The sequence below is a fragment of the Pristiophorus japonicus genome, chromosome 24, assembly GCF_044704955.1.
Source record: "Pristiophorus japonicus isolate sPriJap1 chromosome 24, sPriJap1.hap1, whole genome shotgun sequence".
Taxonomy (NCBI): Eukaryota; Metazoa; Chordata; class Chondrichthyes; family Pristiophoridae; genus Pristiophorus; species Pristiophorus japonicus.
Genome location: NC_092000.1, coordinates 11,411,500 through 11,472,964, shown reverse-complemented (window position 1 = coordinate 11,472,964; position 61,465 = coordinate 11,411,500). Strand labels below are relative to the sequence as shown.

General features: G+C 48.2%; 1 protein-coding gene across 1 annotated transcript; it reads left to right on the top strand.

The window, feature by feature from the left end:
- The first annotated feature begins 2,264 nt into the window (after window positions 1–2,264).
- xab2 (XPA binding protein 2) lies at window positions 2,265–55,179 on the top strand. Its single transcript, XM_070867251.1, has 19 exons — window positions 2,265–2,386; window positions 7,826–7,974; window positions 10,773–10,896; window positions 12,404–12,601; window positions 15,688–15,822; window positions 18,378–18,542; window positions 20,558–20,702; window positions 22,440–22,591; window positions 24,414–24,533; window positions 25,839–25,970; window positions 27,675–27,806; window positions 28,754–28,867; window positions 39,509–39,671; window positions 41,151–41,341; window positions 42,816–42,938; window positions 47,330–47,501; window positions 51,253–51,379; window positions 52,526–52,629; window positions 54,837–55,179. Exons 1-19 carry the CDS (start codon window positions 2,279–2,281, stop codon window positions 54,896–54,898), a joined length of 2,616 nt encoding a protein of 871 aa, XP_070723352.1. The 5' UTR covers window positions 2,265–2,278; the 3' UTR covers window positions 54,899–55,179.
- Window positions 55,180–61,465: the final 6,286 nt, after the last annotated feature.

Genomic DNA, 61,465 nt, shown 5'->3' with positions numbered 1-61,465 from the left:
GCCCTCCCCAACATCACTACTACTGTTTGGAGGTCTGTACAAAACTCCCACTAATGTTTTTTGCCCTTTAGTGTTCTGCAGCTCTACCCATATAGATTCCACATCATCCAAGCTAATGTCTTTCCTAACTATTGCATTAATCTCCTCTTTAACCAGCAATGCTACCCCACCTTCTTTTCCTTTTATTCTATCCTTCCTGAATGTTGAATACCCCTGGATGTTGAGTTCCCAGCCCTGATCATCCTGGAGCCATGTCTCCGTAATCCCAATCACATCATATTTGTTAACATCTATTTGCACAGTTAATTCATCCACCTTATTGCGGATACTGCTTGCATTAAGACACAAAGCCTTCAGGCTTGCTTTTTTAACACCCTTTGTCCTTTTAGAATTTTGCTGTACAGTGGCCCTTTTTGTTCTTTGCCTTGGGTTTCTCTGCCCTCCACTTTTCCTCATCTCCTTTCTGTCTTTTGCTTTTGCCTCATTTTTGTCTCCCTCTGTCTCCCTGCATAGGTTCCCATCCCCCTGCAATATTAGTTTAACTCCTCCCCAACAGCACTAGCAAACACTCCCCCTAGGACAAGGGGTTATGGGGAGCGAGCGTGGAAGTGGAGCTGAGTCCATGATTAGATCAGCCATGATCTTATTGAATGGCGGAGCAGGCTCGAGGGGCCATATGGCCTACTCCTGCTCCTATTATGTTCTTGTGTTCTTATGAAAGTATAATGTATGCACCTGTGACTATACTCACTGGTTGGTTGAGAAGTTGAGTTGGGAGTGGCTTAGCCAGTCACGTGATTTTCACAAGACTCAATAAAACCCCAGCCATTTATGATCTGGAATGCGCTGCCTGAATGGGTGGCAAAAGCAGATTCAATAGCAACTTTTAAAAGGGATTTGGAAGTAGACTTAAAAAGGGAATAGTTACAGGGCTATGGGTAAAGAGTAAAGGAAGGGACTAATTGGATAGCTGTTTTGCAGAGCCAGCGCAGGTTATTGGAGCCAAATGGCCTACTCCTGCTCCTATTTCTTATGTTCTCTCCAAAACCTTAACATTCTTCCTCAAAGTGTGGTGCCGAGAGTTGGACACAATACTCCATCTGAGGCTAACTACTGATTTCTAACCGGTTTAGCGTAACTTTCTTGTTTCTGTACTTCATTGGCCGTCATGCGCTTTGGGCCGAACCGGTGGTCGCGAAAGGCGCTATAGAAATGCAACTCTGTCTCACTTTCAGTGAGTTGCCTATCTCGGCCACGCCCCGGACGGCAATGAGGAAAAGAGCATCGGCACAGGGCTCCTGAACGATCAACGCCCTTCGGCTTTCGATGTACCATCATTGATATACCCTGCTGCAAAAATACTTTTATAATGATGGTAGAGAAAATATAATAATATATAAAATATAGACCAGTGCTGGAATCTATTGGCTAATTTAAAACATTGTTATATAATATGCCAACTCCAGGCTCCGCGGCATATAATCGATTAGTTTTACAAATGCAGAAAGACATAGAATACAATGACTAGCATCAGTCATATCAATATCATAAATATCAACAAGGCCTGCCAATCATTATATGTCAACCAATCAGATTTCAATATTATGCCTAAATTAATGTCTTATCCAATCACACGAAGAGAGGCGGGAACACTGAAGTCCTCCAATAACCTCTCAATATTTGGTGTCAATCACACTATTATCCAATAAGAACACAGAGAGATAGACCACGTGTGAAGAGCAGCATCCCATCACAGATTTGCAGAATGAACCAATCACACTCTAACTCTCCGTGCCAATCACAGCAGTATTATCCAATAGGAATAACGTGAGACAGGCCACGTGTAGAGAACAGAATTAAACAATCACATTCTAGCAATGAGTGTCAATCACGGCAGTATTATCCAATAAGAATAACGAGAGACGGCCACGTGTGAAGAACAGAATTAACTAATCACATTCTAACAACGAGTGTCAATCACGGCAGTATTATCCAATAAGAATAAAGAGAGGCAAGCACATGCAATCAACGATTTGCAGAATTAGCCAATCACGGTATTGTTATCCAATAAAAATGAAGAGGGACGGGCCACGTGTGACGTGCAGAATTAGCCAATCATATTCTAAGAGTGAGTGCCAATCACGACAGTATTATCCAATAAGGTCAAAGAGAGAGCGGACGTAGCCAATTGGATTGGCCAAACGTCAACCATTCGTTATTGTCCAATCGGCAGAGCGGGAAGGCGGTACAGTCCGGTGTCGGACGGGAGGGGGAACCAATGAGAACGGCGGGAGCTCGGCGGGCCAGGGTTGTGAGCCGGAGCCGGGTGAAGGAGCGAGTGACGCGAGCGATGCCGGCCATGGCGCAGAAAGCCAACGTTACTTTCGTAAGTGAAGCAAAGTGCCGGGGAGCGACTCCAGGCTCGGCCCAGCGCCAGTCCCGGGACCAGGGAGGCCCCACCTGAGGCCTCGGCCTCCATTTATTCTCAATCCGGCTGCAGCTTCACGGCTCATTCTTTCAAAGCAACTTATTTGGATTTAATTTACTAAATCAAGCTGCAAATATTGCCCCAATATGTTAAATACATTGATTACAGAGTCTGGAACTGTTTATATATTATTTATGTGTATTTTGTATAGTATTTATTATTTGTGTATATTATTTATTATAGAAACATAGAAACATAGAAAATAGGTGCAGGAGTAGGCCATTCGGCCCTTCTAGCCTGCACCGCCATTCAATGAGTTCATGGCTGAACATTCAACTTCAGTACCCCATTCCTGCTTTCTCGCCATACCCCTTGATCCCCCTAGTAGTAAGGACCTCATCTAACTCCCTTTTGAATATATTTAGTGAATTGGCCTCAACAACTTTCTGTGGTAGAGAATTCCACAGGTTCACCACTCTCTGGGTGAAGAAGTTCCTCCGCATCTCGGTCCTAAATGGCTTACCACTTATCCTTAGACTGTGACCTCTGGTTCTGGACTTCCCCAACATTGGGAACATTCTTCCTGCATCTAACCTGTCTAACCCCGTCAGAATTTTAAATGTTTCTATGAGGTCCCCTCTCATTCTTCTGAACTCCAGTGAATACAAGCCCAGTTGATCCAGTCTTTCTTGATAGGTCAGTCCCGCCATCCCGGGAATCAGTCTGGTGAACCTTCGCTGCACTCCCTCAATAGCAAGAATGTCCTTCCTCAGGTTAGGAGACCAAAACTGTACACAATACTCCAGGTGTGGCCTCACCAAGGCCCTGTACAACTGTAGCAACACCTCCCTGCCCCTGTACTCAAATCCCCTCGCTATGAAGGCCAACATGCCATTTGCTTTCTTAACTGCCTGCTGCACCTGCATGCCAACCTTCAATGACTGATGTACCATGACACCCAGGTCTCTTTGCACCTCCCCTTTTCCTAATCTGTCACCATTCAGATAATAGTCTGTCTCTCTGTTTTTACCACCAAAGTGGATAACCTCACATTTATCCACATTATACTTCATCTGCCACGCATTTGCCCACTCACCTAACCTATCCAAGTCACTCTGCAGCCTCATAGCATCCTCCTCGCAGCTCACACTGCCACCCAACTTAGTGTCATCCGCAAATTTGGAGATACTACATTTAATCTCCTCGTCTAAATCATTAATGTACAATGTAAACAGCTGGGACCCCAGCACAGAACCTTGTGGTACCCCACTAGTCACTGCCTGCCATTCTGAAAAGTCCCCATTTACTCCTACTCTTTGCTTCCTGTCTGACAACCAGTTCTCAATCCATGTCAGCACACCACCCCCAATCTCATGTGCTTTAACTTTGCACATTAATCTCTTGTGTGGGACCTTGTCGAAAGCCTTCTGAAAGTCCAAATATACCACATCAACTGGTTCTCCCTTGTCCACTCTACTGGAAACATCCTCAAAAAATTCCAGAAGATTTGTCAAGCATGATTTCCCTTTCACAAATCCATGCTGACTTGGACCTATCATGTCACCTCTTTCCAAATGCGCTGCTATGACATCCTTAATAATTGATTCCATCATTTTACCCACTACCGATGTCAGGCTGACCGGTCTATAATTCCCTGTTTTCTCTTTCCCTCCTTTTTTAAAAAGTGGGGTTACATTGACTACCCTCCACTCCATAGGAACTGATCCAGAGTCTATGGAATGTTGGAAAATGACTGTCAATGCATCCGCTATTTCCAAGGCCACCTCCTTAAGTACTCTGGGATGCAGTCCATCAGGCCCTGGAGATTTATCGGCCTTCAATCCCATCAATTTCCCGACTAATAAAGATTTCCCTCAGTTCCTCCTCCTTACTAGACCCTCTGACCCTTGTTATATCCGGAATGTTGTTAGTGTCCTCCTTAGTGAATACCGAACCAAAGTACTTGTTCAATTGGTCCGCCATTTCTTTGTTCCCCGTTATGACTTCCCCTGATTCTGACTGCAGGGGACCTACGTTTGTCTTTACTAACCTTTTTCTCTTTACATATCTATAGAAACTTTTGCAATCCGCCTTAATGTTTCCTGCAAGCTTCCTCTCGTACTCTAATTTCCTGCCCTAATCAAACCCTTTGTCCTCCTCTGCTGAGTTCTAAATTTCTCCCAGTCCCCAGGTTCGCTGCTATTTCTGGCCAATTTGTATGCCACTTCCTTGGCTTTAATACTATCCCTGATTTCCCTTGATAGCCACGGTTGAGCCACCTTCCCTTTTTTATTTTTATGCCAGACAGGAATGTACAATTGTTGTAGTTCATCCATGCGGTCTCTAAATGTCTGCCATTGCCCATCCACAGTCAACCCCTTAAGTATCATTCGCCAATCCATCCCAGCCAATTCACGCCTCATACCTTCAAAGTTAGCCTTCTTTAAGTTCTGGACCATGGTCTCTGAATTAACTGTTTCATTCTCCATCCCAATGCAAAATTCCACCATTTATGAATATCATTGATGTATATTTGTTTATGAATATTATTTCTATATTTATCTATTTATATTTATGTATATTGTGTAGAATTTATTTGTGTATAGTATTATTTATGAATATCATTTATATATATTTATGAATATCATTTGTATATTTATGAATATTATTTATGAATAATTATTATTTATGTATCTGCTTCAGTGACAATCTGAAGATCTTGCTATCTCACAACCTGCTGGGCTGAGAGCGCAATCATACTGTCACCGCAGGGTCAGTAAAGACACAGGCAGCTGCTCCACATCCCAAGTCTGCCTTCATCTCTGTGACGGGGACCCAAGTTGTCACTAGATTAGACTAGGCCTGGTTTTAAGCAGCTTTTTATGCCCGAGTCCGGTGAAGTTCAGGGCAATAATTGGAATCATATGGTACAACTTCACGATCTGTGATTTACAAGAAAATGAATCCAATTTGGTCGGATACAATGCTTGACTTCGACTTGACTCCTCGGCATCCTGTCCTGCAGACCTGGGCGGAATCTCTCTCGCTGCCTTTTTAGTGTCTGTGTTCTGCCCAGAGAATGTACTTCAGGGCAGCTCTACAGTACAACCACACCACGTCCATATCCATACCTTCCATCCTGTGTCCTGTAACTCAGTTTAGTGTCAATTATCAATTAGTGTTGGCCCATGCACCCTGGAAGCCTGTGCCGTATTTGGCTCCACACGGTAGGAAGGATATTGGGCTTTAGAGAGGCAGATTCAGTAGGTACTGTAATGTATTTGCTTCATGGGTTCTTTGCTTAAGAATTAATAGCAACACATTGCTATTAAGAACAAGTTGGTTTATTAGCAAAGGTTTAACAATCACACCACACATTACCAGTTCATCCACCAGGCTCACAACCACCTGCCTCAATGTGAATCCCCCAAACCCAACTGGCTGGGGTTTTATTGAGTCTTGTGAACATCACGTGGCTGGCTAAGCCTCTACAAACCTGTGAGCATACTATGGGAGGGGCACCAGTAAATGGGGGATGGGGAAGGCTCCAGTAAATGGGGGATGGGGAGGGCTCCATCAAATGGGGGGATAGGGGAGGGGCACCAGTAAATGGGGCCAACTTGCAATAATGTTTGTGAGTGAAAGAAGGTCAGAATGTTTTCATGGGTTAAAAATAGAAATAAGGAGCTTCCTCTGATGGCTAAGTTAGTCGACGCTGGACCACGCAGACGAGAAAGCTCGCAGGTACAATACCTGGTCTATGTTAAGTTCACTGATCGTGAGTCAGAGTGCAATTATTGCTATCAAGAGGCCAGCAGCGAGGTGGGGACCCGAGGCCAGTACACGTGTGGTAACCAACCAGCAGAGCCTGTGCATGGAGAGCAGAGTGCTGGAGCTGGTGCTGGGGAGTGTCAGTAGGAACGTGTGTGTGTGTGTGTTTGTGTGTGTGTTAGTGTTAGGCCCATGCAGCAGAGCCTGGTCTACAATTGTCTTGGCTCCCCTCGCCATTGGACCGAGATCGTGCTCCGTCAGGCCCGTGTGGTGGTTGGTGTGCAACAGCCACCACACGTTTTAAAAAAAAATCCACGCACGGGCATCTTCCACCCTTTTAAAATGAAGTTCGGGAGCTGGCCCACATTGCTCTCATCAGTCACCTTAGAACTCATTTTAGTGTGGCAGCAAGTCATCCCTGACTCCGGGGGACTGCCTAAGAAGAAGCAGCAGCAGGGTCAGTATGAGGCAGTTTCCCACACAGCAAAGTGACGGAGTAGGGTGTTTGCTGGTGCACAGCGGTGAGGCAGAGGGTGGTTCCTCTACCCAACAGTGTGTGAGAGTTTAAGAAAGACTTGTTTTTATATAGCGCCTTTCATGATCACCGGACGTCCCAAAGCGCTTCACAGCCAATGAAGTACTTTTGGAGTGTGGTCACTGTTGTAATGTGGGAAACGCGGCAGCCAACCTGCGCTCAGCAAGCTCCCACAAACAGCAATGTGATAATGACCAGATAATCTGTTTTTGTTTTGTTGATTGAGGGATAAATACTGGCCCCAGTACACCGGGGATAAATCCCCGCTCTTTGAAGTAGTGCCGTGGGATCTTTCAGGTCTACTGGAGAGAGCAGACGTCGGTTTAACGTCTCGTCTGAAAGACGGCAGCAAATTGCCCGCAGCGCAAACCACTCTGTTTTAGTGATTATTGATTGAGGGATAAATATTGGTCGGGACACCAGGAATCATTTCTCTGCACTTTGAAATAGTGCTATGGGATCTAGTGTCCTGGGGCCAATATTTATTCTTCCATCAACATAACAAAAAAAGCAGATTATCTGCTCATTATCACATTGCTGTTTGTGGGAGCTTGCTGTGCGCAAATTGGCTGCCGTGTTTCCTACATTACAACAGTGACTACACTCTCTGAGGCAGTGAATTCCATAGATTTACAATCCTTTGCGAGAAGAAATTCCTCCTCCTCTCAGTTTTAAATGGGCGGCCCGTATTCTAAGTTTATGTCCCCTAGTTCTAGCCTCCCCCATCAGTGGAAACATCCTCTCTGCATCCATCATAATCTTATACGTTTCTATAAGATCATCTCTCATTCTTCTGAATTCTAATGAGTAGAGGCCCAACCTACTCAACCTTTCCTCAAGTCAACCCCCTCATCACCGGAATCAACCTAGTGAACCTTCGCTGAACTGCCTCCAAAGCAAGTATATCCTTTCGCGAATATGGAAAGAACCTTCCATGCTGTGTTTCGGCGATGTACTGACGGAGCAGATGTTTGATGTGTTGCGAGTGCACAATTTTTGCTCAACAACTCGCTCTGTCCCAATGGACTAGTGATATTTTTTTTGTCCCCTTGTTTTCAGTCAGTTCACACCGATGCTTCTCTGTTTGACAGGAAGAAGATGATCTGCCTTACGAAGAAGAGATCATTCGCAATCCTTACTCGGTTAAATGCTGGATCCGTTACATAGAGTATAAACAGTCTGCTCCCAAACATGTGGTGAACATGATCTACGAGAGAGCACTCAAAGAGCTTCCTGGCAGGTAATGTGAAAACACTTCCCCTTACGGTGAGCAGTGCTACGTTCCGATTACACGTGGGGGGGGAATCGAGCCTCCCAGCATCAACAGCAAAACAAAGCCGACCATGCTAGACATCTCAGTGGGTCAGCTAGCGTCTGTGGAGAGAAACAGAGTTAACGTTTCGGGTCTGTGTCACTTCGTCAGAACCTGGTGGCAGATCTGAAACGTTCACTCTGTTTCTCTCCACAGACGCTGCCTGACCTGCTGAAATTTCCAGCATTTTCTGCTTTTATTTCAGATTCCAGCAGCGACGGTATTCTGCTTTTGTGTAGCTGCAAAAAAGCCACTATTCCACTCAAAAAAAAAGCATCATTTTGCACAGATCAAAGTTTTACGTGACGTCCCATCACACACCCGGCATCACAGTCAGTCTAAAGGAAAGTGATCCCTGCCCCGGAGCATGACATTTGCAAGCAGGTTTAACAATCCTTGACTGTAGTAGATTAAATGTGGCTAGAACTTTAAAAAAATTCATTCACCCGGGATGTGAGCGTTGTTGGCAAGGCCGGCATTTATTGCCCGTCTCTAATTGCCTTTGACAAGGAGGTGGTGAGCCAGCTTGCACCGCTGCCGGTTTTTTTTGATGCATCCAAATGGCTTGCTAGGCCATTTCAGAAAACAGGAACAGGAGGAGGCCATATAGCCCCATTCAGTGAAATCATGGCTGATCTGTGACCGAACTCCATATACCTGCCTTTTTTTTTGAAAGAAAATGTATTCACTGGATCCCTGGCGAGGCCAGCATTTATTGCCCATTCCTAATTGCTCTCCAGAATGTGGTGGTGAGTTGCCATTTCAGAGGGCAGTTAAGAGTCAACTACATTGTGGGTCTGGAGTCACATATAGAAAATAGGTGCAGGAGTAGGCCATTCGGCCCTTCGAGCCTGCACCGCCATTCAATATGATCATGGCTGATCATGCAACTTCAGCACCCCATTCCTGCTTTCTCTCCATACCCCTTGATCCCTTTAGCCGTAAGGGTCACATCAAACTCCCTTTTGAATATATCTAATGAACTGGCCTCAACAACTTTCTGTGGTAGAGAATTCCACAGGTTCACAATTCTGTGAGTGAAGACGTTTCTCCTCATCTCGGTCCTAAATGGCTTACCCCTTATCCTTAGACTGTGACCCCCGGTTCTGGACTTCCCCAACATCGGGAACATGCTTCCTGCATCTAACCTGTCCAATCCTGTCAGAATTTTATGTTTCTATGAGATCCCCTCTCATTCTTCTAAATTCCAGTGAGTATAAGCCCAGTCGATCCAGCCTTTCTTCATATGTCAGTCCTGCCATCTCGGGAATCAGTCTGGTGAACCTTTGCTGCACTCCCTCAATAGCAAGATGTCCTTCCTCAGATTAGGAGACCAAAACTGCACACCATACTGTATAGGCCAGACAAATTTCCTTCCCTAAAGGGCATTAGTGAACCAGATGGGTTTTAATGGTAGTTTCACGGTTACCTTTACTGATGGGTGCTTTTTATTCCAGATTTTCATTTAATGAACTGAATTTAAATTCCCCAGCTGCCGTGGTGAGATTTGAACTCTGGTCTCTGGATCGTCAGTCCAGGCCTCTGGATTGCTAGTCTAGTAATATAACCACTATGCCACTATTCCCGGTGTAGAATCAACTGGCTTTGCCTAGTTGGAGCAGTTGCTTCAGAGATGTGCAGACAAGTGAACCAGACCAAAGGCTATCTGCGATCGTCGCCCTGGGAGATCAAGAATAAAAAATACTTGCATAGTATTTACAGCACAGAAACAGGCCTCTCGGCCCAACTTGGTCCTTGCCAGTGTTCATACTCCACACTGGCCTCTTCCCACCTTGCTTCATCAAACCTGATCAGCATAAATCTCTCTTCCTTTCTCCCACGTGTGTTTATCCAGCTTCCTCTGAAATGCATCGATACTATTCGCCTCGACCACTCCCTGTGGTAGTGAGTTCTACATTCTCACCACTCTCTGAGTAAAGGAGTTCCTCTTGAATTTCTTAATGGAGATATTGGTGACTATCTTATATTTATGTCTTCTAGTTTTAGACCCCCCCCCCCCCTCACAAGGGGAAACATCTTCTACCTTATTATCGAAGGAATAAAAAGGGGAAAAAAACATAAATAATGAGAATCTGAAATGAAAATAGAAAATTTAGATGAACACATTAGGAGAAAGTTTGTGAGTGTTTTGAGGGGAGATAATTTGTCCGTCCTATATACATTGTGTATAGAAAGAAAGACGAAAGACTTGCAATTATATGATGCCTTTAATAACCACCGGACGTCTCGAAGCGCTTTTCAGCAAATGAAGAATTTTTGGAATGTAGTCATTGTTGTAATGTAAGAAACGCGGCCACCAATTTGTGCACTGCAAGCTTCCACAAACAGCAGTGTGATAATGATCAGATAATCTGTCTTTTTAAGTTATGTTGATTGAGTGAGAAACTTTGGACAGGGCACCGGGGATAACTCCCCTGCTCTTCAGTGAAATAATGCCGTGGGACCATTTACGTCCACCTGAGAGTGCAGATGGTTTAACGTCCCATCCGAGAGACAGCACCTCCGACAGTGCAGCGCTCCATCAGCACTGCAGTGTCGGCCTAGATTTATGTGCTCAAGTCCCTGGAGTGGGGCTAGCTTGTATACAAACAGATGTTGGTCTCCTGCATTGGGAGCGCACTGTTGATGGAACTTACTAGGTCCCAGGGATTTTGTACACCGTGATAGAGTCTTGTATGTTAATTCTGCTTCTAATTCTTTCCCAGTTACAAGCTGTGGTACAATTATCTGAAGCAGCGGCGGAAACAGGTGAAGGGGAAGTGCATCACAGACCCTGGGTTTGAGGAGGTTAATAACTGTCATGAGCGAGCACTGGTTTTCATGCACAAGGTATGTAATGGCTTCCCCTTTAAAAATGAAGTCCATTATTGTAATCTTTTATGAGCAGGCCACTATCGTTAATGAGTGAAACTGTTATCCGGGCAAGGTGTAGGCAGCTCCTTAAACAATATCTCAAACTGATGGTCTTTTCCATCCAAAGCTGGAAACCCCCATATTCTGTCCATCAAGACATAAGAATTAGGAGCAGGAGGAGGCCATTCGGCCCCTCGAGTCTGCTCCACCATTCAATACTATCATGGCTGATCTTTTGACGTCAACTCCACTTTCCTGTCCACTCCCCATATCTCTTCCCCCTAGAGTCCAAACATCTATCGATCTCCGCCTTGAATATGCTCAACGACTAAGCATCCACAGCCCTCTGGGGTAGAGAATTCCAGAGATTCACCACCCTCTGAGTGAAATAAATGTCTCCTCATCTCAGCGCTGCCTCATTCACCTCCATGTCTCCTGCCTCACTCCCACTGTCACCAAAATCCTTCTCCACCTGTTTGCCGCCTCTGGACTTTGCTCCAATGCTCACCTACCATCTGAGTCTGTTTTGTAGTGAGTTTGACATGTGCTGAATGTTTCCTGATGGCTTGGTGTGCAAAGGCACCAACTTGTGTATTATTGAACTGTGAACAACCAGGAGATTGTACCATTAGTTCTTTAGGGTATGGAGGAGGAGGGAGTGGTGTTGTGCCAAGTTAGCTGAGCTTAGTCATGGAGGTACTTGTGAGCTAATTGACCTCAACGCCCTTGAGCTATGCAGACAGTTGGACTTGTATAGCACCTTTCACGAACAGCAGACATTCCAAAGCGCTTTACAGCCAATGAAGGACATTTTTGAGTGTAGTCGCTGTTGTAATGTGGGAAACACGGCAGCCAACTTGCGCACAGCAAGCGCCCACAGACAATAATTTGATAGTGATCAGATAATCTATTTTTAGTGATGCTGATTGAGGGATAAATATTGGCCAGGACACCGGGGACAATGCCCCTGCTCTTCTTCGAAATAGCAGCGTGGGATCTTTTACATCCACCTGAGAGAGCAGACGGGGCCTCGGTTTAACGTCTCATCCAAAAGACGGCACCTCCGACAGTGCAGCACTCCCTCAGCACTGCACTGGGAGTGTCAGCCTAGATTTTTGTGCTCAAGTCTCTGGAGTGGGATTTGAACCCACAACCTTCTGTCTCGGAGGCGAGTGTGCTGCCCACTGAGCCACAGCTGACACATGGAGAGAGTGGGGGGGAACTCGGCTTGAATTTTCCCACCACTGCCTCCATTGGACACTATGTCTATGACCCAATTGAGGTCAGCATTGGGCTTCACTGTGGTGCCCCCATGGTTGAATAGCCTGGCTGTGCTCACACCTAGCTAGCCGGGTGAGGTGTGAGTGGAAGAATGACCCTCTAGGAGACTGACTGTACCCTAGCGTGAATTAGCAACTTCAGGACAGGAGAGGTGTGTAAAAAAAAAAACACAATCACTTTGCATTTTTCCTTCAATTTACAGATGCCACGTATTTGGCTGGACTACTGCCAGTTCCTGGTCGACCAGTGCAAGGTGACGAGAACTCGCCGCACCTTCGACCGAGCCCTGCGGGCCCTCCCTGTCACCCAGCACTATCGCATTTGGCCCATGTACCTGAAGTTCGTGCGCTTGTTTCCGCTGTCCGAGACAGCGATCCGAGTCTACAGGCGCTACTTGAAGGTACGAGAAGAAATGAGGCATTCCTATTTGGGCCTTCTCCGTGGGTGGGTGGGGAGGGGTGGGTTCTGTTGCAATGTTCAATCCATTACTGGTCGGAGTGCCTTGGTTCATTTGCACAATGTGCTGCGAAGTGAGAGGAGCCTGTTTAGGTGACTGGCTCCTGTGTATCGTTGACTGCAGTCCTTGGTGTAGAGACTGGAAGTTGTTATTTTTTTAATTATTGTTTGGTCTCGGGATGTGGGCGTCACCAGCAAGGCCACGTTTATTGCCCGTCACCTAGTTGCCCTTGCGAAGGTGGTGGAGGATTTTCTCCTTGAACCGCTGCAGCCCGTGTGCTGATGATGTTCAGCATTGGTAGGTCCGGAATACATAACAACATAAGAATTAGGAGCGGGAGTCGGCCATTTGGCCCCTCGAGCCTGCTCCACCATTCAATAAAATTATGGCTGATCTGATCATGGACTCGGCTCCACTTCCCCGCCCGCTCCCCATAACCCTTTTGACCCAGCGGCGATGAAGGAATGCCGAAATAATATGTGGAAGGCAAAAAAAAACTTTTAAAAAAAATCAGAAAAATATATCTTTTATAATCCATAAGTAACTTTAATTTTAAATTAATAAAAACATGTGGTGTATTTTTCTATTTTTTATTGGAGTTTTGTGTGTTTGGAGCGGGGGGGGGGCGTGCTGTTTCTCATTCATAATAAAGGGTTTTCCAACTTACGGAGTCCCCATTATTATGAATGAGAACATACTGTACCCTGATTGGCTGCCCAGAGCCATGTGACTGCAGCTCCAGCCCTGCGCGTGTCCTAACTGTGCGTCGCAGCGCGTGCACGTCAGTGGAGGCCTCAGGACCGGGAACTCGCGTGGGAGCAGCAGGAACGGGTAGACGCACATCTTTTTTAAAAGTTTTTTTTAAAACCCGATCGCCCACGGGAAGCAGCCATTGAGTTTTTGGTGGGGGGGGTGGCGTGATGTTGCACTTGTCAGTCAGCCGTCTGTGAGCAGGTTAATTGACCCGACAGATTCTCAAGCACAGAGCTGCAGAATAATTTATCTGTATATTGTCCCCGAGGAGGGTTTTTCTGCTGCTGTATGGCCACTCGTGCCCCTTTATGTTGCGGCATCGCTTCGTTAAAATGAAGTTTCCAGCGGCAAGAAACTATTTATCTTGGTTGGCGGAGGTGTTTTGCACTCGGAGGCAGGAAATTGGAGGCGCCTGCACTGCCTCATTTATCTCTCTTGTCCAGCTCTGCCGAAGGGACAGGCGATGGCCTCTTCACTAAATTTATTCAAGAAGGAGTTAGATGTAGTCCTTGCTACTCGGGGGATCAAGAGGTATGGCGAGAAAGCAGGAATGGGGGACTGAAGTCGCATGTTCAGCCATGAACTCATTGAATGGCGGTGCAGGCTCGAAGGGCCGAATGGCCTACTCCTGCACCTATTTTCTATGTTTCTAGGCAGGATGGTGTGTGACTTGGAGTTAGCAGTGTTCCCATGCACCTGCTGCCCTTGACCTTCTGGGGGGTAGAGGTCGTGGGTTCGGGAGGTGCTGTCGAAGAAGCCTTGGCGAGTTGCTGCAGTGCATCGTGTAGATGGTGCACACTGCAGCCAGGGGGCGCCGGTGGTGGAGGGAGTGAACGTTGAAGGTAATGTGCATTTTAACAAATGTGCAACATTCACTGAAACACAGCAAGATGCTCACAGTAACCAAGAAAGCCACAAGGATCCAAAAATACTTCTTTCATCTGGGGACACTCAGTGGAATTCCTCATGTTCAATAATCCTTAAACTCTCCATAAAGAGGAAGGAGTCGGTTTGCTAACCCAAATTATTGTTCATGCTGGCAAAGTGGATTCACTGGCACATGTTGGCACATGTACTGTGCTTCCGAGCGGCAGATCATGGCTATGCAGCTTTGAGGTGTCCTATAATGTAAATTCTTGATCTCACAGAGAATATAAAGGGGAGGGTGACTTCTAAATAAGATGTTAAACTAACTGCAGTCACTCACTCTCTAGTACCAGGCTACAGGATGGTCATCATCAAAGGCAGTCCCTCGTATCGAGGATGACTTGCTTCCACGCCAAAAATGATGAGTTCCCAGGTGTTTCAGTGAAGGACCTAATATTCCAGGTCCCGAACTACATCCTGAAGGATGGAAGATGCTTCTTCGTGGATTTTTTTAACGTGGGGTGACCGTTGCACACCAGCCACCACACGGGCTCGACAGAGCTCGGTCTTGGTCCAGTGGCAAGGGTTAACCAGGACAACTGGAGACCAGCTCTGCTGCACGGACCTAGTGCGCACACATATCGCAGTGTGGGCTGGCCCGTGCTGTCCCTGGGCCCTCGCCTCTTCTGGGCCCCAAACTCAAACAGCCCCATCATCATGGGTAGTCCCTCGAAATCGAGGAAGACTTGCTTCCACTCTAAAAGTGAGTTCTCAGGTGACTGTACAGCCCAATACGGGAATTACAGTCTCTGTCACAGGTGGGACAGACAGTGGTTGAAGGAAAGGGTGGGTGGGGAGTTTGGTTAGCCGCACGCTCTTTCCGCTGCCTGCGCTTGGTTTCTGCATGCTCTCGGCGACGAGACTCGAGGTGTTCAGCGCCCTCCCGGATGCACTTTCTCCACTTAGGGGCGGTCTTTGGCCAGGGACTCCCAGGTGTTGGTGGGGATGTTGCACTTTATCAGGGAGGCTTTGAGGGTGTCCTTGTAACGTTTCCTCTGCCCACCTGGGGCTCGGTTGATGTGTAGGAGTTCCGAGTAGAGCGCTTACTTTGGGAGTCTTATGTCAGGCATGTGAACAATGTGGCCTGCCCAGCGGAGCTGATCGAGTGTGGTCAGTGCTGTGATGCTGGAGATGTTGGCCTGGTCGAGGACGCTAACGTTGGTGCGACTGTCCTCCCAGGAGATTTGCAGGATCTTGCGGAGACATCGTTGGTGGTATTTCTCCAGCGATTTTGAGGTGTCTGTTGTATATGTGTCTAGGTGTAGGTTGGCAGTCTGGTTGCCATTTGCACCCTGCCCCCACAAAACCCGTTCATTTCTGAATGATTGAAAATGCTTCAATATTTCCAGCTGTCCCCTGAAAACGGAGAAGAATACATCGAGTACCTGCACTCGATCGATCGTCTGGATGAGGCTGCCGTCCGACTTGCTGCCATTGTGAACGATGAATCGTTTGTCTCGAAAGAAGGGAAATCAAACTATCAAGTAAGTTTGTTTCCAGTCTGGCCACTTCTTGCGTGAGGGAGCAGAAACAGAAGTCCTCGGTCCTTTTTTGATGTCAGGTGCACCGAGGACGCGGTTTGCTGCAGTGAGGTTAAAATGGGAATTGTTCCGTTGTACTGGAACAGTTACAGATCTGTTGTACTGTAGAAACATGTGCAAATTGAGGTGTTTTGTGATTATCTGCCGCTTTCTGGGGCAGAGAGGCCTCGGTCTCCATCTGTGGCAAATAATGGAGATTTCACTGCGTGCAGTCCTAGTCACCACAAGGCAGGAAAGATGTGATCGCACTAAAGAGGGTGCAGAGGAGATTTGCGAGGATGTTGCCAGGACTGGAGAATCTTAGCAATGCGGAAAGATTGGATAGGCTGGGGTTGTTTTCTTTGGAACAGAGGAGGCTGAGGGGAGACCTGATTGAAGTGTATAAAATTATGAGGGGCTGAGATAGAGTGGATAGGAAGGACCTAGTTCCCTTAGCAGAAGGGTCAACAACCAGGGGGCATAGATTTGAAGTAATTAGGGGGAGGTTTCGAGAGGAGTTGAGTGATGGGGTCTGGAACTCACTGCCTGAAAGGGTGGTAGAGGCAGAAACCCTCGCCACATTTAAAAAGTACTTGGATGTACACTCGAAGTGCCGTAACCTGCAGGGCTACGGACCGAGAGCTGGAAAGTGGGATTAGGCTGGATAGCTCTTTTTCAGCCGGCACGGACACGATGGGCCGAATGGCCTCTTTCTGTGCCGTTAATTTCTATGATTCAATGCATGCCCCGACATTTGATTCAGTTTTCACCCCTCTTAAAAACATAGAAATTTACAGCACAGAAGGAGGCCATTTCGGCCCATTGTGTCCGTGCCGGCCGACAGAGCCACACAGCCCTCGGTCAGCAGCCCTGAAGGTTACACACAAACCCATGAACAATGACGGAAAGGCAAAGTGCACCCGGCCCAACCAGTCCGCCTCACACAACTGCGACACTCCTTATACTGAAACATTCGACACTTCACCCCAACCAGAGCCATGTGATCTCCTGGGAGAGGCAAAAACCAGATTAAAAAACCCATGCCAATTTGGGGAGAAAAAATCTGGGAAAATTCCTCTCCGACCCATCCAGGCGATCGAAACTAGTCCAGGAGATCACCCTGGCCGTATTCGATTCCCTGCAGTACTTACCATTAATACTTCGTCGGTCAACAAAAGGTCATCCAGTCTAATCCCAATTACCAGCTCTCGGTCCGTAACCCTGCAGGTTACTGCACTTTAAGTGCCCATCCAACCAAAGTGGTGAGGGTTTCTGCATCCACCACTCTTCCAGGCAGCGAGTTCCAGATCCCTTGTGAAGACGTTCAATCTTACTAGCCCCCACGGTTCTTCAGTTCCTCACCGAAGGAGCTATTTGTCACGTGTGTGCGTGAGTTGAGACATTACGACTTCTGTTTGTGTAGCGCCGTTAACAAAGCAAAACTTCTCGAGGTGCTCCACAGGAGCGTTATCAGAAACAAAAATTGACACCGAGCCACACATAAGGTGATATTAGGGCAGGTGACCAAAAGCTTGGTCAAAGAGGTAGGTTTTAAGGAGGATCTTGAAGGACAAGAGAGAGGTGGCGAGGTTTAGGGAGGGAATCAGGAGCTAGCAACTGAAGGCCGTCGATGGTAAAGGGCTTAAAGTCGGGGATGCTCCAGAGGCCAGAATTGGCAGAGCGCAGAGATCTCGTTTTAAAAGGCTACTCACGGCTGAGCCAGACCATGGTGTCGCCCTGTGTCCACTTGTGTGCTTCCAGCAGGGTTCATTGGACAGCTATCAATAATGCAAGCCAGGTGGGTAACCCACACCCTCACCGCCACCACCCCCCCCCCCCCCCCCCCCCGGGCCCACCATTGCCTGGGCAAGATTGGCTAACATTGCAGCAATGAGAAATTAAAACTGGAAGTGACCTGATCTGTCTTGTTCACCACGCCATCAGTGCGCATGCCCAATAAGGCATCAAAGTGCTTCTGTTTCTTTCAGTTTATTTCCCACCCAAGTCGTGGCCCGCCTCGCCATCCTTCAGTTGAAGGATCCCATTGTAGAATTGACATTTTTTGTGACTTGGTTGGACTTGAGCCGGCTCTGATGATTGCATTTCTTTGCTATTTTCAGAAAATAACATTTGAATTTAATGTGTGTACACTTCTGGGGCAGGAATGCGCTGTACACAATGGAAAGCTGATAGCTATCTCGCGAGCATTGGCGGAAATCCCAGCATGCTCCAGGGATCGTGTGGGGGGGTGCGGGGAACTCCTTCATCCCAGACTGGCCTGCAATTATACGCCATGCATTTTTACTTTGTAATTAGTCACATGTCAATGAAAAGATAGTCGAGTGTTCGAAATCTGAGAGTCAATCACTAAATTAGGCCTCTCTCTCTCTCTCTCTCTCTCTCCATGTGACCAGCAATTTATGAAGAGAGCCATTTCGGGTGAGGACCGAAGTCTTTAATTTCCTGTATTTAAGAGCGGGGCATCAAAAAAAGCAATTTTTTTTTTTTGTTTTCCACAGCTGTGGCACGAACTCTGCCATCTAATTTCTACAAACCCGGACAAGGTGAAGTCCCTGAACGTCGGGGCCATTATCCGTGGAGGCCTAACTCGCTTCACTGACCAACTGGGGAAGCTCTGGTGTTCTTTGGCTGACTACTACATTCGAAGCGGCCATTTTGAAAAGGTACAGGCTTCGAGATGATGGAGAAATTCTACTAAAGACAAAACATTTCACACATCCGGAGAGCCAAAAAAATTCAGTATATTAAAAAAAAACATATTTCATTTTGTAACCCCCCTCCTTTTTAAGAACGTATAAGAATTGGGAGCAGGAATAGGCTGTATGGCCCCTCGAGCCTGCTCCGCCATTCAATAAGATCATGGCTGATCTTCTACCTCAACTCCACTAAAACTAATCTTGTGTTTTTTCTGTATAATTTTTCTTTAGTTAAGGACTGTTATAAGAACATAAGAAATAGGATCAGGAGTAAGCCATACGGCCCCTCGAGCCTGCTCCGCCATTTAATGCGATCATGGCTGATCTGATCATGGACTCCGGTCCACTTCCCTGCCCACTCCCCATAAGTCCTTATTTCCTTATCGTTTAAGAAACTCTCTCTTTCTGTCTTAAATGTATTCAGTGTCCCAGTTTCCACAGCTCTCTGAGGCAGCGAATTCCACAGATTTACAACCCTCTGAGAGAAGAAATTTCTCCTCATCTCTGTTTTAAATGGGCAGCCCCTTATTCTAAGATCATGCCCTCTAGTTCTAGTCTCCCCCCATCAGTGGAAACATCCTCCCTGCATCCACCTTGTCAAGCCCCCTCATAATCTTATACGTTTCGATAAGATCATCTCTCATTCTTCTGAATTCCAATGAGTAGAGGCCCAACCTACTCAACCTTTCCTCATAAGTCAACCCCCTCATCTCCGGAATCAACCTGGTGTGAACCTTCTCTGAACTGCCTCCAAAGCAAGTATATCCTTTTGTAAATATGGAAACCAAAACTGCACGCAGTACTCCAGGTGTGGCCTCACCAATGTTGTTGGATCCTGGCCAATTTCATGAGGAAACACGATGGAAGTGCTATTTACACATAGCAACCAGACAGGGATGAGTGATGCAAAGCTGGCTGGCCCAAGCTATCCTATTGGTTAATTTCTGGGGCTAGGATCATTGAACCCCTCACATTTCAAAGTTCAAAGTGATGCATCTAATGATCCATTGGACTGCTTGGGAGCAATTTACTTAGAATGACACAGAATGTACAGCACGGAAACGGGCCATTTGACGCAACTGGTCTGTGCCGGTGTTTATGCTCCACACGAGGCTCCTCCATCTCACCCCATCAACATATCCTTCTATTCCTTTCTCCCTCATGTGTTTATCCAGCTTCCCCTTAAATGCATGTATGCTATTTGCCTCAACCACTCCCTGTGGCAGCGAGTTCCACATTCTCACCCCTCTCTGGGTAAAGAAGTTTTTCCTGAATTCCCCATAGGGTTTATTAGTGACGATCTTACATTTATGACCCCTAACTTTGGACTCCCCACACGTCCCACGTCCCCACATCTTCTCTACGTCGACCCAATCGAACCCCTTCATAATCTTAAAGAGCTCTGTCAGGTCACCCCTCCGCCTTCTCTCTTCTAGAGCAAAGAGCCCCAGCCCATTCACACTATCCTGATGGTTTTAAACCTGGCTTTGCTCCAGTTGGAATTACGAGGCAGCGAGTGTTTGGAGAAAGTACCCGCTGTCCTTAGACCAGTCTGGAGCCTGCCCAACGAGCCGAGTTCCAGGTAGGGCTCTTCCTTTATGCACGGTTAGCAGCGAAGCCCCTCGCTGAATGATCCGTCACATCGTCGGGTGCACTTGCTCGTACAAGATATAAAATAGGAGGAATCTGAATTCAAGCGTGTAATGTTTTGAAGGAATGCTAATGAGGAAGGCGCGCACGCAGACACACACAGGCACCAGTTCCTTCACCTTGGTCTTGGACGGAGACACAGTACTTCACCGTACTCCTGCATGCATACTCACTCACTCACTCACTCACTCGCGCGCCCCTCACCTTAATACTGACACACGATCACACACAGACACCCCGCCCCCTCCCATCCCTACACCTTAATCCTGCTGCTTTCCCCCTTTCTGATTTTCAATGCAGAAACAAAAGAGACGCTTGTGTTCTCCCTGTAGGCCCGAGACGTGTATGAGGAGGCAATACAGACCGTAATGACGGTCCGCGATTTCACACAAGTGTTTGATAGTTACGCGCAGTTTGAGGAGAGCATGATTGCAGCCAAGATGGAAACGACGGCAGAAATGGGCCAAAATGAGGAAGGTAAAGCTTGCTTTACTTTGTACGTGTTCCTCTCTTTTTTTTTTCTAGCGTGTATCTGAGGCTAAAGCAGACTATTCGCAACTTTGACCCTGAAATGAGCATCCGGCCACATATCCACAGCATAACTAAAACCGCCTATTTCCACCTCTGTAACATCGCCCGTCTCCGCCCTTGCCTCATCTGCTGCTGAAACCCTCATCCGTGCTTTTGTTACCTCTATACTTGACTACTCCAATGCACTCCTGGCTGGGCTCCCACATTCTACCCTAAGTAAACTAGAAGTGATCCAAAACTCGGCTGCCCGTGTCCCAACTCGCAACAAGTCCCGCTCACCCATAACCCCCTGTGCTCGCTGACCTACATTGTCTCCCGGCTAAGCAGCGCCTCAATTTCAAAATTCTTATCCTTTACAAATCCCTCCATGGCCTCGCCCTTCTCTAGCTCTGTAATCTCCTTCAGCCCCACTAATCCTCTAATTCTGCCCTCTTGAGCATCCCTGATTATAATCGCTCAACCATTAGTGGCCGTGCCTTCAGCTGCCTGGGCCCCAAGCTCTGGGACTCCCTCCCTAAACCTCTCCGCCTCTCTACCTCTCTTTCCTCCTTTAAGACGCTCCTTAAAACCGGCCTCCTTGACCAAGCTTTTAGTCATCTGTAATTTATTTTTATGTTGCTCGGTGTCAAATTTATTTGTTTTGTCTTCTAACACCGCTGTGAAGCACCTTGGGTAATTTTACTACGTTAGATGCGATATAAATACAAGTTTTTGCTGCTTGCTTGCTCAAGGAATTAATCAGTCTGAGATTTTGGCACATAAGTGACTTCTGAATAAAGTCTTTGTGCCTCAAAAGACTTTCCTGTATGCCTCATTTATTCTATATTACCCTATATTTGCAGAATTATTATTTCCCACTGGTTAGAAATCACATCCGGGCCTTTTCCAAAGGACAGTTGAGCGACAAACGACCATTCACACTCTTTGCACAAGTTCCAAGTTGATCTGAATCTACACCATCTGATGTCCCCGTGGGTTATCTCTCTCTGGGGGTACTCCTTGATGCTGCAATTGTCAGCCGTGGCTCAGTGGGCAGCACTCTCGCCTCTTAAGTCAGCAGGTTGTGGGTTCAAGTCCTGCTCCAGGAACTTGGGCACAAAAATCTAGGCTGACACTCCACTCCAGCGCAGTGCTGAGGGAGCGCTTGTATTTATATGGTGCCTTTTAACGTGGTAAAATGTCCCAAGGCGCTTCAGAGGCAAAAATTTGACACCAAGCCAAATAAGGAGAAATCCAGAAACTTGGGCACAAATCCAGGCTGACACTCCCGTGCAGTGCTGAGGGAGTGCTGCGCTGTCGGAGTTGTCGTCTTTGGGACGAGGCATTAAACCGAGGCCCCATCTGCTCTCTCAAGTGGACGTAAAAGAACATATGCCACTATGAAGAAGAGCAGGGGAGTTTTCCCCGGTGTCCTGGCCAATATTTATCCCTCAATCAGAGCACTTTTATTTAAAAAAAATAAATAGATTATCTGGTCATTACCACATTAGTGTTTGTGGGATCTTGCTGTGCCGCGTTTCCCACACTCCAAAAAGTACTTCGTTGGCCCTGAAGCGCTTTGGAAGGTCCCGAGGTTTTTTTTTTTAACGTGTACGATGAGCCCTTCACTGCGTCTCCCGCGGACGTGGTCGGGGAACAGCAGCTCCCATTTCTGTCTAACCTGGCCGGCTGTTTTTAAACCAGATGATATCGACCTGGAGCTGCGATTGGCTAGGTTTGAGCAGCTGATAACCCGGCGGCCCCTCCTCCTGAACAGCGTGCTGCTTCGCCAGAATCCACACAACGTACACGAGTGGCATAAGCGCGTCAAACTGTACGAAGGGAAACCGCGGGAGGTGAGCAGTGCTAATCTTAGAAACTTCGACAATCGGTGCAGGAGCAGGCTATTCGGCCCTTAGAGCCTGCACCGCCATTCAATATGATCATGGTATGGCTGATCATGCAACTTCAGTACCCCATTCCTGCTGTCTCTCCATACCCCCCGATCCCTTTAGCTGTAAGGGCCACATCTAACTCCCTTGTTGAATATATCTTAACGAACTGGCCTCAACAACTTTCTGTGGTAGAGAATTCCACAGGTTCACCACTCTCTGGGTGAAGACGTTTCTCCTCATCTCGGTCCTAAATGGCTTCCCCCTTATCCTTAGACTGTGACCCCTGGTTCTGGACTTCCCCAACAGCGGGAACATTCTTCCTGCATCTAACCTGTCCAGTCCCGTCAGAATTTTATATGTTTCTATGAGGTCCCCTCTCATTCATTTAAATTCCAGAGAATATAAGCCTAGTCGATCCAGTCTTTCTTCATATGTCAGTCCTGCCATCCCGGGAATCAGTCTGGTGAACCTTCAGTGCACTCATTCAATAGCAAGAATGTCCTTCCTCAGATTCGGAGACCAGAACTGTGTACACTATTCAAGGTGTAGCCTCATCAAGGCCCTGTATAACTGCAGTAAGACCTCCCTGCTCCTATACTCAATTCCTCTCGCTGTGTAGGCCAGCATGCCATTTGCCGCCTTCACCGCCTGCTGTACCTGCATGCCAGCTGATGTGCCATGATACCCAGGTCTCGTCTCGGAGTCATCTGACTTCCCTCTGTGAAGTAAACCCCACGACCCAAGTCATTAAATGATGAACCATGTTGCATGAGAAACAGCAGCTGTTTAAAAAATGCTGGATAGGCAGGATTGTGCACATAAAACGGCTTCAATTCCATCGCCCGTTTATGTTGCTTCCAAGTTGACAATGAGCTGAAGTCTTGGATTCAATTTGTGAAACTCGGTGAGGTGGTAAACGATCCCATTTTACTAAAACCACTCTCTCTGCGCTGCTCCTCCTGTGTCTGCCGCGACTCAGTGGGCAGCACTCTCGCTGTGGCGGAAGGTTGTGGGTTCGAGTCCCACTCCAGGGACTTGCACACACGCTGACCCTCGGTGCGGTGCTGAGGGAGTGCTGCACTGTCGGAGGTGCCTTCTTTGGGGATGAGACGTTAAACTGAGGACCTGTCTGCCCCCTCAGGTGGATGTAAAAGATCCCCCACGGCACTATTTCAAAGACGAGCAAGGGGAGTTATCCCCGGTGTCCTGGGCCAATATTTATCATTCCGTCAACATCGCTCAAACGCTTGTGAAGCCTCCAGCGATCGGCCGATCTCCTTACTTTGCACCTGTTCTAAAGTGCCGGAGCGGCGGCTACTCCACAGACTAGCCCCCCTCCCCCACCCCCATCGAGCCAACCATTCCCAAGGAGCAAGCGGGCTCCTGGAGCGGCCGTAACTCCCGCGACCAAGCGGTAGCGTTAACAACGCACATCGAAGCAGGCTTCCAGCGCAACTCAAGACTCCGTAGCACTCGTGGGGCTGTCAACGGCCAGGAGTGAGGTGGCTTCACAGACACATAGGAAGACCCCTCAAGCCTGTTCCGCCATTCAATGAGATCATGGCTGACACTTATTCCCCCCCCCCCCCCCCCCCCTACAAACTTGACGATACATTGTTTGGGAGCACCATGTTAGTTGCGACACAGTGCTTCGGGATTCCGTAAGACTACCACGCCACGTCTTAATCGGACTACTTCATTTTATTTTGAAACGGTGGAGAATTAAGCTTTTGGGATTAATCGTCGTTTGTGTAATTATTGTTTTTTTCTTTCTACGTCACAGATCATAAACACTTACACGGAAGCGGTGCAGACGGTCGACCCCTTGAAAGCCACCGGGAAGCCACATTCGCTCTGGGTTTCGTTTGCAAAGTTTTACGAGGAAAATGGTCAAATTCAGGATGTAAGTTGGGCCTCTGTTGTATCCAGATGCGCCTACTCCAACGCACTCCTGGCCGGCTTCCCACCTTCCTACCCCGGCTTCCCGGCTTCCGACCCCGGCTTCCCACCTTCCTACCCCGGCTTCCCACCTTCCTACCCCGGCTTCCCACCTTCCTTTCCCGGCTTCCTTACCCGGCTTCCCACCTTCCGACCCCGGCTTCCCACCTTCCTACCCCGGCTTCCCGGCTTCCTACCCCGGCTTCCCGGCTTCCCACCTTCCTACCCCGGCTTCCCGGCTTCCCACCTTCCGACCCCGGCTTCCCACCTTCCGACCCCGGCTTCCCACCTTCCTACCCCGGCTTCCCACCTTCCTACCCCGGCTTCCCACCTTCCTACCCCGGCTTCCCACCTTCCTACCCCGGCTTCCCACCTTCCTACCCCGGCTTCCCACCTTCCTACCCCGGCTTCCCACCTTCCTACCCCGGCTTCCCGGCTTCCTTACCCGGCTTCCCACCTTCCTACCCCGGCTTCCCACCTTCCTACCCCGGCTTCCCACCTTCCTACCCCGGCTTCCCACCTTCCTACCCCGGCTTCCCACCTTCCCACCCGGCTTCCCACCTTCCTACCCCGGCTTCCCACCTTCCTACCCGGCTTCCCGGCTTCCTTTCCCACCTTCCTACCCCGGCTTCCCACCTTCCCACCCGGCTTCCCACCTTCCTACCCCGGCTTCCTACCCAACGTAAACTTGAGGTCATCCAAAACTCGGCTGCCTGTGTCCTAACTTGCACCAAGTCCCACTCACCCACACCCCCTGTGCTCGCTGACCTACATTGGCTTCCAGTTAAGCAACGCCTCGATTTTAAAATTCTCATCGTCCTTTGCAAATCCCTCCGTGGCCTCGCCCCTCCCTATCTCTGTAATCTCCTCCAGCCCCACAATCCCCGAGATGTCTGCGCTCCTCTAATTCTGCCCTCTTGAGCATCCCTGATTATAATCACTCAACCATCGGTGGCCGTGCCTTCTGTTGCCTGGGCCCCAAGCTCTGGAACTCCCTCCCTAAACCTCTCCGCCTCTCTTTCCTCCTTCAAGACGCTCCTTAAAACCTACCTCTTTGACCAAGCTTTTGGTCACCTGCGCTTATTTCTTCTTGTTATGGCTCGTTGTCAATTTTTTTTTTTTTGTCTTTTAATAATGCTGTGAAGCGCCTTGGGACATTTTGCCAAGTTAAAGGCGCTATATAAATACAAGTTGTTAAAGCTTTAGAGGAGCTGGATGATTCGGGGGTTTCCAATTCGACTCTGAGACAAACATTGTGCTTCTGTTTCAGGCTCGCACTATATTTGAAAAAGCCACAAAAGTCAATTTCAAGCACGTTGACGACCTCGCCGGGGTTTGGTGCGAATATGGTGAAATGGAGCTACGGCACGAAAACTACGATGAGGCACTTCGATTGCTGAGGGTATGCTGAGCGATGAGTGTCCTGCTAAATTTCCCAGGATTGCTTTCAAATCTAGTTTTGTCTCTAAAACACTGTGTGTCTTAGTGAATGTAATGTTTATTTAGGGGTTTAAGTTCGCTGCCTTTCCCAAGGCCAAAATCATGGGCAGTGAGAGAATCAGAGAATCATAGAAAGTTACGACTCAGAAGGAGGCCGTTCGGCCCATCGTGTCCGTGTCAGTCGAAAAAGAGCCACCCAGCCTAATCCCTCTTTCCAGCTCTTGGTCCGTAGCCCTGTCGGTCAAGGCTCTTTAAGTGCACGCCCAATGGCAGAATCATCAACTGCTGTCATGCGAAAGGAGGCGGTTCGGAAGGCTGTAAAGTGCCAAATCGAAAGACGAGGTGCTGTTCCTCGAGCTTGCGTTGAGCTTCATTGGAACAGCATGGCAGGCTGAGGACAGAGGTGTCAAGAGTGGGAGTGGAGCTTGTAGTGCAGACTTATCTCCGACCCAGACATGGTGTCTCTGTTTGGAGCTTGGCTTACACGTCGGAGATTTTCAGCCCAAAGGAAGACTGGAGCAAAACTGGACATGGCCGACCACAGCTGCTTTAATCGCACTCCTCTACCCCATCCAGTCCTCACTCAGGTTTTATTGGGCAGTACTGCAGTTGCACCATTGAGCCACCAGGTGGGGGTATGGAACTAGCTGGAAGCACGGCTCCCTCTGAGGGTACTGCCCTCTGACTCTGACCTGCTTTCCTGCTGATGGTCGTTCAGCCAGTGGGTTTATAGCCTTTTACAAGTCAACTAAACACGCCTCCAATACAACCAACCAAAGTCTGTTTTACATTCACAATTCAAGTACTTTTTCATTTTTAAAATAAAGTATGATGTATAACTGGAGTATCGGCCAATGCCAGTGGTTAATGGAAGGCACCGAAAGCGGTCTCCGTTTGGTACAGTCCCAGGGTAATCGGACCTAAAGCCGCTGGAAATATTTCACTGCACCCATTGCTTGTTCTTGTCTGTCTCTGTCTGTCCCTGTCTCGGTCTGTCTGTCACCCTGTCTCTCTCTCTTTCTATCTCTCCCCCTGCCTGTCTCTTCCCCCCCCCCCCCCCCCCCCACCCCGCCTGTCTCTCTCTCTCTCTCTCTCTCTCTCTCTCTCTCTCTCTCTCTCTCTCTCTCTCTCTCTCTCTCTCTCTCTCTCTCTCTCTCCCCCTCCCCCCCCCCCCCCCCCCCCCCCGCCTGTCTGTCTCTCTCTCCTTTCCCCCCCCCCCCCCCCCCCGCCTGTCTGTCTCTCTTTCCCCCCCCCCCCCCTCCCCAGCCTGTCTCTGTCTCGCCCTCCCCCCGGCCTGTCTCTCTTTCCCCCCCACCCCGCCTGTCTCTCTCCCTCTCCTCCCCCCCCCCCCCCCCCCCCCCTGCCTGTCTGTCTCTTTTCCCCCCGGCCTGTCTGTCTCTCTCCCTCCCCCCCCCCCCCGCCTGCCTGTCTCTCTTTCCCCCCCCACCCCGCCTGTCTCTCTCCCTCTCCTCCCCCCCCCACCCCCCCCCGCCTGTCTGTCTCTTCCCCCCCCCCCCCCCCCCCCCGGCCTGTCTGTCTCTGTCTCTCTCCCCTCCCCCCGCCTGGCTCTGTCTCCCCCCTCCCCCCACCTGTCTCTGTGTGCACGCGCAGGTGGAAAGAGCAGAGGAGCAATTGAAACCTTTATGATGTACTTTTTGCCTCGCAGAGAGCCACCGCAGTACCGTCAAAGAAAGCCGAGTACTTTGATTCCACGGAACCCGTGCAGAACCGAGTGTACAAGTCGCTGAAAGTCTGGTCCATGCTAGCGGATCTGGAGGAGAGTCTCGGTACTTTCAAGGTGACTAAAGAATAAGTCCGGCCTCCGACTCCGCCTGTTTCTACTTTATGCACAAATGTGTGCATGGTGAAAAAGCATTAAAGTTTAACTTCATTGTGCAATTTGATGCTTTTGTTTTAAACTGTGGCGTTTGGCGCGAATACAGTGGGGCCCTGGTTGCCTGCATTAGCTCAGAATGGGCAGAACTCGCAGCTAGACTATTAAAAATGTAATCTTACTCCAGTTTATTACTTTGGGTCCCAGCTGCACCTCTGCAGGCACACCATGCATCATTTCACACCCAGACATTCGATGGGGAGAGCATACCTTAACCGTGTACTGCGGATAAGATCTTTTCTGTTTGTCCACACTTTACAGTCTCTAACACAAACAGTATCACAGGGCTGCCTTTTCAGATAAATGTACGGCACAGAAGGAGGCCAGTCGGCCCATCGTGTCCACGCCGGCCGACAAAGAGCTATCCAGCCTAATCCCACTTTCCAGCTCTCGGTCCGTAACCCTGTAGCTTACGGCACTTCAGGTGCACATCCAAGTACTTTTTAAATGAGGATTTCTGCCTCTATCACCCTTTCAGGCCGTGAGTTCCAGACCCCCATCACCCTCTGCGTGAAAAAAGTTCTCCTCAACTCCTCTCTAAACCTCCTACCACTTAGTTTAAATCTATACCCCCTGGTTGTTGACCTCTCTGCTAAGGGAAATAGGTCCTTTTTATCCAGGCCCCTCATTAATGTTCTACTCCTCAATTAGGTCTCCCCTCAGCCTTCTTTGTTCCAGCAATTTGTTCATAAGTTTCCCTTCAAAGTGGTGTGTGCCATATGGATAAAGAACGTCCTAGATATCTCGGGCTTTTGCCCGGTGCAGATTACAAAGGGGAAATGGGATGGCTTTTTATAAAACTCTTGATTCGTTAACCTGCGCATGTCTTTCATTTTTCATTTCCAAACTAGTCCACCAAGGCGGTGTACGACAGGATTATCGACCTCCGAATTGCCACGCCTCAAATCATCATCAATTATGCCATGTTCCTAGCAGAGCACAGCTACTTTGAAGAAAGTTTCAAGGTGCGTGACGGTTTTTCTATCTGTGTTGGGCCTCTCCGGCACAGGACACCAGAGTTCCATTCTCGTAGTTGGGTTAGTTTGGCGATGAATGTTAACATGATCTGCAGAAGATTGTGCCTCTTTCAAGGTTCAAACACTAGGGAGAAAGTCCAGGCACTTTTAGCTGCGACTCCGAGAGAGAAGTGCTGAGACCCATGGCCCTCCAAATGTGGCTCTCCCCTTTATTACAAGAGGATTTGCGAATAAGAGTAAAGAGGTCTTACTGCAATTATATAGGGCCCTGGTGAGACAGCACCTGGAGTATTGTGTCATCATCATCAGAGGCAATCCCTCGGAATTGAGGACTTGCTTCCACTCTTAAAATGAGTTCTTAGGTGGCTGAACAACAAAATTGTGTACAGTTTGGGTCTCTTTACCCAAGGAAGGATATAATTGCCATAGAGGGAGTGCAACGAAGGTTCACCAGACTGATTCCTGGGATGGGGGGGATTGTCCTATGAGGAGAGATTGAGTAGACTAGGCCTCTATTCTCTAGAGTTTAGAAGAATGAGAAGTGATCTCATTAAAACATATAAAATTCTTACAGGACTTGACAGGGTAGATGCAGGGAGGATGTTTCCTCTGGCTGGGGAGTCTAGAACCAGGGGTCACAGGCTCAGAATAAAATAGGTCGGCCATTTAGGATGGAGATGAGGAGAAACTTTTTCACTCAGAGGGAGGTGAATCTTTGGAATTCTCTACCCCAGAGGGATGTGGAGGCTCAGTCTTTGAGCATATTCAAGACGGAGATCGATAGATTTTTGGATATTAAGGGAACCGAGGGATATGGGGACAGTGCAGGAAAGTGGAGTTGAGGTAGAAGATCAGCCATGGCAGAGCAGGCTCGAGGGGCCGAATGGCCGACTCCTGCTCCTAATTCTTATGTTCTTATGTTTATCCTTTATGCCACTACTCCTCCTTTGCAAAGCCGTTAGAAAGGGATTGTCTTCATTCTTGAGAGCCATGAGACGTAGGGTTCTGGACATTGTCAGAAGCAGGGGGTGCTTGGCCGTGATGCTCTCGCACGGTGACTAGTTTGGCAGCAATATTTGCCTGAATTCTAACAGGAGAGTGGCCAAAAAGAAAAAGAGGAACTTCTATTTATATAGCGCCTTTCCCGACCTCCAGACGTCCTAAAGCGCTTTACAGCCAATGAAATACTTTTTGAAGTGCAGTCACTGTTGTAATGCAGGAAACACGGCAGCCAATTTACGCACAGCAAGCTCCAACAATCAGCAATGTGATGATGAGCAAATAATCTGTTTTTAGTGATGTTGATTGGCCAGGACACCGGGGATAACTCTTCAAAATAGTGCCATGGGATCTTTTACGTCCACCTGAGGGGGCAGACGGGGCCTCTGTTTAACGTCTCATCGGAAAGACGGCACCTCCGACAGTGCAGAGCTCCATCAGCACTGCACTGGGAGTGTCAGCCTGGATTTTTGTGCTCAAGCCCCTGGAGTGGGACTCGAACCCACAACCTTCTGACTCAGAGGCGAGAGTGCTGCCCAGGCGGAGGTCAGCAAATTTTCCATCCACCTGAGAGGGCAGACAGGGCTGGCTCCGAGGCAAGAGTGTTACCAACTGAGCCGAGGCCGACAGGGCTGTTGCCATCACAGGGCGTACCGCAGTCCAAGAGAGTGTTTTCAGGAGCGGGAGGGGAGAGAATTGGAAGGGAGAAATATCGGCGCACACTTATTGCTGAATTCATGCTGTCAGGTTATAGAAATAGTTGTGTTTAAACCAAGCTTGCCTCTTGACTGGTTGGATTTGGTAGCTCTATTAAAACACATCACTTCGCTACATCAGTCTCAGGATACGGAGTAAGGAATTTAGGACCAAGATCAGGAGAAATTTCTTCACTCAGAGGGTGGTGAACCTGTGGAATTCTCTACTTCAGAAGACTGGATGCCAAGTCACTGAATATATTTAAGAGGGCGATAGTTAGATTTCTAGACACAAAAGGCATCAAGGGATAGAGGGAAAAGGTGGGACTATGGTGTTGAGGTAGAGGATCAGCCATGATCATATTGAATGATGGTGCAGGCTCGGAAGGGCCGAATGGCCTACTCCTGCTCCTATTTTCTATGTTTCACTGACGCCGCGTAGCTTGGAGTCTAAGGGCTGTCTGATGCTCATGCGGACTACCTTTGTCATGCTGTGTCTGGGGCATTGTACTTGCAGGCTGCCAATTAAAAGCTGCCCAGCTTATGACCCAAACCGGGGCACAGAAGGGTGTAAACATCGCTAGTCTGCATTCATTACCAATTTAGCTCTGCATTTTATAGTGTTTATGACGACTGTGTAAGACACAGAATTAATAATTACACACACAAATTGCATTTTGAATGTCAATATACATAAAATGACAAAAAATAAATGTAGGTCTCCAATATCGAATGTCGTTACTCTATCCCTCATGCAGATTTTTATTGTCGTATCCTAGCAACAGTTTCCAACCCAAAGCAATAATGGTTTAATGATGCTTGGTTTGCCATTACTTTCGGTTTAATGCTTGATGTACCCTCTAAAACTGTTGTCCTCCTGGCTCCTCGGTGTGTCGTGTTTTTCGATGGGCATGAATAACAAGTGAGAGCTGCACATGCGCTCTCTCTCCACTCCTTCCCCCGATAGTGCAGTACACCGCTGTTAAACTGAACCACGCAGAGCAAGGAGGCCGCAGCCTCGATCCCATTGCACCGAGCGCTGCACTCTGACCTCAGCTGGTGAGGTGATTGGAGGTGCTACAGTTGGCCTCGACCCCAGCCACAGCAGTGCAGCGCTCCCTCAGCACCGCACTAGGGGGGGGGGGTTCTCGAACCAACGGCCATCTAACTAAGGTGTCAGCCAGTGGCTCAGTGGACAGCACACTCGCCTCAGAGTCAGAAGGTTGTGGGTTCAAGTCCCACGCCAGAGACTTGAGCACAAAAATCTAGGCTGAGCTGAGGGAGCGTTTCGCTGTCGGAGGTGCCGTCTCTCGGATGAGACGTTGCACCGAGGCCCCGTCGACTGGGCGTAAAAGATCCCACGGCACTATTTCGAAGAGCAGGGGAGTTATCCCCGGTGTCCTGGCCAATATTTATTCCTCCATCAACATAACAAAAACCAGATTATCTGGGTCATTATCACATTGCTGTTTGTGGGAGCTTGCTGTGTGCAAATTGGCTGCCGCGTTTCCCACATTACAACAGTGACTACACTCCAAAAGTACTTCATTGGCTGTAAAGCGCTTTGAGATGTCCAGTGGTCGTGAAAGGCGCTATATAAATGCAACTCTTTTTAAGGAGGTGAGAGTGCGACCCGCTGAGCTCCGGCAGATAAGAACTGCAGTCCCTTATGTCAAAATTGCCCAACGTAAATTATGAGATTTTCAATTATTTTAATCATTAAATTCCTACTGTGAAGTGTTATTGACCTTCATTCAAATTGTTGTACGATTTAGTGTTATTTTGAGCAAAAAAACGATTTCGAGTTATCAGTACATGGGAAACGTGGATTCTCGAGTTTCCTGGGATTATCTTCTTCCCAAAGGTGTTGAAGCCTTGCTGGGGAGAGTGCCAGGATCGGGCGGTCGGATCAGAAAAACGACCTGTTTCGTTTGGTGGTGTTTTGTGTTTTGCTTCCGTTTGCCAGAATGCAAAGTAGCAACTTATTTGCTTATTTTACTTCCTGGTGCCTTGTCTGCCAGCCACTTTAGCTTCGAGTGTTGCAATGGGATTCGGTAATGCGTGCAATGGGCGTACAACGCGACAGCTACTTCGTGTTGCTGCCTCGTGAGCACTGGCAAAGCCAGAAGGAAAAAGCACAGAAAGAATTGCGCGCTGCTCTTGCAGTTTGTGAATCATGGCGGAATCTTACCCACATCGTTTGTGTTCCTTCTTGAGGTTCTCTCTAGAAAGTTTTCCCCGTCTAAAGATTTGTTTTAAGATCAAAGTTACATTGATCAGAAGTTGCAGCCTACGTTTCTAACCTTGGCTATCTTGCCGCTTGCTCACCGTGTAGAAGGGAGTGTCTGAGAAGTTGGCTCAGAAAAGCCCGCTACAGCTGCTTGGCTCGATGCTCTACCGATAAATCTTGAAGTTTAAAAAAAAAAAGACTTGCATTTATATAGCGCCTTTCACGACCACCGGTTGTCCTAAAGCGTTTTACAGCCAATGAAACTACTTTTGAAGTGTAGTCACTGTTGTAATGTGGGAGACGCGGTAGCCGATTTGTGCACAGCAAGCTCCCACAAACAGCAATGTGATGATGACCAGATAATGTTTTTTTTTGTTATGTTGATTGAGGGATAAATATTGGGCCAGGACACCAGGGTTAACTCCCCTGCTCTTCTTCGCAATAGTGCCACAGGATCGTTTACGTCCACCTGAGAGAGTAGACGGGGCCTCGGTTTTAACCTCTCATCTGAAAGGCGGCACCTCCGACAGTGCAGCACTCCCTCAGTACTGCACTGGGAGTGTCAGCCTAGATTTTCATGCTCCAGTCCCTGGAGTGGACTTGAACCCACAACCTCCTGACTCTGAGGCGAGAGTGCTGCCCACTGAGCCACGGCTGACATGGCTAAAGGGATAGATGGGTTTGGGCTCTTGCGTCTGGTATAAAACTTGAACGCGACCTTTACACCAGTGAAATGTACAAGGTTGAGGGCACGGCAACTTTTTTAAATGCGACCTGCTTGATGTAAAACTAGGATGCTCGACGTTAGGTCGCCAGCTGAGAGAAAGGATCCTGTAACTTATTACAGAAACGGAGAACAAAGCACACCAGCTTGTCCAGGGCCCATAATCTAATCAAGGATTCGGGTGGTGTGGCTCAAAAGGTGAAGCCTGAACAATATCTGACCGTCATATAAGAACATAAGAAATAGGAGCAGGAGTCGGCCATTTTGCCCCTCGGGCCTGCTCCGCCATTTAATAAGATCATGGCCTTCACTCCACTTCCCTGCCCGCTGCCCTTAACCCTTGACTCACTTATCGTTCAAAAATCTGTCTATCTCCAGCTTAAATATATTCATGACCAACGTTCCCATTTTTTTTTTGTGCATTGTCCCTTTAACTCGGTGCGCAGCCCATTCAAATTTCCGCGCATGTGCAGTGCCTTCCATGTAACAACCGGTGAGCAGCCTGAGCGGGACCTCCAGACTGCTGCGCATTGGTCATGACTCCCTGAGATTAGATTGCAGTCTGGACGTCACGCCCTGGCATTTGATGTTTTATAATCGATGTGTGGCCTCCCTTTGCATGGGAGGTTCATTTCTGTTTTTGGTTTGTGTTGGTGCTGGCATCAGCCGCCTTTCCATTCATTTCCCCATCATAGACCCGGCAGTAACAGAAGCCAAATGACGTGCAATTTACTGACCATGCATAACCAGGCAGAACTTTAAAGCCCTTTAAAAGGTGGGGAGGCCTCAAAGTTAGCGCTGGGCTGTTCAAGGGCTGATGTCAGGGAACACTTCTTCACACACAGTAGTGGAAATAAGAGCACAAGACTTAGGGGGAGGCCATTCGGCCCCTCGAACCTGCTCCGCCATTCAATGAGATAATGGCTGATCTGCTACCTCAACTCCACTTTCCTGCACTATTCCCATATCCCTTGATTCTCTTAATATCCAAACATTTATCAATCTCTGCCGTTAATGTACTCAACGACTGAGCCTCCACAGGCCTCTGGGGTAGAGAATTCCAAAGATTCACCGTCCTCCAAGTGAAGAAGTTTCTCCACATCTCAGTCCTAAATGGCCGACCCCTTATTCTGAGACTCTCTGACCCCTGGTTCTAGACTCCCCTCAGCCAGGGGGGAAAACATCCTCCCTGGGATTTTGGAATCTGAAATCTGGAACTCTCTGCCCCAAAAAGCTGTTGAGGCTGGGGGGGGGGGGGGGGGAGGAAAGAAGAACTGAAAATGTCAAAACTGCGATTGATTGATAGGCACAGGTATTCAGGGTTACGGAACCAAGGGGGGGAGATAGAGTTAAGCTATGGGTCAGCCGTGATCCAATTGAATGGCGGAACAGGCTTGTGGGGGGGGGGGGGGGCACTGGTGCTGTTTCTATGTTTATAGCTTGCCTGTCTTCTGCGATTTATCGAATGACACAGTGCAGAGGAGTGAATTCCAGCTAAACTTTACTAAGCAATCTAGAGTGGTCATCAGCAAGTGTAAAATACATCAGAAATACTTCCCTCCATGTCATATATGAATCGAGATAAGGAGTCTCGTACAGACCATTTGGGTCCTCCGTCCCCATCCCAACAAAGCTTTTGCAGTTTATCATCTCCATTCCGTTTGACAAGCCAGTTAAACGATTTGCCATTAATCCTGTGAGCCTGGACCCTCTGGCTGTTGTAACACAGGGTTGCTTCTAGTTTGTGATTCACAGCACAGCATCCATAATTTGATTTTTTTTTAAATCACAGCGTCTGGTAGAGCAACATTTTGATTCTCATTCAGGTGTGGTTGAGGATAGAGTCACACAGGAGACCATTCGGCCCATCGTGTCTGCGAGGGATAATCCAATCTGATTTGACCAGGACCAATTATGCACCAGCCAATCAATTCTTCAGATTGTTGTAAACAATAGTTTCCTCGCTGAAACGTGAGCCCAGGAGCAGTATTTTATATTGTCCGCAGACGACTACAAGCAATCGTCTCTAGACCTGACTCTTCCAACTCACTCCTGGCTGGCCTCCCGCGTTCTACCCTACGTAAACTGGAGGTGATCCAAAACTCGGCTGCCCCGTGTCCTAACTCGCACCAAGTCCTGCTCACCCATCACCCCCCCCTGTGCTCGCTGCCCGTGTCCTAACTCGCACCGAGTCCTGCTCACCCATCACCCCCCCTGTGCTCGCTGCCCCGTGTCCTAACTCGCACCGAGTCCTGCTCACCCATCACCCCCCCCTGTGCTCGCTGCCCGTGTCCTAACTCGCACCGAGTCCCTCTCACCCATCACCCCCCCCGTGCTCGCTGCCCTGTGTCCTAACTCGCACCGAGTCCCTCTCACCCATCACCCCCCCCTGTGCTCGCTGCCCGTGTCCTAACTCGCACCAAGTCCCGCTCACCCATCACCCCCTGTGCTCGCTGCCCCGTGTCCTAACTCGCACCAAGTCCCGCTCACCCATCACCCCCTGTGCTCGCTGCCCGTGTCCTAACTCGCACCGAGTCCTGCACACCCATCACCCCCCCTGTGCTCGCTGCCCGTGTCCTAACTCGCACCAAGTCCCGCTCACCCATCACCCCCTGTGCTCGCTGCCCGTGTCCTAACTCGCACCGAGTCCCGCTCACCCATCACCCCCCCCTGTGCTCACTGCCCGTGTCCTAACTCGCACCGAGTCCCGCTCACCCATCATCCCCTGTGCTCGCTGCCCTGTGTCCTAACTCGCACCAAGTCCTGCTCACCCATCACCCCCCTGTGCTCGCTGCCCCGTGTCCTAACTCGCACCAAGTCCCGCTCACCCATCACCCCCTGCTCGCTGCCCCGTGTCCTAACTCACACCGAGTCCCGCTCACCCATCACCCCCTGTGCTCGCTGCCCCGTGTCCTAACTCGCATCGAGTCCTGCTCACCCATCACCCCCCCCCTGTGCTCGCTGCCCGTGTCCTAACTCGCACCAAGTCCCGCTCACCCATCACCCCCCTGTGTTCGCTGCCCCGTGTCCTAACTCACACCGAGTCCTGCTCACCCATCACCCCCTGTGCTCGCTGACCTACATTGGCTCCCGGTTATGCAACTCCTCGTTTTCAAAATTCTCATCCTTTTCAAATTCCTCCATGGCCTCTCCCCTCCCTATCTCTGTCACCTCCTCCAACCCTCCGAGATCTCTGCACTTTTCACATTCTGGCCTCTTTTGTATCCCTGATTTTTTTTTTTAATCGCTCCACCATTGGCGGCCGTGCCTTTAGCTGCCTGGGCCCCAAGCTCTGGAATTCTCTCCCTAAATCTCTCCGCTCTCTACCCCACTCTCCTACTTTTAAGACGCTCCTTAAAACCTACCTCTTTGACTAAGCTTTTGGTCACCTGCCCTAATATCCCATTATGTGGCTCGGTTCTGATTTGAAAACACTCCTGTGAAACACCTTGGGACATTTTACTACGCTAAAGGTGCTATATGAATGCAAGTTGTTGTAATGCCCAGCCTGTAGCCCACTCGTGTGCTATTTTCACTGTGCTCTGTCCCACGCGATCAATTCCTCTACGAAGGTTGCCACTGGATGATTTTAGTAACGCTTGCTGCACATGCTCCTTTTTGTTCTGTTTACTGTTCTCCAGTTTTCTTCTTCCTGCCCTGAAGTTGACCTCCGCTGGGTTACGAACGCCCAGTACATTGCCCGAGTGGCCCTCATGTTTTCTCGAGACAAGAGGGGCCGTTAGTGAATTGAAGAGGATTAACTGTGATTTACTGTAGAAAGGCCCCGTTAGTGAATTGAAGAGCCTGCATTAGAGGGAGCAGGGTCCCAGCCTGCAAGACCATCAGCAGGCCAGGGTCATCAGAGGGAGCAGTGTGCGGCGGGTATACCACTGCAGGGAGCAGCGCGTGCTGCTGCAGGAGGGAGATGGCTGCGAAGCCAGGTCGCTGATTGCAGTGCGGGCAGGCACAGCAGGAGGGTGAAGGAGCAAGAGTTTGTAGATGGAAATGACCGGGGCCCAGGGGAGGCGTGAGTCTGGGGCCCAGAAGAGGCGAGGGCCCAGGGGCAGCACGGACCAGCCCACACTGCGATATGTGTGCGCACTAGGTCCGTGCAGCAGAGCTGGTCTCCAGTCGTCTTGGGTAATCCTTGCCACTGGACCAAGACCTAGCTCTGTCAAGCCCGTGTGGTGGCTGGTGTGCAACAGTCACCCCACGTTTAAAAGATCCACGCACAGGCATCTTCCACCCTCCAAGATGTAGTTCGGGATCTGGAATATTAGATCCTTCATTGAAACACCTGTGAACTCATCCCTTTTTGGCGTAGAAGCAAGTCATCCTCGCTTCGAGGGACTGCCTATGAGGCAAGAGAAGGCTGAGGGCTGACCCAATAGAGGTCTTTTAAGATTATGAAAAGGTTTGATAGCCATTGAGGGAGCACAATGAAGGTTCACCAGACTGATTCCTGGGATGGGGGTATTGTCCTATGAGGAGAGATTGAGTAGACTAGTCCTATATTCTCTAGAGTTTAGAAGAATGAGAGGTGATCTCATTGAAACATGCAAAATTCTTACAGGGTAGATGCAGGGAGGATGTTTCCCCTGACTGGGAGGTCTAGAACCAGGGGTCACAGTCTCAGGATAAGGGGTCGGCTATTTAGGACTGAGACGAGGAGGAATTTCTTCACTCAGAGGGTGGTGAGTCTTTGGAATTCTCTGCCCCAGAGGGCTGTGGAGGCTCAGTCGATGAGTATATTCAAGACCGAGATCGATAGATTTTTGGATATTAAGGGAATCCAAGGATAAGGGGATAGGGCAGGAAAGTGGAGTTGAGGTCGAAGATCAGCCATGATCTTATTGAATGGTGGAGCAGGCTCGAGGGGCCGAATGGCCGACTCCTGCTCCTAACTCTTGTGAGTTATGGTAGGGTAGACGTAGAAAAAGTGTTTCCACTTGTGGGGGAGTCCAAACTAGGGGCCTTAAATATAAGAAAGCCACTAATAAATGCAATAGGAAATTCAGGAGAAACCTGTTTACCCAGAGAACGTGGAACTTGCTACCACACGGAATAGTTGAGGTGAATAGGATAGATGTATTTAAGGGGAAGCTGGATAAACACATGAGGGAGAAGGGGGAGAGGGTTATGCTGATGGGGTGAGATGAAGAGGGGTGGGAGGTGGCTCGTGAGGAGCATAAACACCGGCACGGACCTGTTTCCGTGCGGTACATTCTACGTTTCAGCGTGGACAGTGAGTTTTGGGAGGCTTTTGGGCAGATGTCACAGTGGGCCTGACCCTGCTGTTCATGGCTGGACACTTTCTGGCAGGCGTCACTGGGTCGCTCAGCTCCTTATGGTAACTGGGGTGAGAGCAGGTGCAGGCAGACCAGCTGACTCTCCCTCCTGCACCGTCCAGAGTGATACCAGTCATAGTGCCTCATTTGCCAATCCAGCTATAAGATCAGTCACCTCAGAGCAAGGATTAGACCAGGAACTTTATTTTTCTCCTTGTTTCCCATGGCAGCTGGTTTTAATTCCGCCATTCATACCCTATTTAGACTCATCTTTTGTTTCCTAACTTGTGCCATTACCATCTCGATTTGCCCCATCATCCCTTTTGTGTCTCTAATCTCTCCTGTCTTCCACCCAATCACAGACCTTCCCTTTTGTTCTCTCCTCCCCTCCCCCTTTCAGTGCCCCGGCACTTCCTTAAGAATCTGTTACATTTCAAACATTTGCCAGTTCTGACGAAGACCTGAAACGTTAACTCTCTTTCTCTCTCTCTCTCTCTCTCTCCACAGATGTTGCCCGACCCGCTGAGATTTCCAGTATTCTCTGTTTTTATTTCCGATTCCAGCATCTGGAATATTTTGCTTTTGTGACCTTCCTGTTCTGCATGACCCAGTATCTCGCCGTTCATCGACTAAGCCAACTGGGCGGAAGGATCTCTTCCCTGCTACATAACTAATGGTGCTTTGTTGTTTCAGGCTTACGAGAGAGGGATCGCCCTGTTCAAATGGCCCAACGTCTACGATATTTGGAACACTTATCTAACCAAATTCATCGACCGGTACGGTGGGAAGAAACTGGAAAGGGCGCGCGACCTGTTCGAGCAAGCTCTTGACGGATGTCCACCAAAGTTTGCCAAAAGTCAGTCCTTACCAACCGTGATGTTTGAATTCTGTTATTCCGGGTTACAATCAGTAAAACCTATTGATATTAGTTATTTTATTCCATATTTTTTTTAACTGGTGTCTCCGGATCATTAGCCCAGGATTACTAGTAGCATAACCACTACGCTACCATACCCTCGATGACCACAGGTGATGCTGTGAACAGTTCAAGGTTCATGAAATGTACAACAACAACAACAACTTTTATTTATATAGCGCCTTTAACGCAGTAAAACGTCCCAAGGCGCTTCACAGGAGCGTTATCAGACAAGACAGATAAATTTGACACCGAGCCACACAAGAAGAAATTACGGCAGGTAACCAAAAGCTTGGTCAAAGATCATAAGAAATAGGAGCAGGAGTAGGCCATTTGGCCTCTCGAGCCTGCTCTGCCATTTAATGCGATCGTGGCTGATCTGATCATGGACTCGGGTCCACTTCCCTGCCCGCTCCCCATAACCCCTTATTCCCTTATCAGTTAAGAAACTGTCTATCTCAGTCTTAAACTTATTCAATGACCCAGCTTCCACAGCTCTCTGAGGCAGCGAATTCCACAGATTTACTACATCATCATCATCATCATAGGCAGTCCCTTGGAATTGAGGAAGACTTGCTTCCACTCCTGAAGTGAGTTCTTTGGCTGAACAGTCCAATACGAGAACCACAGTCTCTGTCACAGGTGGGACAGATAGTCGTTGAGGGAAGGGGTGGGTGGGACTGGATTGCTGCACGCTCTTTCCGCTGCCTGCGCTTGCTTTCTGCACGCTCTCGGCGTTGAGACTCGAGGTGCTCAGCGCCCTCTCGGATGCACTTCTTCCACTTAGGGCGGTCTTGGGCCAGGGACTCCCAGGTGTCAGTGGGGAGGCTTTGAGGGTGTCCTTGTAGCATTTCCGCTGCCCACCTTTGGCTCGTTTGCCATGAAGGAGTTCCGAGTAGAGCACTTGCTGTGGGAGTCTCATGTCTGGCATGCGGACTATGTGGCCTGCCCAGCGGAGCTGGTCGAGTGTGGTCAGTGCTTCAATGCTGGGGATGTTAGCCTGGGCGAGGACGCTGATGTTGGTGTGCCTGTCCTCCCAGGGGATTTGTAGGATCTTGCGAAGACATCGTTGGTGATATATCTCCTGCAACTTGAGATGTCTGCTGTACATGGTACACTGTACAGATTTACAACCCTCTGAGAGAATAACGGGTTAAAAGAATCTTTAAAACGCTCTAGAAATTGCGGCACAGAATGAGTCCATCTGGGCCTGTGCAGCTTGGTGCCCTAATCCAAGCCACTTTAACCTATGTTTTCCTCTTGGATGTTGACTGACATACGTCAGAGTGCAGATTCCCAGCATTTATTTTTCTATATCTAGTGTGCACGTGACTTGCTTGGGCAGGAGAGAGGACCAAACGGCAAAGGCAGAGCTGTTGGTAAGTCGTCATTATTCAGCTGTAACCTTGTCCCTTGCAGCTGTCTACCTGCTGTACGCCAAGCTGGAGGAGGAGTACGGCTTAGCCCGGCATGCCATGGCTGTGTACGAGCGGGCGACCAAGGCGGTGGAGTCTTTGGAGCAGTACGAGATGTACAACATCTACATTAAAAGAGCAGCCGAGATCTACGGAGTGACCCACACGCGGGGCATCTACGAGAAGGCGATCGAGGTACCGTAAGCTTCTGGCCGCTTCTCGTCAACGTTCCGTTTTGCCTAGCGCTCCCGCGCGGGCCGCTCGCCCGCTTTTCAATTGGGATAACCGCGCGCGCTCGCGAACGCTTGAACATGTGCCGCGCAGCCGTTTAAAGGCACCAAAAAAGAAATTACAGGTCTTACGGCACCACTAAGTAGCACACTACACACGACCGATCTTAACAGAAAACTTCATGTGACTTTGCCGCATGACCCTTTTATTGTGTTTGCATCAGTAGTTGCAGTACATCGGTAGTCCACTAGGTGGAGCAGTCGGCCACTAGGGGGAGCTCTATTACAACAGGGAACATTGTTTCTCATCCCACTCTATTTCGAATGGATTTATAGTCGGCCTGGGATCCTACGGCCAAATATCTGACCGGTATCTTGTCATTCTGGAGGTTGCGAGCAATGCTTAAATTGAAGCAGAGCTGCAATTCCCAAATAGCGCAGCAATGGAGGGGGAGAGTGGATGATTCATGGTACTTCAGCTGATAGGAGTGCACTGGTGGACGGTTTCTCCATGGTAACGGCCTTGTAATGAATAGGTTGCAAACTGGAAAAGTGAAATTACATTTCATTGGATCTGCGGTGTGCTTTTTTAAAAAAGTGGTAAAATGCTGACAGAAATAAATTTTATTTTGGTCACTAACTGAATTAGCACGGTTGGAACAGGGGAATTATCCAGTGCACTTCTGGCAGCTGAAAGACCCTGGCTGTGTCCGCTACTGTCCTCCGCTGTGGCTCAGTGGGCAGCACCCTCGCCTCTTGAGTCAGAAGGTCGTGGGTTCAAGTCCCACTCCAGGGACTTGGGCACGAAAATCTAGGCTGACGCTCCCAGCGCAGTGCTGAGGGAGTGCCGCACTGGATTTCCGTCTTGCGGATGAGACACTAAACCGAGGCCCCGTCTGCCCCCTCAGGCGGACGTAAAAGATTCCATGGCCACTGTTTCAAAGACGAGCCGGGGAGTTATCCCCGGTGTCCTGGGGCCAATATTTATCCCTCAATCAACATCACAAAAAAAAAAACAGATGATTATCGCATTACTGTTTTTGGGAGCTTGCTGTGCGCAAATTGGCTGCTGCGTTTCCTACATTACAACAGTGATGACACATCAAAAAAAAAATTCACTGACTGCAAAGCACTTTGGGGCGTCTAATGGTTGTGAAAGGCGCTATATAAATGCAAGTCTTTCTATTTGAATGGCCTTTAACCTAATTGATACGTGTTTCCTCCCAAGTGAAAAAAATCCTGTGCCTTTCAGCCATGCGATGAGCGGTCTGGAAGGCACTGTGGTGAGAGGTTTACACGGCATTAACTATTTGTGGTGTAGGAGAGCGTTCACAGTGGAGGCTCCCCGAGCGTTTGTGGTGAGGTGTTCCACTGTGGTCGCTGAGCGCCGAAATGACGATTTTTGAAACTGTGTTTGTAACTTTGGTTTTCCGCCACAGGTGTTGCCAGATGAGCACGCCCGAGATATGTGCCTGCGATTCTCCGACATGGAATGCAAACTGGGTGAAATCGATAGAGCTCGTTCCATTTACTCTTACTGCTCCCAGCTGTGTGACCCAAGGGTAGGTCGGTGAACCGGCACTGAGCTTCATTGTGAGGCAGTTCTGCTTCCCATCGTCTGCTCAGTATTTGATCAGTGATTTATTGTGATGAGGGCGTGTGGTCACAGAACTCGATCACCCCATCCTCCCAATTTTCTCCCCTTTCCTCCTGCCCGCAAGGCATCCACTCCTCCTGGGAAACGTTCTACAGGCGCCTCAACTAAGTAGCCTGCCTTCACCTGTGAGCCGAGCATAAGAAACGAGCCTGCGATTTTAGCGGAAAGTGCCAATGGGCTGCATGATCTGAGATGACGCATTGCAAGAAGCCGGGCAGATCCTGCCTTCGCCTGAAGATTGGATAGGCTGGGGTTTGTTTTCTTTGGAACAGAGGAGGCTGAGGGGAGACCTTATTGAGGTGTATAAAATTTGAGGGGCCTAGATAGAGTGGATTGGAAGGACCTATTTCCCTTATCAGAGGGGTCAACAACCACGGGGGCATAGATTAACATAGAAACATAGAAAATAGGTGCAGGAGCAGGCCATTCAGCCCTTCTAGCCTGCACCGCCATTCAATGAGTTCATGGCTGAACATGCAACTTCAGTACCCCCTTCCTACCTTCACGCCATACCCCTTGATCCCCCGAGTAATAAGGACTTCATCTAACTCCCTTTTGAATATATTTAGTGAATTGGCCTCAACTACTTTCTGTGGTAGAGAATTCCACAGGTTCACCACTCTCTGGGTGAAGAAGTTTCTCCTTATCTCGGTCCTAAATGGCTTACCCCTTATCCTTAGACTGTGACCTCTGGTTCTGGACTTCCCCAACATTGGGAACATTCTTCCTGCATCCAACCTGTCCAAACCCGTCAGAATTTTAAACGTTTTTATGAGGTCCCCTCTCACTCTTCTGAACTCCAGTGAATACAAGCCCAGTTGATCCAGTCTTTCTTGATAGGTCAGTCCCACCATCCCGGGAATCAGTCTGGTGAATCTTCGCTGCACTCCCTCAATAGCAAGAATGTCCTTCCTCAAGTTAGGAGACCAAAACTGTACACAATACTCCAGGTGTGGCCTCACCAAGGCCCTGTACAACTGTAGCAACACCTCCCTGCCCCTGTACTCAAATCCCCTCGCTATGAAGGCCAACATGCCATTTGCTTTCTTAACCGCCTGCTGTACCTGCATGCCAACCTTCAATGACTGATGTACCATGACACCCAGGTCTCGTTGCACCTTCCCTTTTCCTAATCTGTCACCATTCAGATAATAGTCTGTCTCTCTGTTTTTACCACCAAAGTGGATAACCTCACATTTATCCACATTATACTTCATCTGCCACGCATTTGCCCACTCACCTAACCTATCCAAGTCACTCTGCAGCCTCATAGCATCCTCCTCGCAGCTCACACTGCCACCCAACTTAGTGTCATCCGCAAATTTGGAGATACTACATTTAATCCCCTCATCTAAATCATTAATGTACAATGTAAACAACTGGGGCCCCAGCACAGAACCCTGCGGTACCCCACTAGTCACTGCCTGCCATTCCGAAAAGTACCCATTTACTCCTACTCTTTGCTTCCTGTCTGACAACCAGTTCTCAATCCACGTCAGCACACTACCCCCAATCCCATGTGCTTTAACTTTGCACATTAATCTCCTGTGTGGGACCTTGTCGAAAGCCTTCTGAAAGTCCAAATATACCACATCAACTGGTACTCCTTTGTCCACTTTATTGGAAACATCCTCAAAAAATTCCAGAAGATTTGTCAAGCATGATCTCCCTTTCACAAATCCATGCTGACTTGGACCTATCATGTCACCATTTTCCAAATGCGCTGCTATGACATCCTTAATAATTGATTCCATCATTTTGCCCACTACTGAGGTCAGGCTGACCGGTCTATAATTCCCTGCTTTCTCTCTCCCTCCTTTTTTAAAAAGTGGGGTTACATTGGCTACCCTCCACTCGATAGGAACTGATCCAGAGTCAATGGAATGTTGGAAAATGACTGTCAATGCATCCGCTATTTCCAAGGCCACCTCCTTAAGTACTCTGGGATGCAGTCCATCAGGCCCTGGGGATTTATCGGCCTTCAATCCCATCAATTTCCCCAACACAATTTCCCGACTAATAAAGATTTCCCTCAGTTCCTCCTCCTTACTAGACCCTCTGACCACTTTTATATCCAGTTGTTTGTGTCCTCCTTAGTGAATACCGAACCAAAGTACTTGTTCAATTGGTCTGCCATTTCTTTGTTCCCCGTTATGACTTCCCCTGATTCTGACTGCAGGGGACCTACGTTTGTCTTTACTAACCTTTTTCTCTTTACATACCTATAGAAACTTTTGCAATCCGCCTTAATGTTCCCTGCAAGCTTCTTCTCGTACTCCATTTTCCCTGCCCTAATCAAACCCTTTGTCCTCCTCTGCTGAGTTCTAAATTTCTCCCAGTCCCCAGGTTCGCTGCTATTTCTGGCCAATTTGTATGCCATTTCCTTGGCTTTAATACTATCCCTGATTTCCCTAGATAGCCACGGTTGAGCCACCTTCTCTTTTTTATTTTTACGCCAGACAGGAATGTACAATTGTTGTAATTCATCCATGCGGTCTCTAAATGTCTGCCATTGCCCATCCACAGTCAACCCCTTAAGTATCATTAGCCAATCTATCTTAGCCAATTCATGCCTCATACCTTCAAAGTTACCCTTCTTTAAGTTCTGGACCATGGTCTCTGAATTAATTGTTTCATTCTACATCCTAATGCAGAATTCCACCATATTATGGTCACTCTTCCCCAAGGGGCCTCGCACAATGAGATTGCTAATTAATCCTCTCTCATTACACAACACCCAGTCTAAGATGGCCTCCCCCCTAGTTGGTTCCTCGACATATTGGTCTAGAAAACCATCCCTTATGCACTCCAGGAAATCCTCCTCCATCGTATTGCTTCCAGTTTGGCTGGCCCAATCTATGTGCATATTAAAGTCACCCATTATAACTGCTGCACCTTTATTGCATGCACTCCTAATTTCCTGTTTGATGCCCTCCCCAACATCACTACTACTGTTTGGAGGTCTGTACACAACTCCCACTAACGATTTTTGCCCTTTGGTGTTCTGCAGCTCTACCCATATAGATTCCACATCATCCAAGCTAATGTCTTTCCTAACTATTGCATCAATCTCCTCTTTAACCAGCAATGCTACCCCACCTCCTTTTCCTTTTATTCTATCTTTCCTGAATGTTGAATACCCCTGGATGTTGAGTTCCCAGCCCTGATCATCCTGGAGCCACGTCTCCGTAATCCCAATCACATCATATTTGTTAACATCTATTTGCACAGTTAATTCATCCACCTTATTGCGGATACTCCTTGCATTAAGACACAAAGCCTTCAGGCTTGCTTTTTTAACACCCTTTGTCCTTTTAGAATTTTGCTGTACAGTGGCCCTTTTTGTTCTTTGCCTTGGGTTTCTCTGCCCTCCACTTTTCCTCATCTCCTTTCTGTCTTTTGCTTTTGCCTCATTTTTGTCTCCCTCTGTCTCCCTGCATAGGTTCCCATCCCCCTGCCATATTAGTTTAACTCCTCCCCAACAGCACTAGCAAACACTCCCCCGAGGACATTGGTTCCGGTCCTGCCCAGGTGCAGACCGTCCGGTTTGATTGGAAGTAATTGGTAGGAGGTTTAGAGGGGAAATTTCTTCAGCCAGAGGGTGGTGGGGGTCTGGAACTCACGGCCTGAAAGGGTGGTAGAGGCAGCAACCCTCACCCCATTTAAACAGTACTTGGATGTGCACCTGAAGTGCCGTAACCCACGGGGCTACGGACCAAGAGTTGGAAAGTGGGATTAGGCTGGGTAGCTCTTTGTCGGCTGGCTCGGACACGATGGGCCGAATGGCCTCCTTCCGTGCTGTAAATTTCTCTGATTCTACGATGCCAACGCGCGCACGCTGTCCAGCAGAGGTCTTCGAGTGGCAGTCGGAAGCAGGAAGCTCAAAATTACACTTTATTTCTTCTAACTTGGTTATTGAGGTCAGTTTTTCGACCCCCCCCCAGTTTCTACCGGCGCTGGGATCTGCTGACTGAGGTGTACAGAACCGGTCCTGAACATACGACCTTCCTGAACTCTGTGGGTCAGTACAGGGAGATGCCTTTAGCTGTAGAATTAGACTTGGAGATTTCTGTCGGTAGCGGGTGAGGGGTTGATTTTCTATAACGCCGAATACACGGGTTTCTTGCACGTCTTTTAAAAATAGGAATGATTCAGCACATCCGTCCATCCTTCCTTTCTCTTCCCTCCCCCTCCCCCCCCCCCCCCCCCCCCCCCCAATCTTGTGGAAATATGAGAGATTATGTGTAGTATTTTTAAAACAAGAAATTTCTCACGCAACTCTCTCTTTGCTTTCAGATCACACCGTCATTCTGGCAAACCTGGAAGGAATTTGAGATCCGGCATGGGAACGAGGACACCATACGCGAGATGTTGCGGATTAAGCGTAGTGTGCAGGCCACGTACAACACCCAGGTCAATTTCATGTCCTCCCAGATGTTGAAAGCCTCTACTAACGCTACGGGCACAGGTGAGCTGGTTACCACACGGCTATGTGGCTGAATCGGAGATATTTACGGCACTTCAAGTGCACATCCAAGTACTTTTTAAATGGGGTGAGGGTTTCTGCCTCTACCACCCTTTCAGGCAGTGTGTTCCAGACCCCCACCACCCTCTTGGTGAAGAAATTTCTGCTCAACTCCCTTCTAACCCTTCTACCTATTTCTTTAAATCGATGCCCCCTGGTTGTTGACCCCTCTGCTAGGGGAAACAGGTCCTTCCTTTCCACTCTATCTAGGCCCCTCATAATTTTACACACCTCAATCAAGTCTCCCCTCAGCCTGTTCTGTTCCCAAGAAAACAACCCCAGCCTATCCTCATAGCTAAAATTCTCCAGTCAAGGCAACATCCTTGTAAATCTCCTCTAGTGCAATCACATCGTTCCTGTAATGTGGTGACCAGACCTGCACGCAGTACTCTAGCTGTGACATAACTAGTCATGACCTCCCTGCCCTTATATTCTATGTCTCGGCTAATGAAGGAAAGTATTCCGTATGCTGCCTTAACCACCTTATCTACCTGGCCTGCTACCTTCAGGGATCTGTTCCTTGACACTAAAGTAGACAAGTGGTGACTGTCGTTGGATATATTCGAGAGGGAGTTAGATGTGGCCCTTATGGCTAAAGAGATCAAGGGGTATGGAGAGAAAGCAGGAAAGGGGTACTGAGGTGAATGATCAGCCATGATCATATTGAATGGTGGTGCAGGCTCGAAGGGCCGAATGGTCTACTCCGGCACCTATTTTCTATGTCAGTAGTCGGCTCTCAAGATAATTACAGAGGAACCAGCTGGCCCTTCGGCCCATCTTTTACTTCATCCCTCCAGTACGGAGCTCCATCTGTTGTATCCAATCCAATGATGATGGTGTTTTCACATCTACTAGTACTCAGTCTGAGAATCCATGCGTTGATCAGTTCTTGTACAAAGAACTTCCTCGTGTCAGCCCTAAATTTGCCTTTAACCACTTTGAAGCTGGGCCACTTGTCCTGCTCTCTCCAGTAATTTTCCTGATTTATCGTTGCATACCATTTACAATCTTGTATACCCCTCGGCAGCGTTCCCTCTTCGCCCCGCAGCTCTCTGCCGGAACCCACCCGGTCCGGGGACTGGCTTTTCCAGTGTTAAGTTTCGCACATTCGCGAAACTCTGGGCTGTGGACCCCCCAAATTAGGGGGGAACATTGCCTCTCGGACACCTTTCAAAGATGAAAAGATCCACCTTTCTTCAGTTTTTCCCCACTCCGACATCTCTGTCCTCGGCCTCCTCCACTGTTCCATTGAAGCTCAACGCAAATTCGAGGAACAGTACCTCCTCTTTCGTTTAGGCACTTTACAGCCTCTGTGACTCAATCAACAATTTCAGACCATAACCTCTGCCCATATTTTGCTCCCCTTTTTTAAACCCCCTCCCCCGATCTTATGTATTTTTTTTTTTTCTCTCTGTTTCCAATGGCAGCTGATAATGGGTGTGGAGTATTTTATAGAATGTGGAGCTTTTTTATATTCCCTACAGTTTAGAAGAATGAGCGGTGGTGATCTCATTGAAACATACCGAATCCTTACAGGGTAGATGCAGGGAGGATGTTTCCCCCCGGGCTGGGGAGTCTAGAACCAAGGGGTCACGCAGTCTCAGAATAAGGGGTCGGCCATTTAGGACTGAGATGAGGAGAAATTTCTTCACTCGGAGGGTGGTGAATCTTTGGAATTCTCTACCCCAGAGGGCTGTGGAGGCTCAGTCATTGAGTATATTCAAGACAGAGATCGATAGATTTTTTAGATACGAAGGAAATGGGGACCGGGCAGGAAAGTGGAGTTGGAGTCGAAGATCAGCCATGATCTCATTGAATGGCGGAGCAGGCTCGAGGGGCCGAATGGCCGACTCCTTATGTTCTTTAACTCGGGTGGTCTATTAGTGTAACGAGCTGAACCAACAGGGAAGTCACTGCGGATGGTCAACTAGGCGACTGCTTTGCATGTTGAAGGGCTGCACCATTTCATATTATTGTATCACATTCTTTCTCAGAACAGCGAGACTGAAGCCCCCCCCTCTTTAGCCTGCCTGCCTGCCTCCCTCCCTCCCTCCCTCCCTCCCTCCCTCCCTCCCTCCCTCCCTCCCTCCAGTTTACAGGCTTTGAAATCCTTGGTGTCACTCTAACCACCGCTTCTCGAGCTACTGCCTTACCCCTCTCTCACCCTGGGAGGTGCATCCTGCACGTCAAGCCTTGCCCCTTCACCTCGATTGCTCAGTGAACACAGTTGAACCCACTCCAGCTCATTCCATGCAGTCTGTGTGTGTGTGTGTGGCAGTGTTGGCCAGGGAGGGAGCTGTGCAGCGCGTCTGGTCAGAGTTTTGGCAAAAGCATTAGGAGCCCGCTGTTTTATTTTTGAAAGCTGTGACTCGTGAGGGTCAGGCTCAAAATAAAACAATAGGGTTCAGTACGCTGAAAATGCGTAAAGCTTTCTGGCAGTGTTCCCTGCCCTGAACAGCTGGAATAAACTATGGTCCTTGCTTGTGATTTTTAGTGTGAAATGGTATTAATTGCAGTAGTGCTATGTTTTTCAAGCAATGTTTAAAGGAGTAATAGCCAATGGTCCCTCTAATTTTTGTCTTGAGCCATGCTATCCTCTTTGAGAGGATTGGACAGGTTAGATGCAGGCAGAATGTTCCCAATGTTGGGGAAGTCCAGAACCAGGGGTCACAGTCTAAGGATGAGGGGTAAGCCAGTTAGAATCAAGATGAGGAGACTTGAGTTGTGAACCTGTGGAAATCTCTACCACAGAAAGTTGTTGAGGCCAGTTTGTTAGATATATTCAAAAAGGAGTTAGTTAGATGTGGCCCTTGCGGCTAAAGGGATCAAGGGGTATGGAAAGAAGGCAGGAATGGGGTACTGAAGTTGCATGATATTGAATGGTGGTGCAGGCTCGAAGGGCCCAATGGCCTACTCCTGCACCTATTTTTTATGTTGACTGAGCAGAATTTTGAATAGGCTGTGTAAGCCACACGGTTTTTCCCCACATAATAACCAGTGAGCCGGCTGCGTGGGACCTCATCACTGCGCAGCTGTGCTTCAAAGGGAATGTCGGGAATAGCCCACGAGTTTGACCTTAAAAGGGGAACTTGCAGTCGAAACCATTTGCCTAATCTGATGACTCACTGCAGTGTTACCCCAGTGAGAGCCATGTGTGATGAGGGAATTAAAAAAAAAGGACTTGCATTTATATAGCGCCTTTCACAACCACTGACCGTCTCAAAGCGCTTTACAGCCAATAAAGTACTTTGAGTGTAGTCACTGTGGGAAATGCGGCAGACAATTTACACACAAACAGCACTGTGATAATGACCATATAGTCTGCTTTTGTTATGTTGATTGAGGGATAAATATTGTCCCAGTACACCGGGGATAACTCCCCTGCTCTTCTTCGGAATAGTGCGACGGAATCTTTTGAGTCCACCTGAGAGAGCAGACGGGGCCTCGGTTCAATGTCCCATCCGAAAGACAGCACCTCTGACAGTGCAGCGCTTCCTCAGCACGGCACTGGGAGTGTCAGTCTAGATTTATGTGCTCGAGTCCCTGGAGTGGGACTTGAACCCACAACCTTCTCACTCAGAGGTGAGGGTCCACTGAGCCACTTAAAGTTAAAAAGCCTAAGTCGTCATTAAATAGGTGAGAATGGAGTACTCAGCATACTCAGCCTTTTCCCCCTCTGATTTATTTTGTGCAGTGTCTGATCTAGCGCCGGGCCAAAGTGGAATGGATGACATGAAACTACTGGAGCAGAAAGCACAACAGCTGGCGGAAGATGTGGAACGGGAAAGGCCCAAACCGAAAGACAAGATTCTGTTCGTCAGGTACGTCGTGGCTCAGGCAGAACGAAAGTGTAATCCAGTTGCTTTTTGTAACGATGTATTACTCTCAGGCTGGGCATCCTGGAATCTACATCGGGTTGGGACGGCCAGCCTTAGACATCTCAAATAAAAGCAGGGTCAGGCAGCAACTGTGGAGAAACAGAAACGGAGTTCGCGTTTCAGGTCAATGACCTTCCCCGGAGATCTCCTTTGTCTCAGCCACTGCCTTCAGTAGCCTTATACAGGGTCCTAGACTCTGCCCAACGTGGAACCTTTTTGCTCCCCTGCTTTCCTTTTTCCTGAACACAAGTCAGGAGTGTGATGGAATACTCTCCACTTTGCCTGGATGAGTGCAGCTCCAACAACACTCAAGAAGCTCGACACGATCCAGAGCTAAGCTCCACCACCGGCGCCCCCTGGCTGCAGTGTGTACCTTCGACAAGATGCACTGCAGCAACTTGCCAAGGCTTCTTCGGCAGCACCTCCCAAATCCTCGACCCCCACCACCTAGAAGGACAAGGGCAGCAGGCGCATGGAAACACCATGACCTGCGAGTTCCCCTCCAAGTCACACACCACCCCGACTTGGAAATATAGCGCCGTTCCTTCATCGGCGCTGGCTCAAAATCCTGGAACTCGCTCCCCATCAGTGCTATGGGAAGCACCTTCACCACACGGACTGCAGCGGTTCAAGGCGGCGGCTCACCAACACTTTCTCAAGGGCAATTATGGATGGGCAATAAATGCCGGCCTTGCCCGCGACACCCACATCCCATGAACAATTTTTTAAAAAGCTGCCAGTGACAATATACGGGTTGAATATAATAGAACATAATACAACATAATACAAATGGGCTGAATTGAATGGCTGCAATACACAGGTGGCCTTTTTCAAAAGGAAATTTGCCTCAGAATTCTCTTGAGAAGCTATCTGGGACTAGAAACAACAGCTAGAGTAGAGTTGGTCACAAGTGTAAACCTACAGGGACACAGCCCCTGTTTTCACAGGACGATTCTTGAATAAATTTAACAGATTGCAACCTTCTTTTGCTGCAGAAGGTCTGCTGTGGTTGTTTAGAGTTAGTGAAAGTTTAGAGAGTTTTGTGCACCGAGTCTGTCCTGACACACGCGCGCTCTCTCTCAATTGCAGGAGTGATGCGACACGGAGCGAGCTCGCTGAGCTTACGAAGCAGGCGAACCCGGATGAGATAGATATCGACGACGATGATGAGGAGGGGGACGATGAGCCTGACGGTATGTGGGATTCACAGACATTATTAATCCCGAGACACTGCGGGTGGAAACATCTTCGGTAAAACCTGCAACAAACCTCCTAAATCCACTCTTGATTGGCAACTCCCTCACCCCCTTCAAAAACAACCTCGACACCCATTTTAGAGGGCTGTTAAAAGTCAATCAATCACATTGCTGTGGGTCTGGAGTCACATATCGGCCAGACCGGGTAAGGAAGGCAGAGTGCCTTCCCTAAAGGGGCATTAGTGAACCCGATGGGTTTTTAACGACAATTCAGAGAGTTTCATGGTCACCATTACTGATACTAGCTTTTTAATTCCATATTTATTTAATTCAAATTTGAATTTATGACTCATTGAACTCATGGTGCTGGATCATTAGTCCGGGCTCCTGGATCAATAGTCCAGTAACATAAATACTATGCTACCATACATACCCTCAGCACATTAAAGTTTCTGCCTGGAATAGCGGTCATCGATATTAAATGAGCTAGTATACATGGTTGTATATTTTGTACAGCTACTCTTTAAATAGGAACTCTCCACACATGTCCTTCTGAAAAAAAAAAATGAAATACACTGACTGGATATTCAGTTGAGGTCATTTTCGGGCGTTAATTATAGTGCCTTAGACGGTAAAATCCATCAGTTGGGCCCCGAGTGTGGGACGGAGCGCTAAGGGAGGCGTTACACACCTTTTTTTAGGGCGCAAGGCCGGCTGAGCAACTGAAAATCCGTTGCTAAACAGCTGGCCTCGGAGCGCCCGAACAGAGGCTTCCGTGGCAAAAAAAAAATCACAACTAAAAACACAACAAACATTCCCAATACCTTAAACACACTGAGCTAAATCGCAAAAATAAAACTAAAAAACAATCAAACTTACCTCATTCAACAATCCCATCACTCACCGCCGGGACAGCTGGTTTTCCAGGCGGTCCCACCACGGCGCGCGATGGGGTCAGTGCACAACAAATTTCACCGTGCAGTCGAAACCGGTGGCGGTGCACGCCACTCCAGGGCGCGCACCCCCGCAAAACCGGCAACTAATTTGCCAGCTGGAAACTCTTCCTCCGCCATTACCGCCCCTCCAAGACGCAGACAGAGGCTGTAACATAACAAAAATCCAGCCCATTCTGTGGCGTTGCAGAGCAGGAATGCTACTGGTTTGGTTTCTAGCCTCTGCTAAGTTAGATGATCTCAGTAAGGTGACCTCTTTAGTTGGCCTCTGCTCCTAGGATTGATATCAGGTGATTCCAGCTGGAAAAAGCCTAATGCAATGCTGGCCCTTGTATTCTAGTCCTCTAGGTATAAAGGGGGCAGAGGTAATGGATGGAGCTATTTAAAACCCTGGTTAGACCACACCTGGAGCACTGTGAGCTGTTCTGGGCCCCACACCTGAAGGAGGATATATTGGCCTTGGAGGGAGTGCAGGGTAGGGTTACCAGAATAATACCCGGACTTTAAGGGTTAAGTTACGAGGAGAGATTACACAAATTAGGGTTGTATTCCCTGGAATTAAGAAGGTTAAGGGGTGATCTGATTGTTCCCCTTAATATCTTAAACTTCAGAGGGTAGAGAGAGAGAAACTATTTTTGCTGGTTGGGGAGTCTAGGACTAGGGGGAAGAATGTAAAAATTAGAGCCAGACCTTTCAGGAGTGAAATTAGGAAACACTTCTACACACAGTAGAGACATTTCGAAAACTCTGCCGCAAACGGCAATTGATAACTTTTAGTTAACCAAAAGGTATTGAGGGATATGGGGAAAAGACAGGTATATGGAGTTAGGTCACAGATCCAGCCATGATCACATTGAATGGTGGTGCAGGCTCGAGGGGCTCAATGGCCTCCCGTTACTATTTTCCATGCACGTGTGAACACTGATGCCATTCTGTGCTGGATGGCCTGGTAATGCCCGCTGTCCAGACTTGCACACTGAAGAAAAATAGCTGGTTTGGTGAGATACTTGAATATTACAGTAGCTTTATGGCTGCGATGTTGGTCATTGTTTGTGTCACAGTGTGTGAGCTGAAAATTTATGGGGGGTGGTGGGGATGGCTGCTGAGATTCCTCTGGACTCGCCAGTGTTACAAGAGTTAGTCCCTTCTCGTGTTGGAATTTTAGTGAATGATTTAGAATAACATTTCCAAAATAATTTTTACTCATCTTTTAGCAAGTTACCTAACTTTTTTTTGGTTATCTATTTTCAGAGGTGCCAGTTGAGCAGAAAGCTGTCCCCATAGCCGTGTTTGGGGGCCTGAAGGATGACTGAACTGTAACTCCATGCACAACAGAACTTGCAACTTTCCGTCGCCTTCAGTGTGCGTGCTGTTTAATGTGTTGGCAGAACATTGGACTAGTACAATATATTGCTTCCACATGGGTTTTGTGTTCTGACCCCTCCCCCTTACACCAGTGTTTCGGCAGCTAGTGATACTGCCCTCACTTCTGTTGGACTGTGTTTTTGTAGATTTCTGTCTAGAGCCAGTTTCTTTAAGGATTTAAAGCTAATTCCTATTACATTAATAAAGCTGAACTCTACAAAATACACAACCATTGCAGGTTATTTTGTGACTGGGGCTTACATGGCCCCCAATAGTGTGGGAGATAATGGGAGACCGATTCTATTAACATCTTACTTTCCTCGCCTGTCTTTCCATAATCTACGCCAGTGTTTTTCATTCTTAAATATTGGCACTCTCTCCAGGTTCACCATCCTAATACTCCCCAACGATGAGCAGAACTGTCCCTGCAGGAAAGATCAGATCCATCAAAATGACGACCGCTGACTAAAGTCCAGAATCCTATAACCTTCCAAAGACACCGTGTGCAGTTAAACCCCAAGAATTAATCTGCGGGCCCAAATATTACTGTTATATAAGCAAACATGTAAAGAAAGACTTGCATTTATATAGCACCTTTCACAACCTCAGGATGTCCCAAGCACTTTACAGCCAATGAAGTACTTTGAGTGTAGTCACCATTGTCGTGTAGGAAACGAGCCAGAGAATTTGCGCACAGCAAGGTCCCACAACGAGCAATGACTGGATAATCTGTTCTAATAAGTTTCAGAATTCATTATATCATTTGTGCAGATGTACATCACCTTGACTAAACAGCTGTGACCAGCCGTGCATGTGCAGGATGCTGGGATAACCACTTTGGCAGAAAAGAAAAGAGAAGCAAATAATTTAAATGGAGAAAAATTACAAAGTGCTGCAGCACAGAGAGACTTTGTGCATGAAACACACAAAGTTAGTATGCAAGTAATCAGGAAGACGAATGGAATGTTGGCCTTTATTGCAAGGGGGAATAAAGTATAAAAACAGAGAAGTCCTGCTACAACTGTACAGGGTATTGGTGAGGCCACACCTGGAGTACTGCAGACAGTTTTGGTCTCCGTATACTTGCATTGGAGGCTGTTGAGAGGAGGGGGTTGACTTATGAAGGTGGGGCCTACACACATTGGAGTTAAGAATGAGAGGTGATCTTATTGAAACAAAAGATAATGAGGGGGCTCAACAGGGTAGATGCAGAGAGGATATTTCAACTCAGGGGAAACTAAAATTAAACACAGTCTCAGAATAAGGGGCCGCCCATTTAAAACTGAGGAATTTCTTCTCAGTGTTGTAAATCTGGAATTCTCTGATTACAATGACTGATGTACCATGACACTGGAGTACTAAGCGAGTGCAGCACTGTCACTAAACCAAGGCACCATCTGCCCTCGCAGGTGGTCGTAAAAGAACCAATGGCATTATTTTGAAGAGGAGCAGGAGCATTGTCCCCGTTGTCCTGGCCAAAATGTATCCCTCAACCACCACTAACATGATCTGGTCATTACCACAATGCATGTTGAGTGGCCTTGCTGTGTGCAAACTGGCTGCTGCGTTTCTTACAATACAATGACTGCACTTGGGTATCCCCTGGGAGCACAGACGCACCAACATTAGTGTCCTCAACCAGGCCAACATCCCCAGCATTGAAGCACTGACCACACTTGATCAGCTCCGCTGGGCAGATCACATACGAGACTCCCTTCACGGCAAACGAGCTAAAGGTGGGCAGAGGAAATGTTACAAGGACACCCTCAAAGCCTCCCTGATAAAGTGCGGCATCCCCACTGACACCTGGGGGGAGTCCCTGGGTGGAGGAGGTGCATCCGGGAGGGCGCTGAGCACCTCATCGCCGAGTGGATCCAGAAAATAAGCGCAGGCAGCGGAAGGAACCAGTCCCACCCTCCCTTTCCTTCAACGACAATCTGTCCCATCTGTGGCTCTCATATTGGACTGTTCAGCCACCTAAAGACTCATTTTAAGAGTGGAAGCAAGTCTTCCTCGATTCCGAGGGACTGCCTATGATGATGACTGCACTTCAAAATGTTGTTCATTGGTTGTAAAGCACTTTGGGACATCCTATGTGAAAGGTGCTATATAAATGCAAGTTCCAGAGACCAGCTGCACTATTTAAGCATAAATGTGAGAGTAGTCCATTTGGGTGGTTCACCAATCTAGTCTTTAGAGGCAATGAGAGGGAAGAGCAGCACTGGCTTCTCGCCAATCCACTTGACCCTTCAGCCAATAGACCAAGGGGTCTGTACACAATCAGTTGGCACAGTGGGATTTGCACACGTGGAGCAGCCAATTAATAGACCGTCATTGCAGGTAGGCCCACCTTTGACTTGTTGGGGTCTTTAAACTTCTCGTGTACTCACTGCCAAGCCTTGGGTGTTGGATTCGGCCTTGGCATTTATGTGGTAGCGCCATGGGACGTTTCACTACGTTAAAGGGCGCTATATATAAATAGGTGTTATGACGAAGTGCACTAGTGCCAACACTGCGATATGTGCGCGCACTCGGTCCGTGCAGCAGAGCAGGTCTCCAGTCATCCTGGTTAATCCTTGCCACTGGATAAAGTCCTAGCTCTATCTTGCCCGTATCGTGGCTAATGTGCAACGATCACCACACGTTAAAAAAATCCACTGGAGTTCAGGACTGGAACATCGGGTCCTTCATTGAAACATCTGTGATCTCTTGTAGAAGCCAGTCATCCTCGTTCGAGGGACCGCCTACGATGATGAGGACTACTCACCATTATCTTGCATTAATTGACTGGCCAAAGTATGTTTGGCATATAGATTTCCTTCCCCTCATTATCTCATTGTACATTGAAGAATTACCTTGCATTAATATTTAATTCGAGCCACTTACCCATGGTCATTACTTAAAGTGCTTGAACTAAAATAAATCTTTCCATCTCAGTGCAACGCCACGACACATGCAATCAGGGACAGGAGGAGGCCGTTCAAGCCCTCGAGCCTGTTCCACCATTCAATTAGATCATGGCTCGTGTGTGTCTCAGCCCACCTTGATATTGTAAACCTGGAACACTCTTTTTCCCCCCCCCCCCAAAAAAAGCTGTTAAAGCTATGTCAATTAAATTCAATAGATTTTTCTTTAGGGTTATAGAGCAAAGGTGGGTAAATGGACTCGAGTTACAGACCAGCCACAGTCTCATTGAAAAGACTTGCATTTATATAGCACCTTTCACAACCTCAGGACATCCCAAAGCGATTTGCAGCCAATTAAGTACTGTTGGAGTGTAGTAACTGTCTTAGGAAATGCAGCAGTCAATTTGCACACAGCAAGCTCCCAGAAACAGCAATGTAATAATGACCCAGATAATCTGTTTTAGTGATGTTGATTGAGGGATAAATATTGGTCCCAGGACACCAGGGATAACTCCCCTGCTCCTCTTCTGAGCTCTGAAGTGAGTGCTACCCACTGAACCACTGCTGACAGCGTAAATGTAATGGCGGAACAGGCTCGTGGTACTGAATGATCCACCCCTGTCCCTGTGTGATTGATTAGAGTGCTTTTGACTGATTGAATGGCAAAAGAGGGTGATAATGTACATGTAAAGAAATAAAAGATGGGTTCAGAGATGTAAATGGTTACAGCAGAATAGCCGAGCGGGTGGGATGTGGAAGAATGGAAAATCTGGCAATTCATATATATTTATATATCATTTGCATACAAGCGTCAAAGTTTACATCGTTATGAAGTACTGTTGAATTATTTAAATGAGTTATTTTTGGGAGCCATACTTCACTCAATTTTGTCAGTGATGCAGAAATCAAATATAGGAACTGCAACAACTTGTATTTATATAGCGCCTTTAACGCAGTGAAATGTCCCAAGGCGCTTCACAGGAGTGTTATGAGACAAAAAATTAAACACCGAGACACACGAGGAGAAATTAGGGCTGGTGACCAAAAGCTTGGTCAAAGAGGGAGGTTTTAAGGAGCGTCTTGAAGGAGGAAAGAGAGGTAGAGAGGTTTAGGGAGGGAGGGAGGGAGGGAGGGAGGGAGTTCCAGAGCTTGGGGCCCAGGCAACAGAAGGCATGACCACCGATGGTGGAGCGATTACAATCAGGGATGCTCAAGAGGGCAGAATTAGAGGAGCGCAGACATCTCGGGGGGGGGGGGAAGGCTGTGGGATTGGAGGAGATTGCAGAGATAGGGAGGGGCGAGGCCATGGAGGGATTTGAAAACAAGGATGAGAATTTTCAAATCAAACCGGGAGTCAATGTAGGTCAACAAGCACAGGAGTGATAGGTGAACAGCCACTGCACTTCGCATTCAACGTATGTGAAGTACAGGTTGAATCCCCCTCCCTTATCCAGAACCACCCCTCGTCCAGAACCATTCCCGGCCACCGGGTGGCGCATGCGCAGAACTCCAACATGAACAAATTGAAGTCTTTCCTCGCTGCCGACTCCTGCAATCGCTGGCCTGACCCTGCGATCCACTGCAACCCCCAGCGCCCCCCCCCCACCCCATGATCTCTCTGCCGCACTCCCAGCCGCAAGCCAGCCAGCCCGCCCCAATATCCCCTTGCTCAGTACCTGTACCATCCAATTTAACGTGACCACCCCTCGTCCGGAAAAATCCCTCATCCAGAACAGGCCAGGCGCCCGAGGATTCTGGATAAGGGAGGTTCAATCTGTACTTTGAGACTGCTGTTGCAGTATATAAATGCAAGACACTGTACATTAATGATTTAGATGAGGGGATTAAATGTAGTATCTCCAAATCTGCGGATGACACTAAGTTGGGTGGCAGTGTGAGCTGCGAGGAGGATGCTGTGAGGCTGCAGAGCGACTTGGATAGGTTAGGTGAGTGGGCAAATGCATGGCAGATGAAGTATAATGTGGATAAATGTGAGGTTATCCACTTTGGTGGTAAAAACAGAGAGACAGACTATTATCTGAATGGTGACAGATTAGGAAAAGGGGAGGTGCAAAGAGACCTGGGTGTCATGGTACATCAGTCATTGAAGGTTGGCATGCAGGTGCAGCAGGCGGTTAAGAAAGCAAATGGCATGTTGGCCTTCATAGCAAGGGGATTTGAGTACAGGGGCAGGGAGGTGTTGCTACAGTTGTACAGGGCATTGGTGAGGCCACACCTGGAGTATTGTGTACAGTTGTGGTCTCCGAACCTGAGGAAGGACATTCTTGCTATTGAGGGAGTGCAGCGAAGGTTCACCAGACTGATTCCCGGGATGGCAGGACTGACCTATCAAGAAAGACTGGATCAACTGGGCTTGTATTCACTGGAGTTCAGAAGAATGAGAGGGGACCTCATAGAAACATATAAAATTCTGACGGGGTTAGACAGGTTAGATGCAGGAAGAATGTTCCCAATGTTGGGGAAGTCCAGAACCAGAGGTCACAGTCTAAGGATAAGGGGTAAGACATTTAGGACCGAGATGCGGAGGAACTTCTTCACCCAGAGAGTGGTGAACCTGTGGAATTCTCTACCACAGAAAGTTGTTGAGGCCAATTCACTAAATATATTCAAAAAGGAGTTAGATGAGGTCCTTACTACTAGGGGGATCAAGGGGTATGGCGAGAAAGCAGGAATGGGGTACTGAAGTTGAATGTTCAGCCATGAACTCATTGAATGGCGTTGCAGGCTAGAAGGGCCGAATGGCCTACTCCTGCACCTATTTTCTATGTTTTACCACTCACACGCGTAGCTGGGAGGCATTTTGCGATTTTCTTTAAACTTTACTCTTCATGGGAGTTTTGGGGGCAATTCCCTTTCAGGTAATTGCAGAGAGTTATTAACAAGAAGTCTTGTTAATGTCGGCTTGGGGAGCAGTAACATGTGCGAGTGGGACACATTGTGACCTATTTTTTTCGTCCCATTGGGGCAGTAACTCAATGCTTCACTGTTTCCAATGTTTTAAGATATTCCGCAGGCAGAATGTTGCCTGCTGTGTGCTGGGTTGGCTATCAGATCCAGGAACTGAGGTTGGAAAAGAATCCAGCTCCAGCCACACAGAGAATTTTTCATTGCCTCACTATATACGCTGAGAAAATGAACTTAAAAAAAAAATGGATGGAAGTTATGTTACAGTTATATAAAGCTCTGGTTAGACCCCACTTAAGAGTACTATGTTTAGTTCTGAGTACCGCACCACATGAAGGATTATACTGGCGAGGGAGAGGGAGCAACGCAGATTCAGCAAATGACACTGGGACTACAAGGGTTAAATATTGAGGACATGTTACATCGACTGGGCTCGTCTTCCCTGAAGTTTGGAAGATTAAGGGGTGATCTAATTGAGGTGTTTAAGATAAGTAAAAAGGAGTTGCTAGGGTAGAAAGAGACACACTATTTCTTCTGGGGGTGGGGAGGCCAGAACAAGGGGACACGAGCTAAAACTTAGAGCCAGGCTGTGCAGGGGTGATGTCAAGAAGCACTTCTTCACACAAAGGGTTGTGGAAATAATAAACTTTTATTTATATAACTGCAAATATTTATTTATAAATC

Excerpts from the sequence above, each read along its gene's own strand:
- xab2 (XM_070867251.1), top strand. The coding sequence starts at position 2,279 with ATGAGAACGGCGGGAGCTCGGCGGGCCAGGGTTGTGAGCCGGAGCCGG. Across the intron at positions 12,602-15,687 it reads TCTACAGGCGCTACTTGAAG|CTGTCCCCTGAAAACGGAGA; the intron begins GTACGAGAAGAA and ends CAATATTTCCAG. Across the intron at positions 27,807-28,753 it reads AGAGTCTCGGTACTTTCAAG|TCCACCAAGGCGGTGTACGA; the intron begins GTGACTAAAGAA and ends TTTCCAAACTAG.